Raw genomic sequence first — 72089 nt, forward strand, 5'->3', positions numbered from 1 at the left:
CTCTTCCCTTTCACACTTGGTCGGCCCCTTGCTTGGGCACCAAGCAAGGCTTGGTCGGCCCTAGCCTTATCTCCAAGCTTGGCTTGGTCGGCCCCTTGCTTGGACTCCAAGCATTAAGCAATGATAGGGGCCGACCCCTAGCATGGGCTAAGAGGTTAGGCTTTGGATGGATATAAGGCTTTATATAAGAGGATACAATAGGGACCGGGAGGAGGAATTAGTTATGGTCTCCCGATGAACTTGAGCTTCCCGTGTTCGCCCTGAACACCCAACTCAAGTTCATCAATAATAACTCATACCACTAAAGAGCTATCATTGAACTACTGCACCAATCCCAAATTACATTTTGGGCTCCTTATCATGAGTGTGTTAATCTCCCTGTGTTTAAGATATCGAATGCCCACTAATTAAATGAGTTACTGACAACTCACTTAATTAATATCTAGCTCCAAGAGTAGTACCACTCAACATTATTGTCATGTCGGACTAAGTTCACATACAGGGTTTACATGACAATCTTTATGAGCTCCTCAAGGGGACATCATCAACCTAGATTACTATGACACAGTTTCATTCTATAATCAACAACACACCATATAAATAATATCATTTCCCAACTTATCGGGCCTATTGATTTATCGAACTAAATCGCACCCTTTGATAAATTAAAGAAATAAATATTAAGTATACATGCTTGTTATTATATCATGATTAAGAGTACACACTTCCATAATAGCAGAGATCTTGTTCTTTTAAAGAGTCAGTATAAAAAGAAACTACCTCAAATGGTTCTGCTCAATACACTCATAGTGTACTAGTGTAATTTATTAGTCAAGATAAACTAATACCTAATTACACTACAACAACTCCAATGGTTTGTCCCATTCATCTTGGTTGTGAGCAACTGTTTATAATTTATAAGGAACTGATAACATGAACTTCTGTGTGTCGCCTCACACTATGTTATCTACAATATAAATTAAATGGACAACTACACTTAGCATAAATGTAGAAATTTGACCAATGTGATTCTTTATTTCAAAATAAATGTTTACAAAAAGCTAGCCTTTTAGTATACACTCTAACAACCTCCCACTTATACTAAAAGACTATGCTGTCATAAACACTGCCATACATCTGATCCTCATCCCCTCAACATGTCGATCAAAAGTTTTCGCCAGAAGGGCCTTAGTGAAAGGATTTTCCAGGTCATCTGCTGATGAAATCTTGGTGACAACAACTTCTCCTCGCTTTAGGATGTCTCATATCAGGTGGTACTTGCGCTCAATGTGTTTACTCGCCTTAGGGGCTCGTGGTTCCTTCAGGTTTGCTACTGCACCACTATTATCACAATAAATTGTGATAATTTTGGGCAAACCAAGAATCATATCTAAGTCCATCAAAAAGTTCCTGAGCCATACAGCTTCTTTGGCTACCTCAGAGGCTGCCACATATTCAGCTTCCATGGTTGAGTTTGAAATGCATTTCTGCTTAACACTCCTCTATGCTATGGCTCCACCTCCTAAAGTAAACACATAGCCTGATGTAGACTTACTATTATCCCTATCTGATTGGAAGTCAGAATCAGTGTAACTCACAGGGAGCAAATCATCTGCTTGGTAAACCAACATATAATTTTTAGTCATTCTCAGGTACTTTAATATATACTTTATGGCAGTCCAATGTCCCTGTCCTAGATTACTTTGATATCTGCTAACTATGCCCACGGCAAAACAGATATCCGGTCTCGTGTATAACATAGCATACATTAGGCTTCCTACAGCTGAAGCATAAGGAACTGCCTTCATTTCTTCTATCTCTTTTGATGTCTTTGGAGACATCTCTTTAGATAAAGATACTCCATGCCTAAAAGTTAGAAACCCTTTCTTGGATTGCATGCTAAACAAGTTAGGATCGTATCGATATATGAAGCTTGGGATAAGGACAATATTCTTTTCTTGCGATCCCTTATTACTTTGATCCCGAGAATATATGCACATTCTCCCAAGTCCTTCATATCAAATTACTTGGACAACTATACCCTTACTTCCGACAACACTTTGATATTGTTTCCAACTAACAAAATGTCATCTATGTATAGTGCAAGAAATACCACCACGTTTCCATCACACTTCTTGTATACACAAGACACATCCGGACACTGAATAAATCTATACGATTAGATTACTTCATTAAACCGGATGTTCCAAGACCTTGAAGCTTGCTTCAGTCCATAAATAGATCCGATTAAGTTTACATACTAGATGCTCTTTGCCCTTTGCAATAAACCCCTCTGGTTGCTTCATATGGATGTTTTCTTCAAGACTTCTGTTAAGGAAAGCTGTCTTGACATCCATTTGCCAAATCTCATAATCCATATGAGCAGCAATAGATAAGAGTATCTGGAAAGACTTAAGCATAGCTACTGGTGAAAAAGTTTCCTCATAATCGATTCCGTCTTTCTAAGTATACTCGTTCGCAACAAGCCTTGCTTTGAAGGTTTCCACCTTCCCGTCTACCCCTCTTTTCCTTTCGTAGATCCATTTACATCCAATAGCTTTTATACTATTTGATGGTTCTACTAGCTCCTAGACTTTGTTAGAATACATAGATTCTATTTCTGAATTCATTGCTCTTTGCCAAGATGCTGAATCTTTATCTTGGAGTGCTTCGTCATATGTTCGGGGATCAGGTTCATGTTTACCTGGGATCAAGTCCGAAGACTCTCCCAAAAATATGTATTTTTCAGGTTGCCTCACAACCCTCCCACTACGACGAGGCACTGTCTGTGGTTGTGTATCATTTGTGATATGTGTTGTAATTTCTTATGATATTTCATCTTGCACTGTTGGTACTAAAGTAGGCGTGCCCTCTCTCATTTCTTATACAACAATTTCACTCATGGGCTTATGGTTCATTATATAGTCATCTTCTAAAAATCGGGCATTCGTGCTAACAATGACCTTCTGATCTTTAGGAGTATAAAATAAACCACCTTTCATTCCTTTGGGATAACCTATAAACAGGCGAACTTCTGTACGAGATTCCAACTTATCGGTATCTCCCTTCAGCACATGTATTGGACTACCCCATATCCGAATATGACTCAGACTAGGCTTATGCCTGTTAGGACCAAAATGTAGCTAGAGGGGGGGGGGGGGGGGGGGGGAATAGCTCGGTGCGATCTTCGTGCTTGACGTTGCTTGTTTCTTCAAAGATGTGCAGCGAAAAGACAAGAAACACTACAACAATGCTAACAAATGGATTTTACTTGGTATCCACCTCACAAGAGTTGACTAATCCAAGGATCCACACACTCACGCACCCTCCACTATGAAAACACTCATTCTCGGTAACTACCGAAGGCGAAGAAGCCTTACAACCTCACAATACAACAATGAGAAAGAAAGAAGCAAAATACAAATGAATCTTACAAGATTACAATGAAAAACCCTAGCTTCTTCTTCTTCTTGTTGCAAATCGCCTCTTGACTTGGATGAGCCTCCAAGAACCTTCAAGAACAGGTGGTGAGGAAGTAAAGATCGCCGTGCATAAGTTCTGTTTTCGTCTCTGGATAAGAGAGGAAGCCGTGTCGAAGAAAACGCTCGCCAACGTCTATATTTGCGTCAACGGTCGAATCGCAATCGATTGGATTACTCCCAATCGATTGGGGAGGCTTTGGATCGATCGACCGATCGATCCAGAGCGCCTCTGTGTTCTCTAGAATCGCCTTGAATCGATTGTCCGATCAATTCAAGGCTTCTCGAGCGATTACAAGCGCTCCAATCGATCGCCCGATCGATTGGAGGCTTTAATCGATCAATTGATCGATTCAGAAGCTTACTGTTCACTCAGAAACTCTCCCAATCGATCGACCGATCGATTGGGGAAGTTTCAATCAATTACCCAATCGATTCAGCCCATTTCTACATGAATTCGTGTCAACCATTCGATCCACTGATCGATTGAACCCCCCAATCGATCAGCCAATCGATTGGGAAGCCGAAATCTGTGCAGAGCTTAAAATTAGCTTCGTTTCTAATCTGAGATCACCTCATTTTGATATCCGAGTCAAAAGTTATGGTCTTCGAAAGTTTACTACGTCTGAACTTCCTAGTTCCATGTCAACTCCCTATTGGACTTACGACCGTTAAGATTTCGGTCAACTTTTGACTCATCTGGACTTTCTCTTTGTGCCAAGTGTCCGGTCCTCCATTACTAACTTGGACTTCCCAACACCAGATGTCCGATCAACCTTGATCCATATGGATTTCCTCGTGCCTGGGTTCACTCACCAGGACTTCCCTTCTGCCTAGCTTCACTCACTAGGTCTTTCACCTGGCTTCACTCACCAGGATTTTCCTTCTGCCTAGCTTCACTCACTAGGTCTTTCACCTGGCTTCACTCACCAGGACTTCCTTCTGCCTGGCTTCACTCACTAGGACTTTCCCACTGCCTAGCTTCACTCACTAGGTCTTTTAGCTGGCTTCACTCACCAGGATTTCCTTCTGCCTAGCTTCACTCACTAGGTCTTTCACCTAGCTTCACTCACCAGGATTTCCTTCTGCCTGGCTTCACTCACCAGGACTTCAAGTCAAGTATCTAGTCAACCTTGACCTACTTGACTCTCCTTTACATCTCAACTGGTCAACCTTGACCAAACGGGAATTGTATCAACAATCTCCCCAAATGAACAACTGCACCTGCATTGTCCATATCATCTAAACCCAATATATTGTCAAACATCAAAACCCAAACCAAGACTCAAGCTTGGTCAACCAGGTCAACCTTGACCTAAAGGATATTGCACCAATAATCTCCCCCTTTTTGATGTTTGACAATACCACATGTTAAGTTAGGAAATTAGGTTAATCCCATAGCCTCAACTCCCTTCATGCCAATATCTGAATGATGGTTCCCTTCATTCTTCTCCTTTTCTAGAGGGCAAACTCCCCCTTTAGGTACTGAAGGCCTAACTTAACCATGCATTCTCCCCCTATTGGCACACATCACAAACATGCCCCCATATTTGGGCACACATCAAAAACAACACCTCCCCCTGAAGAGTTGCTTATCGTTGTTCACAACTTCACTCGTTGTGATCACCATGATAATGAAGATCCCATACCCTTTATTATCATCAACGCTCGCCCTTGAGCATTAACCACTTGAATAACTCAAATGAAGGTCCCATACCCTTCATTTTTATCAAATGCTCATCAATGAGCAAACTCCACTTAAACAATGAGGATACCCACTCCTCATTAATTTCAATGCCCAACCTTGAGCATTTTCTGAAAAGAAGGTTAACCACCTTCCAAGGTTCATGAAAAATAGTTTTCATGTCTTTAAAGAGTCCCTCCCCCTAAAGACATGGTGGTAACTTCTGTCATTGCACCAACAATGACATGGAATCCCTAAACCTTTGGGAAACCCAAATTTAGAAGTTTTGAGGTTCAAATATTCAATATTTGAAGCAAACCTCAACCTAAACTTCTACTTAGTCTCCCAATCCATCCTTGTTTTCAACATGAAAACACCCTTTTTATGTATACAAATGTACTTTTAAGGGTTTGGAATGGTTACATAGACTAACCATGGTTCAAAAATGCTGAAATCAGGCTTTACCAGCCAAAATCAGCAACTTTGATCGATTGGAGTTGGATCCCAATCGATCGGACCATGCTGAATCGATCCACTGATCGATTCAGGAGGGCTGGATCGATCGGTGGATCGATCCAGACAGCTTCTGTTCATGAGAAGCCTGTTCTCAATCGATCGTCCGATCGATTGAGACCCTTCAATCGATCGGGTGATCGATTGAGGTCTGATAGTTGCTGAAAGTTCATTTTAGTCAACTTCAGAAATCCCTAGAAAATTCTACAAAATTCTAAAAATTGTGAAAATTTATGTAGACATTATTTAGGGTATATATTTTCAAGGAAAAATAGTTTTCTAAGAAAATACATCATATTTTCAAAGATTGACACAAACTTGAAAACTTGCAAAAACTTTAGTGTTTTCTTCAAATTTGTGTCTTACTATTCAATGATGATTACTATCAAAAGATAGCCTTCACCAAGGTTATCCAAAATCATTTTTAAAACCATTTTCAAAACCAATATCCCACCATGTTCCTTGGGCTTAATGCACATGACTTGTACACTAGCTTTCCCAATGATGGGAACATGCATAACTATGTGTTTTGATGAACTTAAAACTCAAAAGAATGCACTAAATCAACATCTTGAGTTTTGTTCATCATCCTAACATCTCACTTGTATCTACTGTGCACTAAAACACATACAAGTCACCTTATAGGTCTTTGTGAGATGTAGATTTTGGTTTTGCCCTAATCTAGGGATCATGCATCTCTATCTAGGCATTTTGAGTGGCAAACATCCACCAAGGATGTTACTTGTTTATATCACCTGTTGATAAATGTCATTTGTCCTTAATTTTAAGGAAATAAACATAATGAATGATAATGTTATGGCATACATCAAAAAGAAATAATTTTCAAAAGAAAATTTCCTATAACTACATGATGTATGTATGTCATGACATGGTATTTTTGTGTTTTTCATTATAAGGTACGAATGTAAAAATAATCATGATGTCATGGCATATAGTGAGCAAACAATCATGGCAAGGTTTAGCATAGATAAAATACCTAGATTACCTATCTAAGTGTCCTTAAACCTTAGCTAACTTAAAATCTAACCTAGATTGCCCTCTAAACGCTCCAAGAAAATGCCAAAATCTAAATTGACATTTTTAATTCTCTTGACAAAATTTATGCCGATTGAAATTAAGCATATTCCTCAAGTGTTGGCATATTTCATTTTTCCACAAGAGTAGCACATTTAATTAAGGCTTAGATTTGCCTTAAATTACTAAGAAAATACCAACGTCCCAACTTGGTATTTCTTATGCTTTCCCAAATTATGTCAATTACAAATAAAATCAATACTTCTCAAATTTGGCACATTTTACTCTTTCAAAGAGTAAATCATAAATCCATTTCATTTTCAAAGGGTTAATAATAACCTTGAAAATGCTCCTTGAGTGTCAATTTCTTCAAAGTTGGGTTAACTACCCTTCTTCTTAGAGTTGACACTCTCTAACCCATCTATGGGGTAGAGAAGATGCTCCTAGGAACCCAAAATCTATTGGTGCTCCTTGGATGCTCTAGGTACTCACTAGGGATAACTTCCCTAGATACCTTCCTAGTTACCTTGTTTGGCTTCTTAGAAGCCTTGGTCACCTTTTCTAGGTCAACCCTAGGGATTGCTTCCCTTGTGACCTTCTTTATGACTCTCTTAGACTTATTAGAAGTCTTAGACACATTTGTTGCAAAAATACTCTTAGGGATGACCTCCCTAGTATTCTTGACTTGACCACTAGACCTAGGGTTTGTTCCATAACTATATGGAACTCTATGATAAGTAGGTACATCCTTTTTGGTTTTAGGTTTGTATCCCAAACCTCTATGGCCCTTGGATGACCCTTGTTGCCCTAAACCTAGACTTTGCTCATTTTGCCCTTTAAGGATATTTTCCATCCTTTTTAGGGTCTTTTCTAGTTTGTCAAGTCTTGATCTCAAGACTTGATTCTCCATTGCTAAGTTCTTAGTTTTTGGTTTCCCATTAAGTCCATGAGCATTTTGGTTTCTAGGGTTGTAGCTAAAATCCTTAGTGTTATTGCCTAGACTTTTACCTACCGTCCTAGACCTAGGTTTGGTTATCTTAGCATGGAGAGCCACATGATTTTCTTTGATAACATCATGCCTCCTATTTTCATGGTAAATAGCATTAAAATGATATAGATTAGAACTATCATGCTTTTTACCATTGTTTAATGAATGATACCTTCCTTTTTACCTTGGAGGCTCCCCCTTGAGTTGTGCTTCCTCCTTGAGCCTTGACCGCCTTCTTCCCCCTAGGGCATTGACTTCGGTAATGCCCCTTTTGATTGCAAGAGAAGCACACAATGTGCTCCTTGCTCTTCTTTGTGTTGGGGATGGTCTCCTTGGGCTTCTCCTTACCCTTTTGTGCCACTTGTCCCTTCTTCTTGACCAATTTAGGGCATTTACTTTTGTAATGCCCTTTTTCCCTACACTCAAAACATATAATATGATTTTTATTTTTAAATGAACTATTTATACCTTCTTGTGTAGGGGTGACTTCTTCTCCTTTGGATCTGGATGTGGAGGCTTCCTCTTGATCCGATGATGATTCTCCTCCAATAGATATGACTTGATTTATGTGTTAGGATCTTAGATGGCTAGAGGGGGGTGAATAGCCTCTTTAAAAAAAAAACTTAAACACAAATTTCTACAAAGAAACTTGTTAGCACAGCGAAATTAGGAAACTAAAACAAAGAGGAAACAAGCACACTAACACACGGATTTACGAGGTTCGGGTATAACTTGCCCCTACTCCTCGGCGTGTCCGTAAGGTGGACGACCCCTTGATCTTCGGTAGATCGCACCCCGGATAAATTCCGGCTAAAGATCGTCCTTCTCGGTGGAGTAACCTCTCCACAGAGTCTCAAGAAATATATATGTTAAAGCACAAGACTTACAGAGCTCGGTGGCAAAGAAGAATGAACTAACGCTTACAACCACGCGAGGATCAGTGGAAACAGAGAACTCACAGATCGCAGTTTCTCACCCGAGAGCTCAAGAACTTAGCACACCTCAACTATCAACAGAACGTTTTTTCACTTTTTTTTGCTTTCTTGTTCTTCTTTCCTCTCGCTTTTTACTGCTTCTCAAGCCCCTGTTCTCTGCTGTCACGGATCGTGGTCAATCTGCACAGAATCATCGCTGCAGCCAATCCCTCTTCCTCCTTACCTGGTTCTCTGAACTCTCACCAATGAAATCACAGTCTTCACTGGTGTCTTCTGAGCTCGAACCAATCACCAGGAGTCAAGCGGATCGCAGCCAGATCACACCAGTAGCCGTTGTTGCTTCAAATGCACCATGCGCCGCGAATCACAGCAGAAAGGCCATTTGTCGTATTCCTCTTATGGACTTAATTTGAAATTAGGCTTGTAATGATACCTGTGATCCTGCAAACTCAAAAGCTAACAGCACAGAGGGTTATATCACATGAATCAGGCAGATCAAATGCAGTGGAGGAATCACAGAAACAGCGAACAAATCTGATTGTGTGTGGATCGGTCACCAGACCGATCCATGGACCGATCAGGACATATCCTGATCGGTCAGAAGCTTGTCTGATCGGTCGTGGTGACCGATCAGACTCGGAGGATCGGTCGGCGACCGATCCCCTGCCTTCTTCTCTTCTCAATACCATCTCCTGATCGGTCTCCAAGACCGATCAGATTGCACTCAGTGTGCTACTGAGTGTTTCCTGATCGGTCTACAGACCGATCAGATTACACTCAATGTGCTACTGAGTGTTTCCTGATCGGTCACCAGACCGATCCATGGAAACTTAGTTTCACTGGATCGGTCTGCCGACCGATCCACTGTCTTATGTATCACTGGATCGACCGATCCAATGCACCATGGAATGTCCACTTAGGTCCCTCTCTGACCTAATCCGGAGAACAAACTACTGAGCCCTCTCCGACTTCGTCTGGTCCAGAGAACGAGCTACCGAGCCCTCTCCGACTTCGTCCTGTCCAGAGAACAAGCTACCGAGCCATCTCTGACCTGGTCCGGAGAACGAGCTACCGAGCCCTCTCCAACCTAGTCCGGTCCAGAGAACGAGCTACCGAGCCCTCTCTGACCTGGTCCGGAGAACGAGCTACCGAGCCCTCTCTGACCTGGTCCGGAGAACGAGCTACCGAGCCCTCTCCGACCTAGTCCGGTCCAGAGAACGAGCTACCGAGCCCTCTCTGACTTGGTCCGGAGAACGAGCTACCGATCCCTCTCCGACCTAGTCCGGTCCAGAGAACGAGCTACCGAGCCCTCTCTGACCTGGTCTGGAGAACGAGCTACCGAGCCCTCTCCGACCTAGTCCGGAGAACGAGCTACCGAGCCCTCTCCGACTTCGCGTGCCAAGTTTCCAACTTGGACTTTTCCCTTCCACATGATCAACCTTGATCAGTAATCAATCCGAGTTCAATTAACATCTGATACAAACTTAAATCAGTGTCAACATCAAAACAACAGTCAGGTCAGACTGTATCAACAATCTCCCCCTTTTTGTTGTTTGACAACACGATTTAAGTTTAGATCAGAAATGTTCTTATTTTCATAATTTTAGGGGAATCAAGATCCTCCCCCTAAGATGGATACACCACTAAGTCAATAACGGGAATCAAGATCCTTCCCGTTATCCTCTCCCCTAAAATCAAGCCTTCATACATCTCTAAACTTAGGTATCCTCTCCCCCTTTGTCAAACACCGAAAAGGTGCAAATGAGGTGACAAAACTCAAAAGGCTCCCCCTTAACCCATTCTGTCTTTTTCTTAATGCGCCTAGAGTTCCCTCTAAGTGTATTATATGACAGTAAGAAAGAGATACGATACAATCAAGTCATGGCATAGGAACAGCATATTAATATGAACTGAAGCATAAGAAAAAGCAAGAAATAGACAAATGAATAGCAAAAATATATGAGTAGCATAAGTATCCAGGTCAGACAAAGATATCCAACAAATAGCATCCAAAACACAGACAGGCAAAGTGATACACAGAATGTATCAATCAATATCCTCAACACGAGGATCATCATCATCTGCGGGAGGCACGTAACCCTGAGGCGGCATGCTGGAGCTCGAAGGTGGATGACCCGAGAAATGCTGCGGAGGTGGGTAGTTGGCCATCCAGCCCAGAAGCAGCTGCTGCGTCACCAACTGCTGACTGCGTAAGTCATCGTAGCGTTGGTCGATCCGAACACGCAGTCCATGGAGCTCAGCAGACAGCAGCTCATCGTGCTGATCGAAGCGGCTCTCTAGCTCAGTGATCTGCCAGCGCAGATCAGGATCGGCCTCATCAGCAGCAGGAGGAGGAGCAGCAACCTGTCGAGGAAGTGCCCGTGGTAACTCTCCCAGACCTCTCCCATCCTTCCATCGAACAGTCCCATTCTGTCCCAAGATACCGGACTTGGAAAATGCCTGTTTCCCAAGTCTGCAATCCTGTCTGACCATCTTCACTATCCTACCCTTAGACACATCTACCAGAAGGGTCTCGAGCCAATCTGTAATTATATGCCCATAAGGCATATAAATAGTGGAGCTGCTAGGCTGAGTATATGAGATGATCGAAGAATAGATGCTCGACATGATATCAAAATCGAGATGCCGACGCAAACCATAAAGCATCAGGCAGTGGTATGGTCGGATCTCTGCTAGAGGTTTGGATGTGATTGGAAGAAGACAGTTTGTGACTATCTTAAAAAGAATATAGTCAGGGGCAGATAGTCGTAGGGCGGCAAAGGTGGGAAAATCAACATCCAACTCATCCAGTCCACCTGGTCTAGGATGACCGAAGAAGTACTCATAGATGGAATCAGGTGAGACATCAAATGGAGGAGGTAAAGGATCGGGGAAATCAGGATAAATGGAAAAAGGATCTCCTGAACACATTCGGCAACCTAGATACCCAAAGAATTCTACGAGGGAGAAATCGATAGTTCTCTTAGCGACTCTGGTTCTATAAGCACCATCACTGGCCTGATGAAGATTGTTGTAGAATTCAGATACTAGGTCATAGTTTATGTCCCTTTCTAGGTAGACTAACGAGTCAAGTTTATAATAAGCCAGGGTTTCGGATACAGAGGGACAAAACTCATCCATGTACTTTCGATCCACATATCGACATGGGAGTAGCTTGAATGTCCTCTGTTGAAACGCTTGTTCAAACTGTCGGTTCGCGAATCTCGAAGAAGAAGAAGGTTGAGGTCGGGAGGGTGCCTGGGACTTGGATTTCTCAGCAGATGACTTAGACGTACCCTCACCGGCTGATTTCTTCCTAAATAGGTCAAAAATGGGACATGGTCGGGGCAAATGGGAGTCCACGGGAGCCACAGAGTCGAGAACCGAGACAACACACAGAGATACACTGTGAAAAGAAACTAAAATGCCAAAAATGAACAGATTTCGGGAGAAAGGAAGTTACCTGGGCGCCATTTGAGGCTTTCGGAGAAGATGGAGAGAAGAGTCGGGACTGAGGAGTGGTTCGGCTAGGGTTTTCGGCGTGAAATGAGAGGACGAAGGATTGGGGGAAGTTAAAGTGGGTGAACAAATCATAAGATCGGACGGCTGTCCGAACAGGAGAAATCCTGACCGATCAGGGAACGTCCTGATCAGTCAGGGAGTGTCCTGATCGGTCGTGGAGACCAATCAGGGAACCTCCTGATCGGTCCCCGGACCGATCAGAGGTCGATCAGTAACTAGTGATACGTGCCAGAAGCCCTGATCGGTCTACAGACCGATCAGATATCGAACAGAGAGGTGGAACTCTCCTGATCGGTCGTAGAGACCAATCAGATATCATCCTGATCGGTCCCTGGACCGATCAGTGTCTGATAATCAGTGATTTCAGTCTCTGAAATTCGTATCGAAAGCTCTGAAACTTGGTTCAACAACTTCCAAGTTCAGAACCTAGGATCTGAAGAGCCCACAGATTATATTCATTGATACCAATGAATATTTCCTAATGATGAGCTCTAATGATTTGGAATTATTTAGGGCTCGAAAGTTTCAGACACTTCATAACAAATGTGTTGAATCTCAAAGTTTCAAAACCAGAGAAGTTGTTTTGTTTGTTTGCTGAAACTATGATCTATAGTGAACCAAGGTAATAAATCTGACTCAGGCTATCGGTTCAAAATATATCCTTGCTATGAGTAGTTACAAGTTTGTCAAAATATGTCAAAATTTCTTCACCAACTTGTCCTATTTTCAATCAAAATCAGGAAGGTATCAATCAAGGGTATCAATCAACACATGAACAAGGTTAGATGATTTCTAGACATAGGTCCAACCAAGATTCCTTGGTTGGAATATATAAGTAAGATCTAGGAGCCAAATACACATGAATTATGTAATTGTCTTCCCCATACTCAATTTATGTCTCTTCAACCTAATTATTCAAGGGATGCATGATACATTTTGAATAATTTGGTTGATCCTAGCATCTCACCCCATATTTAGCAAACAAAAATAATTTGTTAAACCTTATAGTTTGTGTGAGATGTCCCCAAGTTGCCCAAATTAATTTCTCAATTTCTCTTGTAGTTTTAGTTGTCCTTATTGATCATAATGAAATCCTAATGGCCTATTGAGTCAAACGCATCCCCAATTCTGTCCTTAAATGACTAAATTCATTTTCCGGAAGGGGTTTGGTGAAAATGTCGGCTAAGTTTGACTTTGACTCAACATATGTGAGTGCAATGTCTCCCCTAGCTACGTGATCTCTAATGAAGTGATGACGCACTTCAATGTGTTTGGTCCTTGAATGATGGACTGAATTTTTCGTTAGGTTTATTGTGCTAATGTTGTCACACAACAGTTGCACTCCTTTATATGAAAGTCCATAATCTTATAGAGTGTGAATCATCCACAACAATTATGATACACTCTCTCCCATGGAAATGTATTCAGCCTCGGTCATGGAGAGAGCAACACAATGTTGCTTCCGACTTGACCAACTAATCAACGATGAACCTAAAAATTGGCAACCCCCGCTAGTGCTTTTCCGATCCAATTTGCACCCAGCATAATCGGAGTCGGTATAACCTATCAAGTCAAAAGACTCAGTACGAGGGTACCAAAGACCTGTTGGTGCAACCTTAGGTCAAGGTTGACCTGGTTGACCCGACTCGAGTTGACCTGACTCGAGTTGTATTTTGATGTTTGACAAGAACAAAAGAGTTGTATTTTGATGGGAGATTGTTGGTGCAACCTTAGGTCTAGGTTGACCTGGTTGACCCGAGGTGAGTTGACCTGACACGGGAAAAGTCCAAGTATGGGAACTTGGCAAGTTGAAGTCGGAGAGGGCTCGGTAGCTCGTTCTCCGGACTAGGTCAGAGAGGGCTCTGTAGCTCGTTCTCTGGACCAGAAGTGGAAGTCGGAGAGGGCTCGGTAGCTCGTTCTCCGGACTAGGTCAGAGAGGGCTCGGGAGCTCATTCTCTGGACCGAATGGAAGTCGGAGAGGGCTCGGTAGCTCGTTCTCCGAACTGTGGTCAGAGAGGGCTCGGTAGCTCGTTCTCTGGACCGGATGTGGAAAGTCCTGGTGAGTGAAGTCAGGCAGTGGGAAAGTCCTGGTGAGTGAAGCCAGGCAGTTGGAGAAAGTCCTGGTGAGTGAAGCCAGGCAGATCGGAAACCCTGGTGAGTGAAGCCAGGTAAAAGACCTAGTGAGTGAAGCTAGGCAGTTGGGAAGTCCTGGTGAGTGAAGCCAGGCAGTAGGAAAGTCCTGGTGAGTGAAGCTAGGCAGTTGGGAAGTCCTGGTGAGTGAAGCCAGGCAGTTGGGAAGTCCTGGTGAGTGAAGCCGGGCAGATTGGAAATCCTGGTGAGTGAAGCCAGGTGAAAATCCTAGTGAGTGAAGCTAGGTAAAAGGGAAAGTCCTGGTGAGTGAAGCCGGGCAGATTGGAAATCCTGGTGAGTGAAGCCAGGTGAAAATCCTAGTGAGTGAAGCTAGGTGAAAGTCCTGGTGAGTGAAGCCGGGCAAGGAAAAATCTAGATGGATCAAGGATGATCGGACATCTGGTGTTGAGAAGGTCAAGTGGGTAAAAGGGATTGACCGGACACTTGGTGGGGAGTCTTAGCAGGTCAAGGGAGTGACCGGATGCTAAGCATGATGTACCAATAGGTCAAGGTTGACCGGATATTGATTTGGACTTGGTTTGGGCAAAAACCAAGACCTGGATCGGTCTGGTGACCGATCCAGTGATACTGTGGTTTCTTGATCGGTCTGGAGACCGATCAGAAAGCGATCAGTGCCTCTGTGAGCTTACTGATCGGTCTGGGGACCGATCAGCATGAAGCCTGATCGGTCCCCGGGACCGATCAGGGCACGCACAGAGAGTTGCGCAAACTCTCTGTGAAGTGTGCTGATCGGTCTGGGGACCGATTAGCATAGGTCCTGATCGGTCCCCAAGACCGATCAGAGAAGGTCTGGACCGATCAGGAGTGTGCCTGATCGGTCCAGGTCCTAGCCGTTGTGACACAACGGCTAGTCTTCTGTCTTCTGTTCTTCGCAGGTGGATGCAGGTATAAGAGGGTTAAGGGCTTCTACAGTGCGGGATCTCTCTCACTCTTCTTCCGCTCCGAAGCTTCTGCTTCTTCTTCTTCACTGCTGTGATTTGAGCTTTGCTGAGCTCGCTCCGTATTGAAGCTTTGGGTGAGCTTTCCTCGACTGATCAGCTGCTGCTGTGAGTTTCCTGAAGTTGCTGCTTCGGATTCTAGTCGACAAGAACAGTAGGCAAGCTTTGTTTTGTACATTCATATTGTCTTCTGTTTTGTGCTGTATTTTTGTACACCTTTCTTGCTTTTGCAAGAAGTTTCTGTGGCGAGGTTTCTCCACCCAGAAGGAGTGATTATTAGCCGGGTTTCCGGGGACTCATCCACCGACAGATTGATAGGGCTCGTCCACCTTACAGACATGCCCAGGAGTAGGAGTTTATCTCCGAACCTCGTTACATCGACGCGTTGAGGTTTGATCTTCTTGTTTTCATTTCTTGTTCTTATTTCTGCTGCACTAACCCTACTTTGTAGAAAGAAACGCGATTTTGGGGTCGGCTATTCACACCCCCCCTCTCTAGCCGCGATCATCGATCCTAACAAGTGGTATCAGAGCGAGGTCGCTCTTCTCCGGATTAACAACCAAGGGAGCACAAGCTAGAGATGGATCAACTCGGAGAAGACATCACAATTCCACCCTTCTACAATCGCGACGACTTCGCGTTTTGGAAGGTAAGAATGAGGTATTTTCTTATGACTAACCTTGAAAATTGGAATTGTGTTCAATTAGGTTTCAAGCTCCGATGGATAAGAAAGGAGAAACCCTAGAGAAGAAGGAGTGGACCAAGGAACAAGTCCACCAATCCCTAGTCAACGATAAGGTATTGAAAATTTTTGAATTTTCTTTACCTAATGATATTCTATGTAAGATAGGTGGATACAACAATGCCAAGGAGTTGTGGAACAACTTGGCTAAGTTCCATGAGGGGAACTCCAATTCAAGCCATGAAGAGGAGTTAAGTGAGCCAAGTAGCTCACTTCATGGAGGAATGGATTTAGAAGTTGAGGGCCACTCAACATCTAAAGAAGAAGAGGAGGAGAGTTCTTCCTCAAGTACGGAGCAAGAAGAGGAAGCTTCTACCTCCGGAAGGGATGAAGGAGAGAGCGTTCATCCATCCTCAACTCTAGGTAACTCAAGCCATTTAGTTTCTAGCAAATTACACATAATGTGCTTTGAGTATAGGGAATTTGGACATTACAAGAGTAAATGTCCAAAGAGGGATAGGAAGACTCCACCGGCGCCAAAGATCAAGGAAGCTGGAGTCCCGATACGCAAGAGCAAGGAGCACGTGGTGTGCTTTCAATGCAAGCGAAGGGGGACATTATCAGAGCCAATGTCCAAGGGGGAGGCAATCTCACAAGGACAAGAGATCGAGCACATGTATAGGGGGAGCTAGGGCAAACCCTAAGATAATCTCTAAGGCACATTCTTGCAATTCTAGTAGGATGCATGCTAGTAGCCTTATTGCTATTGTCAAGAATGATAAGCATGTTAATTATAGAAATCGATACACATGCTTAGGTGCCAAACATGTGAGCCTAGATAAGGATAACACTAGCAAAGCCAACCCTAGAATTAACCCATCTAAGGTTAAGGATAACCTAGGTAGAAATCCCAAAACAACTAGACACATGCCTAGGAATACCTCAAAGAAAAATGAAAAATTAAAGATTGAGGTATTAGAGAAGGAGAATCAAGTCTTGAGGTCAAGACTTGATACTTTGGAAAAGGCACTTAAGAACTTGGAGAAGTCATCTCTAGGGTTTAAGGGTCAAAAATCCAAGTCCAAGGACAAGAAAGGTTTGGGTCACAAACCTAAGTCCCAAGTGGTCAAGCCCACTTATCACAATGTTCCATTCGATTATGGAACAAAATCTAGGGCTAGGAAGACCATCACCAAGGTCACAAGGGGAGTCACCCCTAGAGTTGATCTTGATGAGTCCCAAATGACCAAGGCTTCAAAGCCTAGGAGGGTCATTAGAAAGGTTACTAGGGAAGTCATCCCTAGTGAATACTTAGTGAACCCAATGAGCTCAAATAGGTATTGGGTTCCTAGGAGCGTGATTTCATCACGCTAGATGAGTTAGGGTGTGCCAACCTTACTTCAATAGGTAGTTAACCTAATCATGGCAAAAGGTGGCACTTTAGGATTTTTTTTTCAAGGTGTAATCAAGCCTTGAAAATAAAATTAAGAATTATTCCTAAGGTGATTAAGATGTGCCAATCACATTTGAGAAGTTCTCTTAGGTCAATCTAATTGGCACATAGTGATCTAAAAGTATTGAGGATATGATTTTAGGTCTATTACACTTAGGAATATAGAACCTATGGCAAAATGATCGAAATTATCAAAAATGGCAACTAAGGCTAGAATTAGGTATTTTCTATACCTTTATGTGTTATTTGCCATATATTGTTTGTCATATGTCATGTCATGACATCATATTTATTTTATGATCATTTAAAATGTCATGATAATGCTTAGGTTAGTCAAATGTCATGCTCTATTTAAGTTTCATACTTTATGTCATGACATCATGACATTGGCACATGTTTTTACTTATGATACAATTATATGCCATGTCATCATTTCTTGCATTTACAATCAATGAAATTGATTTAAGGTTAAAAACACAATTTGATATGGAGATCAAATTGATGTTTAGAAAATGCATGAGACCTTAGCCTAAGATAACCTAAACCCATATCTCACATCAAAATTGACTTGGATGTGTTTGATACACCTTAGATGTGTGTGAGATATTAGGATTGTGAGTTAGGATCAAGGTGCATAGTTCTTGTACCTAGATGAACCTAATTCTAATTGGGGATCATAGGGAAAGCTTGTGTACAAGTCATGTACATTTAGCCCTAAGATTGTGGTCCTAAATTATGTAAAAACGCCCACCCTTCTTACCCAAGGGCGGCGCTACGATCTTATACTACTTACGTACATGCTTTAGTTATACTATAACAACGGAAAATTTTAAATCATTCCTTTTATTTAAATAAGCATGATATCACATATTCTGATTAGTTCGAATGTGCATATATTGATCATATAACTAAAAATATTAATTTGTCCAAATCGTTCTTGCCGAGCCACCACCACACACATCACTATCTGCTCCTCCTGCTGCTCCGTTGTATATCCACTTTCCCCTATATCTGCGGTACAAGCTATGAGCACTCATGGCTCAGTAAGTTCCTTTCCTTTTCACTAAAACCGAATTCATATCATTGCATATCAATATCATGCGAGGTATCATAAGCATACGACATACAAGGGTATCATATTCATATTCATATCATAATATCACATGACATTATATCTAATCATCAGATAATTCAAGCACATATGTAGGCAATGCATCATGAATTTGAAAACTTATACTTATAAGTACTTGAAATTAATATCATCATTAGAGGGGATCCCGATTTGTACCACATACATAATGCGCGCGCTTCATAGGTAGGTCCAAGGTAGCAAGTCTTGAACCCTACCATGCATACATACTAGGCCCGAGTCTTACTCCATCAACCTAGGGCATTCAGAGGCCCATTACTGACGAGGCCCGAGTCTTACTCCATCGACCCCGGGGCGTTTACGGAGCCCACCCTTGGTACAAACCATACAAAAAAAATAACTTATCATGCATAACTATCATATCATGTCCCTAACAATCTTTCATGCATTTCCTTTTTCATTTCTTTTCATTATGTATAGCATTTCCTATGCTATAACATATCATTACGTAACATAATTTCATTTCTTCTCATTATGTATAACATTTCCTATGCTATAACATATCATGGCATATTACGTAACATAATTTCATTTATTTTCATTATGTATAGCATTTCCTATGCTATAACATATCATGGCATATTACGTAACATAATTTCATTTCTTCTCATTATGTATAGCATTTCCTATGCTATAACATATCATGGCATATTACATAACATAATTTCATTTCTTCTCATTATGTATAGCATTTCCTATGCTATAACATATCATAGCATATTACATAACATAATTTCATTTCTTCTCATTATGTATAGCATTTCCTATGCTATAACATATCATGGCATATTACATAACATAATTTCATTTCTTCATTATGTATAGCATTTCCTAGGTTTCTTTCCCTTTTTCTTTTATTTTCCTTCATGGCCGAAACCTACCAGTCCTTAAGCTAGGTTTCTTAAGTGGCCTAAAGCATGGAAAGCCTAAGTAAATATCATGGCAAAAGTTACTAAGAACATCATACACAAAATTGGATCATAAACAAGCTAGGACTCTTGTGATCTTACATGTCTTATATCATGTAACTAATTTTCTACATTCCAATTAAACATTAGAGCATTAATCAACTTTCATATCATAATATCACAGAGGTCTTGAGCATATTAATATTTTTGTTTAGGCTAATCTAAGCTATCCCTTTTATCATGGCCGAAAAACCCTAAAAAGAGTTCATGAGTTTCTAGCAATGTGAACACCCTTTAAGAAACTTTATATCCTATCATAGGAGAATGTTTATTTAAATTTTTTTGAAGGTCTTTCTAACCCTTAACCTTTCTGGTCTGAAGCATACAAGTGAGTTTTCTTTTGGTTCCAATTAATTTCCAAGCAAGAAAACTATAGAAAGGTCCTTAGCATTTCATAGAAGGAACCTTGCACTAGTTTGGTTAGACAATAATCTTCCTAGCCTCTTTAAAATATTTTTGGTTAAATCCTAGGGTTAGATACTCCTCTGATCATACATCATATCAGTATAAAATCATGGAAAAGAATCCTTCTACATAGCATAGAAAATCTTATCATGAAATGAGGTCTTGTTTAAATCATCTTAGATTTGAAAACCTTTTCTTTAGCCGAATTTTCTTAAATTCTTTCCTAGGTTTTCTAATCCTTATAAATCTGAAAATCACATAAAAGCCTTGTACCACAGGTGAGGGGAAGCTTACCTTCTTTGCTTAAGTTTCCTAGAGTTGAGAACTTGCTTGTGGACCTTTCTTCCTTGCTTGCTTTGCTCGGCACCAATGGAGGAAGAAGTGGCTAGGTCTTTTGGTGGAGAGGAGGAGGAAGAAGAGGAGGCTTCTTCCTCTTGTGTTGCTCGGCAACAAAAAGAAAGAAAGAAAAGAGGGAGTGTCTCGGCACCTCTAGGAGAAGAGGAGGAGAGTGAGTTGAGGATGAAGCCACCCTCCATGCCTATTTATACTAAAATGAGGGAGGAAAACTTGACTTGATTCATCCTCCTTATTTATTTCTCCTCTTTAATGATAAGAATATTCTAGAGAAATGCTTCTTGAGTTCTCTCTTTTCTTTCCTTTAATTTCTCTCTTTCTTTCCTTTAATTAAAATTCCTATCTCTCCTCTTACAATATCCTCTCCTATCACACTTGGTTAACATATGCATGCATCCACAAGAGAACCAAGGATCAAAACTTGGTTATGTATATTTTTACTTCTTTTACTTCCTTTTCCTTTTAAGTAAAAAGAATCCTTTCTTATTCTTAACTACTTAGTCCTTTCTCTCCTTATCAATAATTCTCCTATCCCCTTTGATATCCTATACATGTTCCTTACAAGAGGTCCAAGGTTCAATCCTATTTCTCTTCTAACATATTATTGATATTCTTTTGTACATAATAATTCATATATCACCATATTATGCATTATGCATAAATATTTCATACACATATATATTAACTCATATTCCTTCCTTTTGTTTACATTAATTCCATGTATTATAAATATAGATGATTTATATTCTCAACTTTATTTTCTTTCATAAAGTTTTAATCATCTAAATCCTTCCCATCTTAATATTCAACTTAGAATATTTACACCTTCTTGTCACTACCTTCAAACTCTCATTATCCTTACTTTCTTATCTAGGCTTTCTAGGGGTGTTACAAATTAAATGATTTAAAATCATTTCAAAATTGATTTGAAAAACTTTGATGAAGCTTTTCTAGTGATAGCATTCATCATTGAGAAAGTTGACACAAAGTTGAATTAACTTTGAGCTATTCCAAAGTTTTTGAACTTTGTATCAAGATTTGAAAATGGAAGTTATTTTCATAGAAAACTATTTTTCCATGATAGTATATGTTATGAGGAGTGTATCCTCAAAATTTCACAATTTTTGAAATTTTCTGTAATTTTCTAGGAGTTTCTGAATTTCGGGAGGAAAATCAAAAATTCTGATATCAGACTTGTGGACCGATCAGAGAGGATTCTGATCGGTCCAGGAAGGTGTGGATCGGTCACTAGGATCGATCCAGGAGAGTGTGGATCGATCTGGTGACCGATCCAGTGAAGGTTGATCGGTCTGGTGACCGATCAGCGCGTGCCAACTTGCTGATTTTCGACTGTTTTGTCTGAAATTTCAGCTGGGAGTTGGTGTTTTGGATTTCTAAAGGTTTGAAACTCTCCACGACATTGTTGGTGCAATGGTCAAGGGGGAGTTGACCTTTAGGGGGAGTTTTACCTATTAGTCAAGGAGGAGTTGACGTTTAGGGGGAGTTTTTACTCATCGAAATTTTTGAGGATGAGTGATATGGGATTATCACTAAGTTGATTGTTGACTCTAGTGTCAAGGGGGAAATTAAGGGTTTCAATGAAAGGTATGGGACTTTCATTAGGAAGAAACTCTTGACCTTGATTCACTCCTTTTGATGTGTGTCAAAAAGGGGAAGAATGTCTAGAGAATGTTCAAGGAAGAACATTGGAGTTAGTGGGAGAGTTTGTTGATCACGACGAGTGAAGTTGTGAACAACGATAACTTACTCTTCAGGGGGAGAGTTTGTTGATGTATGCCAATAGGGGGAGAATGAAGGGTTTAAGTTAGGCCTTCATTATCTAAGAAGGAGGTTGCCTTCTTAGAAGGAGAATGTAAGGTTGTAACTTATGTTTCATTACCTAGTGGCATGAGGAAAGTTGAGGCTATTGGATTAGCCTAACTTAAAGGTATTGTCAAACATCAAAAAGGGGGAGATTGTTGGTGCAACCTTAGGTCAAGGTTGACCTGGTTGACCCGACTCGAGTTGACCTGACTCGAGTTGTATTTTGATGTTTGACAAGAACAAAAGAGTTGTATTTTGATGGGAGATTGTTGGTGTAACCTTAGGTCTAGGTTGACCTGGTTGACCCGAGGTGAGTTGACCTGACACGGGAAAAGTCCAAGTATGGGAACTTGGCAAGTGGAAGTCAGAGAGGGCTCGGTAGCTCGTTCTCCGGACTAGGTCAGAGAGAGCTCTGTAGCTCGTTCTCTGGACCAGAAGTGGAAGTCGGAGAGGGCTCGGTAGCTCGTTCTCCGGACTAGGTCAGAGAGGGCTCGGGAGCTCGTTCTCTGGACCGAATGGAAGTCAGAGAGGGCTCGGTAACTCGTTCTCCGAACTGTGGTCAGAGAGGGCTCAATAGCTCATTCTCTGGACCGGATGTGGAAAGTCCTGGTGAGTGAAGCCAGGCAGTGGGAAAGTCCTGGTGAGTGAAGCCAGGCAGTTGGAGAAAGTCCTGGTGAGTGAAGCCAGGCAGATCGGAAACCCTGGTGAGTGAAGTCAGGTAAAAGACCTAGTGAGTGAAGCTAGGCAGTTGGGAAGTCCTGGTGAGTGAAGCCAGGCAGTAGGAAAGTCCTAGTGAGTGAAGCTAGGCAGTTGGGAAGTCCTGGTGAGTGAAGCCAGGTAGTTGGGAAGTCCTGGTGAGTGAAGCCGGGCAGATTGGAAATCCTGGTGAGTGAAGCCAGGTGAAAATCCTAGTGAGTGAAGCTAGGTAAAAGGGAAAGTCCTGGTGAGTGAAGCCGGGCAGATTGGAAATCCTGGTGAGTGAAGCCAGGTGAAAATCCTAGTGAGTGAAGCTAGGTGAAAGTCCTGGTGAGTGAAGCCGGGCAAGGAAAAATCTAGATGGATCAAGGATGATCGGACATCTGGTGTCGAGAAGGTCAAGTGGGTCAAAGGGATTGACCGGACACTTGGTGGGGAGTCTTAGCAGGTCAAGGGAGTGACCGGATGCTAAGCATGATGTACCAATAGGTCAAGGTTGACCGGATATTGATTTGGACTTGGTTTGGGCAAAAACCAAGACCTGGATCGGTCTGGTGACCGATCCAGTGATACTGTGGTTTCTTGATCGGTCTGGAGACCGATCAGAAAGCGATCAGTGCCTCTGTGATCTTACTGATCGGTCTGGGGACCGATCAGCATGAAGCCTGATTGGTGCCCGGGACCGATCAGGGCACGCACAGAGAGTTGCGCAAACTCTCTGTGAAGTGTGCTGATCGGTCTGGGGACCGATCAGCATAGGTCCTGATCGGTCCCCAAGACCGATCAGAGAAGGTCTGGACCGATCAGGAGTGTGCCTGATCGGTCCAGGTCCTAGCCGTTGTGACACAACGGCTAGTCTTCTGTCTTCTGTTCTTCGCAGGTGGATGCAGGTATAAGAGGGCTGAGGGCTTCTATAGTGCGGGATCTCTCTCACTCTTCTTCCGCTCCGAAGCTTCTGCTTCTTCTTCTTCACTACTGTGATTTGAGCTTTGCTGAGCTCGCTCCGTATTGAAGCTTTGGGTGAGCTTTCCTCGACTGATCAGCTGCTGCTGTGAGTTTCCTGAAGTTGCTGCTTCGGATTCCAGTCGACAAGAACAGTAGGCAAGCTTTGTTTTGTACATTCATATTGTCTTCTGTTTTGTGCTGTATTTTTGTACACCTTTCTTGCTTTTGCAAGAAGTTTCTGTGGCGAGGTTTCTCCACCCAGAAGGAGTGATTATTAGCCGGGTTTCCGGGGACTCATCCACCGACGGATTGATAGGGCTCGTCCACCTTACGGACATGCCGAGGAGTAGGAGTTTATCTCCGAACCTCGTTACATCGACACGTTGAGGTTTGATCTTCTTGTTTTCGTTTCTTGTTCTTATTTCCGCTGCGCTAACCCTACTTTGTAGAAAGAAACGCGATTTTGGGGTCGGCTATTCACACCCCCCCCCCCTCTCTAGCCGCGATCATCGATCCTAACAAGACCTACTCTAATTGTGCCTTTAAGGTATCTCAGAATTCTCTTAACTGCAATTAAATGAGATTCCTTGGCACAGACTTGATGTCTAGCGCACATGCCCATAGCAAAGAGTATGTCCGGTCGACTAGCTGTGAGATATAGAAGACTACCAATCATGCTTCTATATTGTGTTAAATCAACTGGTTTCCCACTCTCATCATTGTCCAGACGAGTGTTTGTCGCCATTGGAGTGGACACTTCCTTAGAGTCACTCATGTTGAATTTCTTGAGCATCTCTTGAGTGTATTTCGTCTGATGGACATAAATGCCATCTCGAGTTTGTTTGATTTCAAGTCCAAGGAAGAAAGTCAATTCTCCCACCAGACTCATCTCAAACTCACTCTCCATGTGAGTGATAAATTCATTCAAATAGTCCTTGTTATTTGAGCCACAAATTATGTCATCGACATACACTTGGGCTACAAAAATATTTTCACCATCTCTACGCAGAAATAGTGTTGGATCTATTTGACCTCTCACAAAACCCTTTTCTAGTAGGTAAGTTGACAACCTTTCGTACCAAGCTCGAGGTGCTTGTTTAAGCCCATAAAGTGCTTTCTTGAGCTTGTACACGTGGTTTGGAGCTTCGGTATTTACAAACCCCGGTGGTTGTTCAACATAGACTTCTTCTTTAATAAAGCCATTTAAAAAGGCAGATTTAACATCCATTTGATAGAGCTTGAAACCTCTATGTGCAGCAAAAGCTAGCATCAAACGAATGGACTCTAATCGGGCCACGGGAGCATAAGTCTCATCATAATCGAGACCTTCGACTTGACTATAGCCCTTGGCTACAAGTCTTGCCTTGTTTCTTACAACTTCTCCCTTTTGATTTAACTTATTTTTGAAGACCCATTTAGTTCCAATAATGGTGGTCTTCTTAGGTCTAGGAACTAAGTCCCACACTTGGCTCCTTTCAAATTGACCTAACTCATCTTTCATAGCTATGATCCAATCAGGATCGCGCAATGCTTCATCAACTAATTTTGGTTCAATCTCTGAAATCAATGCGACTTCATTAGACTCATTTCTAAAGAATGACCTAGTCCTAACCCCTTGTTGGATGTCTCCCACAATTTGGTCTTGGGGATGACTAGTGGCTATCCTAGATTGTCTTGATGTTGGTGGTGCCTCATGAATGGTCTCACTAGGCACAGGCAAGGACTCAATATCAGGCAAAGGATCAGATTGAGTTCTTTGTTGCCTTTGCTCATCATTATCAGAGTCAACTTTGACTCTTTCTATGTTTCGATCATTCAAACTTAGCCTTCTAAGTTCAAATTAAATTTCTCCTACATCCCTTGATTGATCATTTAAGTTAGGGATTTCTTCAAAAGCTACATCAGAGGACTCTTCAATCAATTTAGTCCTATTTTTGTAGACTCGATAGGCTTTGCTGGTGAGCGAGTACCTGACCAGTATCCCTTCATCAGCCTTGGCCGAAAATTTTCCAAGATGGTCCTTGGTGTTCAAAATAAACACCTTACAACCAAACACCCTAAGATGTTTAATTGTAGGGGGTTTTCCAAACCAAAGTTCATGGGGAGTCTTTCCTAAAAACCTATGTATCAGGATTCGGTTTTGCACATAGCAAGCTGTATTTACAGCTTCAGCCCATAAGTAACTCGGTAGTGAGTACTCATTGAGCATACTTCATGCAGCCTCTTGTAAGACTCGGTTCTTTCTCTCCACAACTCCATTTTGCTGTGGGGTCCTTGGAGTAGAGAACTCATGCATATATCCCTTTTCTTGACATAATTCTAAAAACCTATGATTTTGAAATTCCCCACCATGATCACTTCTAATGGTTTTAATTGTTGTTGATTTTTCATTTTCAGTTCTTCTACAAAAGGAAATAAAAATATCTATGGTTTGATCCTTAGTTTTCAAAAAAAAGGTCCATGTATACCTAGTAAAGTCATCAATAATCACTAAACAGTATCTACTTCCATTTAATGAAATAACACTACTGCAATCAAACAAATCCATATGTACTAAGTCTAAGGCAGTAGTTGTACTTACAGCGCTTTTACCTTTATGAGGCGCTTTAGTTTGCTTACCCTTCTGACATGCATTACACAATTTGGTCTTTTGGTACTTGATGCTTGGTAAGCCTCGCACTAACCCTTTGTTGACCAGCTTCCGGATATTCTTCATGTTCACATGAGCCAACCTCCTATGCCAAAGCCACGATTCTTCTTCTTTTGACATGAAACACTTAGCAAGAGCATTAGTAGCACTTTTCAAAGAAACTTGATAAATGTTATCTACCCTTGTGCCTACTAGTACCGTGTCAAGTGTATCAATGTTTTTGACTAGACATTGACTCGAATGAAACTCAATTGTGTAACCCGTATCACACAATTGACTGACACTTAGGAGATTAAAAGTCATCCCCTTGACTAGAAGGACATTCTTGATTTGGAGATATTCGGATATATGAATGTCTCCAACCCCTATAACCTTAAGGCTACCATTATTACCAAAGGACACATTACCTCTATTTTTGTTTTGAATGGTAGAAAATAGTGACTTGTCCCCGGTCATGTGCTTGGAGCATCCACTATCAACAAACCAAGTTGATAGACGCTCCCCCTTTACCAATGCCTACAAGACACGAAAGATAGATGTTTTAGGTACCCAAATCTTGGGACCTAATGCATCTACAATGAAAGACTTAGGCACCCATGCCTTTGTTACCTTCTTCCTAGTCTCATGAACTCTAGAAACATGCGATCTATGAAATTGGGTTCTTGACACTAAAGAAATAAAGCTAGACTCCTTAGGTTGGTATCCTAATCCAGCCTTGTTGTAGATCGCCCTTTGGGCATTTAGAATCATGTCTAGGGTCTTAGAGCTAGTTGAGAATTTTTCAAGTATTTTCTTGAGTTTCTCAACCTCACCCTTCAAGGCCTTGTTCTCATCCTCAAGGACCTCTAGATGTAGGTCATCGACCTCATCTTCCCTAAGGGCCCTCAAGTTTTCTATTTCTTCTTTTAATGATTTATTTTCTGTTTTTGATTTTTTAAGCAAGGTAGACAAATGTGTAATAGTATGATAGCATTTTTCTAAGTGAGAAGAGGTTACCTCTTCATCATCCGAAGATGATGAAGCTGCGGCTGAAGTGCTTGAGTTATCACTCTCGGACTCGGACTCCTCCCTTGCCATGAGTGCCAATTGCCGAGTACTCTTCTCCTTCTTCTCTTCCTCCTCCGATGAGCTTGAGGAAGATTCATCCCAAGTGGCCTTGAGAGCTTTCTTCTTCTTGGCTCTTTCCTCCTTCTTTTTGGCCCATTCCTCCTTCTTGAGTTTTGGACACTCACTCCAGTAGTGGCCTTTCTTGCTACACTCAAACATGTAACATTAGTCTTATCGATATTTTGATCATTAGGTTTACCTTTTCCTTTGTATCTTCGGCTTCTTCTCATAATTCTCCTCACGAAGTTGGCCATCTCGCTTGATGATGATCCGCCTTCATCATCAGATTCGGAGGAGGATGTAGATGAAGAAATCTCTTTCTCCTTCTTCTTTTCCCTCTTTCTTCTTCCATCCTTGTTCTTTGGTCCTGCAACTAAGGCAATACCTTTCTCTCTTTGACCTTTGTTAGCAAGTTCATGAAGTTCCATTTCACAAAAGAATTCGTCTAATTTAACAATGGAAAGATCCTTGGAAACCTTGTAGGCATCTACCATAGATGACCACAAGGCATTCCTTGGAAAGGCTTTAAGAGCGTACCTTACTAGATCGCGATTCTCCACGCGTTCATCTACGGAATGTAGACCATTGATGATTTCCTTGAACCTCCCATGTAGTTCACTTACCGTTTCGTTTTCCTTCATGGTGAGATTTTGTAGTTGATTCAAGAATAGGTCCCTCTTGGCTATCCGAGAATCTCGAGTTCCTTCTTGGAGCTCGATAAGCTTGTTCCATAAATCTTTTGCACTCGAGAATGGACCTACCTTGACGAGTTGGTCCTTGGCAATCCCACATTGTAAGGTGACTACCGCCTTGGCATCGGCTTGCCCTTTACGAGTTTGTTCGGTAGACCACCTTGATGAATCGAGTTCCTTACCTTCTTCGTCCTTCGGTGGTGTGAATCCTTCCTTGACCGAGAACCACATGGAGATATCAGTCTTGAGGTAATACTCCATGCGGCTCTTCCAATACTGAAAATCTGCTCCATCGAAGAAGGGTGGTCTGTTGGTGCTGAATCCTTCCTTCATGGCCATCTTCTTGCTCCTTAGGATGTTAGTCCAGATGAAGAGCACCAGACTCTGATACCACTTGTTAGGATCTTAGATGGCTAGAGGAGGGTGAATAGCCTCTTTAAAAAAAAACTTAAACATAAATTTCTACAAAGAAACTTGTTAGCACAGCGGAATTAGGAAACTAAAACAAAGAGGAAACAAGCACACTAACACTAACACACGGATTTACGAGGTTCGAGGATAACTTGCCCCTACTCCTCGGCGTGTCTGTAAGGTGGACGACCCCTTGATCTTCGGTAGATCGCACCCCGGATAAATTCCGGCTAAAGATCGTCCTTCTCGGTGGAGTAACCTCTCCACAGAGTCTCAAGAAATATATATGTTAAAGCACAAGACTTACAGAGCTCGGTGGCAAAGAAGAATGAACTAACGCTTACAACCACGCGAGGATCAGTGGAAACAGAGAACTCACAGATCGCAGTTTCTCACCCGAGAGCTCAAGAACTTAGCACACCTCAACGATCAACAGAACGTTTTTTCACTTTTTTTTGCTTTCTTGTTCTTCTTTCCTCTCGCTTTTTACTACTTCTCAAGCCCCTGTTCTCTGCTGTCACGGATCGTGGTCAATCTGCACAGAATCATCGCTGCAGCCAATCCCTCTTCCTCCTTACCTGGTTCTCTGAACTCTCACCAATGAAATCACAGTCTTCACTGGTGTCTTCTGAGCTCGAACCAATCACCAGGAGTCAAGCGGATCGCAGCCAGATCACACCAGTAGCCGTTGTTGCTTCAAATGCACCATGCGCCGCGAATCACAGCAGAAAGGCCATTTGTCGTATTCCTCTTATGGACTTAATTTGAAATTAGGCTTGGAATGATACCTGTGATCCTGCAAACTCAAAAGCTAACAGCACAGAGGGTTATATCACATGAATCAGGCAGATCAAATGCAGTGGAGGAATCGCAGAAACAGCGAACAAATCTGATTGTGTGTGGATCGGTCACCAGACCGATCCATGGACCGATCAGGACATATCCTGATCGGTCCGCAGCTTGTCTGATCGGTCGTGGTGACCGATCAGACTGCAGGTGGATCGGTCGGCAGACCGATCCCCTGCCTTCTTCTCTTCGTAATACCATCTCCTGATCGGTCTCCAAGACCGATCAGATTGCACTCAGTGTGCTACTAAGTATTTTCTGATCGGTCTACAGACCGATCAGATTACACTCAGTGTGCTACTGAGTGTTTCCTGATCGGTCACCAGACCGATCCATGGAAACTTAGTTTCACTGGATCGGTCTACCGACCGATCCACTGTCTTATGTATCACTGGATCGGTCTGCCGACCGATCCAATGCACCATAGAATGTCCACTTAGGTCCCTCTCTGACCTAATCCAGAGAACAAACTACCGATCCCTCTCCGACTTCGTCTGGTCCAGAGAACGAGCTACCGAGCCCTCTCCGAATTCGTCCTGTCCAGAGAACGAGCTACCGAGCCCTCTCTGACCTGGTCCGGAGAACGAGCTACCGAGCCCTCTCCAACCTAGTCCGGTCCAGAGAACGAGCTACCGAGCCCTCTCTGACCTGGTCCGGAGAACGAGCTACCGAGCCCTCTCTGACCTGGTCCAGAGAACGAGCTACCGAGCCCTCTCCGACCTAGTCCGGTCCAGAGAACGAGCTACCGAGCCCTCTCTGACTTGGTCCGGAGAACGAGCTACCGAGCCCTCTCTGACCTGGTCTGGAGAACGAGCTACCGAGCCCTCTCCGACCTAGTCCGGAGAACGAGCTACCGAGCCCTCTCCGACTTCGCGTGCCAAGTTTCCAACTTGGACTTTTCCCTTCCACATGATCAACCTTGATCAGTAATCAATCCGAATTCAATTAACATCTGATACAAACTTAAATCAGTGTCAACATCAAAACAACAGCCAGGTCAGACTGTATCAACATTGTGGAGGTGGAAGCTTCTTCATCCTCTTCTCTTCTTGACCCGGATGTGGAGACTTCTCCTTCTTCTTGATCCGGTGTCACCAAAAGTTGCTCCCCCTCAATCCTAGAGGTGGAGACTTCTTCATCTTGTACATGGAACAAGGAGTATGCTCCCTCCTTGTTCCCTTCATTGCATTCCCTCGAAGATGAAGCTTCGTCTTGGACTTCTTCTTCGGAAGTTGAGCATCTCTCAACTTTGGAGTCCTCCTCTTGGTATTGCTCCAATGAGTCGCCCTCTTTGGATTCCTCTTGATTCGGTACAGTGGAGGGGATCTCATGGATTGATGCCAATTTGCTCCAAAGCTCCTTCGCATCTTCAAATTCTCCAATTTTGCAAAGAATGGTGCTTGGCAATAAATTAACCAATAATTTGGTTACCTTGTTATTCGCCTCACACCTTTGAATTTGTTCTTGGCTCCATTTACTCTTCTTGAGGATTTTGCCCTTTGAGTTTCTTGGAGCCTCGAAGCCTTCCAATAGAGCAAACCATTGCTCTATCTCCATCATCAAGAAATTTTCGATTCTTGATCTCCAAGAATCGAAGCTTGTAGATACATATGGTGGAGGCACCCTTGTGTCGAATCCAAGTCCGTCTTGGAATTCCATGTTGAAGCTGAACAATTGAAGAAATCTTTGACTTTGAGAATTTTGCTACAACTTCTTCACCCTCTAGCTCTTTACCCCTTACGGCGATGATTCCAGTGAAGAGCGGCCTCGCTCTGATACCACTTGTTAGGACCAAAATGTAGCTAGAGGGGGGGTGAATAGCTCGGTGCGATCTTCATGCTTGACGTTGTTTGTTTCTTCAAAGATGTGCAGCGGAAAGACAAGAAACACTACAACAATGCTAACAAATGGATTTTACTTGGTATCCACCTCACAAGAGGTGACTAATCCAAGGATCCACACACTCACGCACCCTCCACTATGAAAACACTCATTCTCGGTAACTACCGAAGGTGGAGAAGCCTTACAACCTCACAATACAACAATGAGAAAGAAAGAAGCAAAATATAAATGAATCTCACAAGATTACAATGAAAAACCCTAGCTTCTTCTTCTTCTTGTTGCAAATCGCCTCTTGACTTGGATGAGCCTCCAAGAACCTTCAAGAACTGGCGGTGAGGAAGTAAAGATCACTGTGGAGAAGTTCTGTGTTCGTCTCTGGAGAAGAGAGGAAGCCGTGTCGAAGAAAACGCTCGCCAACGTCTATATTTGCGTCAACGGTCGAATCGCAATCAATTGGATTGCTCCCAATCGATTGAGGCTTTGGATCGATCGACCGATCGATCCAGAGTGCCTCTGTGCTCTCTGGAATCGCCTTGAATCGATTGTCCGATCAATTCAAGGCTTCTCGAGCGATTTCCAGCGCTCCAATCGATCACCCGATCGATTGGAGGCTTTAATCGATCAATTGATCGATTCAAAAGCTTACTGTTCGCTCAGAAACTCTCCCAATCGATCGACCAAACGATTGGGGAAGTTTCAATCGATTCAGCCCATTTCTGCATGAATTCGCGTCAACCAATCGATCCACTGATCGATTGAACCCCCCCCCCAATCGATCATCCAATCAATTGGGAAGCAGAAATCTGTGCAGAGCTTGAAATTAGCTTCGTTTCGCATCCAAGATCACCTCATTCCGATATCCAAGTCAAAAGTTATGGTCTTCGGAAGTTTACTACGTCCAAACTTCCTAGTTCCATGCCAACTCCCTATTGGACTTACGACCGTTAAGATTTCGGTCAACTTTTGACTCATCTGGACTTTCTCTTTGTGCCAAGTGTCCGGTCCTCCATTACCCACTTAGACTTCCCAACACCAGATGTCCGATCAACCTTGATCCATATGGATTTCCTCGTGCCTGGTTTCACTCACCAGGACTTCCCTTCTGCCTAGCTTCACTCACTAGGTCTTTCACCTGGCTTCACTCACCAGGATTTTCCTTCTGCCTAGCTTCACTCACTAGGTCTTTCACCTAACTTCACTCACCAGGACTTCCTTCTGCCTGGCTTCACTCACTAGGACTTTCCCACTGCCTAGCTTCACTCACTAGGTCTTTCAGCTAGCTTCACTCACCAGGATTTCCTTCTGCTTAGCTTCACTCACTAGGTCTTTCACCTGGCTTCACTCACCAGGACTTCCAGTCAAGTATCTAGTCAACCTTGACCTACTTGACTCTCCTTTACATCTCAACTGGTCAACCTTGACGAAACGGAAATTGTATCAACAATCTCCCCAAATGAACAACTGCACCTGCATTGTCTATATCATCTAAACCCAATATACTGTCAAACATCAAAACTCAAACCAAGACTCAAGCTTGGTCAACCAGGTCAACCTTGACCTAAAGGATATTACACCAACAATGCCCATTCCACAATTCCATGGGAGTAGAGGGTACTAATTTAGAAGGTACCAAGTTCAAAATGTACACTGTCATTTCTAAAGCATATCGCCAGAATGAATTTGGTAATTCTAAATAACTCATCATCGATCTAACCATTTCTAAAAGAGTCCTATTCCTTTGTTCTGTCACACCATTCTGTTGGGGTGTACTAGGTGCAGACATTTGGGATTGAATCCCAACCTCTGATAAGTAATTCCTAAACTCTTTTGAGAGGTACTCGTCACCACGATCTTACAGTAGTGTCTTGATACTTTTACCGTGATGTTTCTCCACATCAGCCTTGTACCCTTTGAACTTATCCAAACACTCAGACTTGTGGTGCAACAAGTAAATGTATCCATATCTCGAATAGTCGTCTATGAAAGAGACGAAATATTTGAAACCACCTATGGCCTGGATAGTCATAGGTCCACATAAATTAGAATGAACCAATTCCAACACATCTTTTGCTCTATACCCCTTGTCCTTAAAAGGTCTCTTGGTCATTTTTCCTGTTGGTACGGGAAGCATCCGACGATCAAACTTATGTTTTGATTATGTCAAAGGATTCAAAGTTAAGGTGTTTTGTTTACTAATATGTTGAATGAGTGTTGCAGGAAAAGTCCTAAGAGTACTTAGGCAAAAGTCTTAGCTGTGGTTAGGCAAGTGGAAAACCCTAGGGGGTGGTAACCCTAAGTCATAGGGGGTGGTAACCTTATGCGGAAAGCCTTGGCGGGTCGAGGTCTTCGGGCAAAAATCCTAGGTGGCAGTAGCCCTAGGTTGAAATCCTGGTATCGTGAACTGAGTGGAAGACTGGACGGGTCGTTGACCAGACGTCCAGCGTGAAGACTAGAAGACTCGAGCACCGAGCAAAAGTCCAGTCGGTCTGGAGGACCGAACTGGCAAAAGCTAAACTCTCCTGAGTGGAGTAGGTAAGGGTGCATTTCCCGGAAGAGGGAACAGTAGGCGTCGGTTCGACCTAGGATTTCCGGTAGGAAATTCGAAGTCAGAATCGGACAGTCCGAAGGCTATCAAACATTTTATTTATTATATTTATTATGTGCTAACTTTGTCTTGCAGGGTATATGGTTGTTTTGTGGACTAACACATCTTGCAGGGACAAAGGAGACACTTTTTCCTTGGATGAACAGTACCTGAGGCACCCTCCATCGAGCTTGGAGGCGCCTCGGGTGCAAGGCAAAAGCTGGCTATGCAGTGGGCTCGGAGGCACCCTCAAGGGAACCTGAGGCGCCCTGGACACTGGCTTGAAGGCGCCTCAGTGGTTGATGGAGGTGCCTCCAGGCGGATAAGAGGCAGCGACCCGAAGACTTATCACAGAGCAGGAAGCGGGATGAAATTTGAGGTTTGAGGCGTCTCCATGGGGCATTGGAGGTGTCCTCAATGCCCAATAAAAGGACATCTCGAGGCAGCAGCAAAGTAATCAATTAACAAGCAATCTTTCCTCGATTAGCTTCTAACGAGACAATCCATCAAAGCTACAACTCAACACCGACGACTCAGAGCTTTCGAATTTCTGTTTTCCACTGTCATTGGTATAATTCTTCTTGTACTTAGCTTGTAACACTTTTACGATATTATAGGTGTTGCTCGCAGTAAACATTCAACGAAGGTGGGTCTTGGAGTAGGAGTCGCCACAGGCTTCGAACCAAATAAATACCTTGGTCTTCTATGTGTGTTTATTTATTTCTTTCCGTTGTGCATTTACTCGAACGTTTGACGAATACGAAACGCGTGAAAGCCACGAGCGATATTCACCCCCCCTCTAGCGCGGTCTCGATCCAACAATTGGTATCAGAGCAGGGTTGCTCTGAATTGGTACAACTACCGTTTGAGAATATTTTCGTCGCTTTCTCGTTCGTTTAGGGTAAAAATAAAACCTTATGTCTTTCATTTTTTTCCCCTCCAAAACTGTTTTCGAAAATTTTCATTTTCATCTCTTCACCACTTATTAGTATTGATAAAATATTGCATTTAGTAAAATTTGAAATAATATTTTTTTTAATAATATTTTATTATTTTATTATAATTTCTCAAAATTCATGAATTCTCATTTCTATCTTTTTCCCGCACTACTAATCCAGGATTAAGTCATGGGACAGTCTTTCCATTTTTTTCTTTTTGTGCGAGATTCTGCTTTCATGGCTCTCCAAGTCTACAGTACAGCCCGACCCCCGCTCTTCACCGAAGACGATTTTGGCTATTGGAAGAACCTAATGGAATACCACCTCAAGACGCAAGTCGTGATGTGGATCATTATCCAGACCAGCCTCAAGCTTCCATGTGACGGCACCGGAGAACTAGATTCATGCATCAACTGGGATGCCAGCATAAGGAAGAAGGTTGAAGCCAATGCCAAAGCAACCTGCATGCTACAATGTGGGATGACAAAGGAGGAACTCAACAAAGTAGGACCCTTCTCAAGCGCCAAAGAGCTATGGGAAAAGCTGATCGAGCTGCACGAGGGCACACCCGATGCTAAGGTAAGTAAACGCGACTTAATTTTAAATAAATTATATAACATCAAAATGCAGGAAAGTGAGACGGCGAGCTAGCTCCATGCACGCATCCAGGACCTTCTTAACGGCCTCCACACAATTGGCCAGAGAATAGAAAATCGCGACGTCATAAGGTATGCTCTTAACACTTTTCCGAGGAACACTTTGTGAGCATCCATCGTTGATGCTTACAAAGTATCCAAGGACTTATCTTCAATTAAATTAGATGAATTGTTCTCTGAATTCGAATTACATGAGTAGACTAATGCACGCCCAGCCGAGAAGGGTATTACCTTAATTGCAGGTACAAGCAGAACCCGAGAAACTAAACCAAAGCGTAAAACCAGACTCGAGTCCAAAGACGAGTCAAATGCAGAAGATGACGATAAGGCTATTTCTAAACTGGTAGAGCTCGTACGGAAGATATGCAAATTGAAAAAGGTGACTCAAACAAACATGGAGGACAAGACTGGAGTCACCTGCTACGGCTGTAACCAGAAGGGGCACTACAAGCCGGACTGTCCAAATAAGAAGCAACAAAGAAAGAAAGCATTAAAGGCAACTTGGTCCGAGTCATCAGATGAATCCGAGTCAGACGAAGAAGAACCGGCAAGCTTCCTCGCGTTACCAATGCAAGCAAACATCATCGAAACCGAGTCCGATTTCGAGTCTGAAAGCGAGAGCGAGTCAGAAACTAAGTCCAAGCGAAGTCACGGATCCGCATTCGTTTCCGAAGGACCGAACCCCATTGTAAGTTCTCTACTCGCCGAAACTCAATTAGATGATTTAAAGAATTTAGTTCCTTATTTATTAAAAAAGTTGGCTAAATCCAACGTCCGGGTCAAGTCACTCCAAAAGGAGGTAACAACCCTTAAGGAAGCGACTGACTCGAGTTCTTTAACTGAGCCAGTTCAAATTGGAAGTTCAACTCAAGTCCAACAACTTGAGGAAGAAAATTCTAATTTGAAAACTCAAATTAAAGAACTCAAGGAAATGTTGGAATGGTTCACCTTGGGTTCCAAGAATCTTGATCTGATTCTTGGAAAATAGCGAGCTGTTTTCAACAAATCCCAACTTGGATTTAAAACCAAAAGAAAATACAAAGCATATCTATCCTTAGTTAACAGAAAAAATAGAAACATAGTCCAAGCATGGGTCCCCAAGTTGAACTTGGTTAATCAAGTTGGACTTGGACTATATTGAGTCCCCAAGGATTAGATCTACTACCTTGATAGACCATATCGAGGCTATGATCCAAGGGGAGCAAATAGATAAAGACCATCTTTATAAATAGATAGAATTGTCTGATTTTTTTATTATAGATGTTTAGTTTTAGGATAGTTTAAGGACTTAGGCGTAATTTACACTTATTCAGTTAAACCTAGGGGTTTCAAAAATAAAATTAAATATATAATTTTCTTGAACGGTTCTGTCTAGGAAGTGGTGAATGATCTCATACCCAAGAAGGTCAAGTGCTTTACCACGACCTGGGAACCAATCTTTGAAATACATATTTAATTGACTAATTGAAAAACTAAGTTTAACTCAAATGTAAATTAATCCTTAGAAATAACCTAAATTAAAGATAATCATCTCATAAAATTATTTAAGACTACATGATTGATAACTTAAAATCGGATGAGATGGATCAATAATATTAATCAAGTAAATTGAATTTAAATTAAATTAATTCAAATTTAATCAAATTGATATCAACTTGATTAACTCAATAATCATTTAAAAATCTTTTAAAAATCTTTTAAAATTATTTTAAAAATTCTTTAGAAAATTATTTAAAAATCTTTTAAAATTATTTTAAAATCTTTTAAAAATTCATTTAAAAATTCATTTTAAAAATTATTTAAAAATTCGTTTAAAAATTATTTTAAAATTATTTAAAAATTATTAAAAACCATTTAAAAATATTTAAAAATTATTTAAAAACCTTTTAAAAATCTTTTAAAATTATTTTTAAAATTCTTTTAAAAGTTATTTCAAAATCTTTTAAAATTCTTTTAAAATATTTTTAAAAATTCTTTTAAAATTTATTTAAAAATACTTTTAAAATTCTTTAAAAATTATTTAAAAAATTATTTGAAAATTTATTTAGCAATTCTTTAAAAAAATATTTGCAAAATTCTTTTAAAATTATTTGAAAAATTATTTAAAAATTCTTTTAAACAATTATTTGAAAAATTATTTAAAAAATTATTTGAAAAATTATTTAAAAAATTATTTGAAAAATTATTTGAAAAATTATTTTAAAATTATTTGAAAAATTATTTAAAAAATTATTTGAAAAATTATTTGAAAATTCTTTAAAAACTATTTGAAAATTTATTTAAAATTTTTATAAAAATTATTTGAAAAATTATTTAAAAATTCATTAAAAATTATTTGAAAAAATTCTTTAAAAATTATTTGAAAAATTATTTTAAAATGCTTTCAAAATTACTTGAAAAATTATTTAAAAATCCTTTCAAAAATTATTTAAAAATCATTGAAAAATTATTTAAAAGTACTTTGAAATATTATTTCGCTTAGTCTTTTCCAAATTTTGCTAAAGAGGTTTCAAATTTTGCTAAATATTTTTCAAAGCAATTATTTAAAGAAGCTAAGTTTTTTTTTTTTGAAAGAACTAAGTCTTTTCAAAGCACTTTCAAAAGAACTAAGTGTTTTTTCAAAACATTGGTTGTTAATATTTTAAACATTTTTTGTTCAAATTTTAGCTACCTTTTGTTCAAATCTGCATACAAGCTTAACAAAAATCTGTATACAAGCTTAACAAAATCTGCATTCAAGCTTAATAAAAAATCTGCATTCAAGCTCAATAAAAATCTGCACTTCTACTACGAATTGTTCATGCCTAGTTACTAATAACAAAACAAAGGAAATTCTGGTTGCATACTAAAGAACCTGTTCGAACCCCTTTCAGGGCACAACCTGTACTGCACATCAGCTCTAAAGAGCTGTTCATACTCCTATAAAGAGTTTAATAGGACACCTATATTCCACATACAAGCAAACTCCAAGTTTCTTTATTATAGAGCAATAGAATTCCTTAAACTAGCTACTACAGAAATGAAAAGAGGAGACAAATCTCAGAATTACTCTTAGCCCAAAACAAATCTCAATTCTGTACAACATGTTCTGAAGCCAAGAGGAAAACTAAACCGAAATCTGAAAATACCAAACCATAACAACATATTCCTAAATATGAAGAAATCCAAATTCTGAATTTCCAACTACAAAATCCGAAGCAACCAACCACATGCTTAACAAACAAATCCATTTCCTTTCTTTGAGATACACGGCAGCAACATCAATACATTGCTCCCTACATCATGCTTCGGAAAAATGAGAAGAAACAACTCCAAAGCTACTCCTACCGCAGGTGAGGAGCACTTACCTTGGTTTCTTGGACTCACAACCGAGAAGAAGCTTCTAGGGCTTCGGCAAAACTCAAGCTCTTGGCAACTTCTTCACATCCACTTGTTCTCCTCGCCAAGGTGATCACGATGGTAGAGAAACCTTTCAGATTTGATCCTTGGCCGGTCGTCGGAGCCAAACCCTAGCTTCCTCTTGGTTTCCACCCAAGCTGGTCGTCGTCGCACGCGAGAGGGAGAAAAGAAAAGGTTTAGGGCATGGGAGATATTACCTAAGTTCCTCTCTTATCTCCCTTTAATACCCAAATATTTCCGTTATCTACTACTACTTAAATTATTTTTGCCCTTTCTTTGATCAGCACGACCCTGCTGGGTTCTTGGTCATCACGCTTCGCTTAAGTCTCAGATCGGGTCGGAGGTCGCGGGTTCGAACCTCGGCCGAACCTCTTTATTTTTTGAAACTTCTTTCTTTTGGTAAAAATACCAAACGAACTCCAAAAATTATGTAAAAATACTCTAAAAATTCCTAAAAATCTCTAGAATATTTCTAAAGCATTTCTAAATATTTATAAGTACCATTAGGACTCGAAATGAGGAAATTTGGGTTGTTACAATTCCCCATACCTTATAAAAAGTTCGTCCTCGAACTTAAAATAATTCTGGATATTTCTGTCTCATACTGTTCTCACGCTCCTAAGTAGCTTCCTCGTGCTTCTGGTTCTACCAGATGACCTTCACTAGTGGTACTTCTTTGTTCCTTAGTCTTTTAACTTCTCTGTCCACTACTGTGTAGGTATACTCTCATAGCTAAGATCCTCCTGGATCTGCACTGACTGAGGTTGAATCACTTGGCTAGGGCCGTGGAGACACTTCTTTAGCATGGAGACATGAAATACATTATGTATTGCTGACATGTCTTGTGGTAAGTCTAGCTTGTAAGCTACTTTCCCAATCCTCTCTGTGATCAGATAGGGTCCTACGTAGCGGGGGCTTAACTTGTCCTTTTTGCCAAATCTCATCACTCCCTTCATAGGAGCAACTTTGAGAAAGACTGAATCCCCTACTTGGAATTCCAGTGGCCTACGGCATATGTCAGCATAACTTTTCTGCCTACTCTGGGCACTCTCAATTCTCTGTCTGATCTTCTAGATAACCTGTGTGGTTTCATCTATCATTTCAGTTTGCCTGCCCAATTATGATTCCATCTCTTTTCTTTCTCCAGTCTCTAACCAGCATATAGGTGATCTACACTTTCGGCCATACAGTGCTTCGTACGGTGCCATCTTGATAGTGGCCTGGAAGCTATTGTTGTAGGTGAATTCAGCTAAGTACAGATACTTGCACCAACTGCCCTTAAAATCTAATGCACAAGCCCTGAGCATGTCTTCTAAAATCTAATTTACTCGTTCTGTCTGTCCATCAGTTTGGGGATGGAAGGCTGTGCTGAACTTGAGTTTGGTGCCTAGTGCATTCTGAACACACTCCCAAAAATGAGAGGTGAAATGCCCATCCCTATCAGAAACAATCGACTTCAGAACTCCATGAAGTCTGATCACTTCCTTAACATATAGTTGTGACAACTACTCTATAGAGTGGGACACCTTGATGGCTAGAAAGTGGGCAGACTTGGTCAATCTGTCCACTATCACCCATATCGCATCATATCCATTAGTAGTTCTTGGAAGACATGTTATAAAGTCCATGGATATTTCTTCCCACTTCCACTCTGATATTGGAAGAGGTTGTAGAACTCCTCCTGGTCTCTGGTGTTCTGCTTTGACTCTTTGGCATGTCAGGCAGGTACTGACATATTTTGCAACATCTCTCTTGAGTCCATACCACCAGAATCTCTGCTTCAAATCTTGATACATCTTGGTAGAACCAGGATGCATGGAGTACGGTGTACTATGAGCTTCTTCTAGAATATTCTTTCTCAATTCCTCATCATTGGGGACACAAAGGCGGCTCCCCTGATAAAGGATTCCATTGTCTAATACTCGAAACTCTGAATTTTCTTCTTTTTGTATCCCTTGCTTGATTCTTTGGATATCTAGATCTTCACTTTTCTTTCTCTGTATATCCTCGAGCAGGGTTGACTCTAAGGTCAACGCCGAGAGTTGCCCATAAATAATTTCAACTCCAAAGTCTGACAATTCCTTCTGTAGTGGCAGTGCTAATGATGACAAGGGCATCAGGGTTGCACTGGATTTTCGGCTTAGTGCATCCGCCACTTTGTTAGCTTTACCTGGGTGGTAGAGGATTTCACAGTCATAATCTTTAACCAACTCTAACCACCTGCACTATCTCATGTTTAAGTCTTTCTGGGTAAAGAAATACTTTGAGCTCTGATGGTCTGTGAAGATTCTGCACTGGACTCCATACAAATAATGTCGCCAGAGTTTTAGTGCAAAGATCACAGCTGCCAGCTCAAGATCATGAGTGGGGTAGTTCTTTTCATAATCTTTGAGTTGTCTGAAAGCATAAGCTATAACCTTCCCTTCTTGCATGAGAACAGCTCCAAGGCCCATTTTGGAAGCATCACTGTAGATGTCAAAACTCTTGTCACTCTCTAGAACAGTCAGAATAGGAGCACTGGTCAGTCTTTTCTTCAATGCTTGGAAACTTTGCTCACATTTATCTGACCATTCAAACTTCTTGTTCTTCCTAGTTAGGGCTGTTAGTGGAGAGGCTATCCTGGAAAAGTCCTCCACGAACTTTCTGTAATACCCAGCTAAACCAAGGAAGCTTCTTATCTCCCTGGCGTTCTTGGGTCTACTCCAGTTGTTGACCGCTTCTATTTTGGCAGAATCCACTTAAATACCTTCATAAGAAATGATGTGACTTAGAAACGCCACTTGCTCTAACCAGAACTCGCACTTTGAGAATTTAGCATAAAGCTGCTTTTGTTGAAGGGTCTGCAGTACTATCCTCAAGTGCGTGTCATGCTCCTCTGGAGTTCTTGAATAGATCAGAATGTCGTCGATGAACACGATAACAAATTTGTCAAGGTATTCTCTGAACACTCTGTTCATTAAGTCCATGAAGACTGCAGGTGCATTAGTCACTCCAAAAGGCATGACTACAAACTAGTAGTGTCCATATCTGGTCTTGAAAGCTGTTCTGGGTATATCACTTTCTTTCACCTTCAACTGATGATATCCAGACCGTAGGTCTATTTTAGAAAACACTGTGGCCCCCTTTAACTGATCAAATAGATCATCTATTCTAGGAAGAGGGTACTTGTTCTTAATTGTCACTTTGTTTAGCGCTCTATAATCTATGCACATTCACATAGATCCGTCTTTCTTCTTAACGAACAACACCGGAGCTCCCCATGGTGAATGACTAGGGCGGATGAAACTCTTGTCAAGCAGCTCCTGGAGTTGTTCTTGTAGCTCTTTCAGTTATGCTGGAGACATTCAGTACGGAGCTTTTGAAATTAGACCAGTACCAGGAACCAATTCAATTTCAAACTCCACTTCTCTGTTAGGAGGTAGTCCAGGTAGCTCTTCTGGGAATACCTTTGGATACTCACAGACTACCCGAACATCTTCCTGCTTGGGTCTTTCTTGTTCTTCTGCATTCACAATGTACGCAAGAAAACCAGTACACCCTTTAGCTAACATCTGGTGAGCTGTGAGGGAAGAGAGGAATTTCTGGGTCTTCCTCTTCGGCACTCCCGTGAACTCAAAGGATGGTTCACCTTCTAGGCTGAAAATCACTTTCCTTCTGCGGCAGTCCACCGAAACACTGTACTTGCTAAGGAAGTCCATACCCAGAATGATATCGAAACCTTGCATCGCAAGGACTACTAGATTCACATATAGCTCTCGGTTTGAAATTCTGACTAGTACAGCCTGAAGCCACTGGTTGGACTCCATGACTTCCCCAGAAGGTAGGGTCGTTAAAAACTTAGAGTTCATGCTTTCTGTAGGCATCTGAAATTCTTTGGCAAAGAGTACTAATATAAAAGAATGGGTCGTCCCAGTATCAAATAGTGCAGTAGCAAAATGCTGAAAAATAACTACTTGACCTGTTACGACCGTAAAGGCACTAGCAGCTTCCTCTTTAGTGAGGGAGAATACTCTAGTACTGGCTGGAACTAGTGGGGCTCCCAACCTTCCTTGACTGAGCTAAGGTCCATCCAGAATTGCAGGCATGTAATGTAACTGAGGCTTGTTCCCGTATTGCGCTGCCTGTTGCTGAGGCACTTTGAGCTTGTTAGGACACGCCTTAGCCAGGTGTCCTTCTTGACCACACGAATAACATCCAGTCATACCCACAAGACATGCTCCTGGATGTAGTCTCCCACATTTAGGATAGGGAGGGAACTTGGCCTGCTTGTCTACTGGACCTCCCTTTTGGCTGCCTCCTGTATTCCATCGTTTCCTTTTGTTATCTTTGCCCTTCCAGTTCTGCTTACTTGCCTGGGGCTTCTGACTCCCTGCTGTCTTGTCCTCTATCTTGATTGGCTTAAGTTGTGTTTGTTGTGCCTTGATGTTGTTCAGATAATGCTCAGCGACTAATGCCCTGCTAACCAGCTCTTCACCAGTCTGTGGCCAGTGAGTTCCACTAGTCACATTAAGTGCTATTTCTGGCCTTTCAAAGTAAAATATCTTAATTACTTATTCTTTAAATGCCTTGGCATTTTAACAAACACCTTGTGTGCCAAAATCCCTAAACTCTTGACTTTGGGATCTACTTAAGGCCTTGGCCTTTTTCTTTCTTTTCTTTATCTTTCTTATACTTTTCTTAAACTCAAAATACTGATAGGGTATTTTTCTATATGCATATATAAGTGAAACTAACTAGGTAACACACAATCATGCATAGAACACAAAAGAAATCTACACATACAATATTTCTTTGATGAGAAATCAACGGAAAACACCTCTTACTACAGGTGAGCAGTACTTCTAAACATTTCTCTATACTGCACATAAATAATAAAGGAAAACATTTATAGAAAGTATAAATACATTCTTACTTGAAGACGGCAAGGCTGATGCTGATGTGTGTATGATGCTGGAGAATGGGAACTTGGCTCTGATACCAACTTGTAATGACCCCACCCTCCTCACTACTAGTCTATGGGAGTGGGATGCTACTGAACTATTAACTTTACTTAACTAGGGTTACTCACATGTAAACATCAATACATAAAACTCTTAAAAAATGAAAAACATGCAATTAGTAACAACTGAAATATAATTAACTCATCTTGTCATTCTACTCAAGCATATGTTCACAACTAAAACTATATATCAATCTGAACATGCTAAAAATATATATATTAATCTGAACATGCATGCAACAGTGATACAACTCAATTAGCGGAACTAATGTGCATAGCAAATAGAAGGAAGAATTCTAAAACATAAAATATTCAATAAGAAAATCCAGCAATATGAAAGAATAGCTCCAACATTCTGAATACAAAATCTTAATGAATTTTTAAACTAAATCCCAAAGCTTCCATAGTCCAGACATCACACATCCATCCACACCTCCTTGTCGTCTTCCTTCACTATAGCTTTCCTTTTCCTTTATCTGCAGTAAGAGGAAAATGCAACTATAAGCAAAATTGCTTAGTAAGCGCTATCTAACCCACAAAACTCGAATATGCATGTGAACAGGAATAAATCTATAAACTAAATGCTTAAAAGAAATACTACACATGCTCATCTAATAATAAATGAATCAAACATACTGAAATGCTAAACATATATAGCTGCTCATCTAATAGCAAATAACAGCAAGAAAATTCTAAATAACATGCTAGCATAAAAGAAACTAAACTTGCTGAATTTTAAACTTATGTGAAGCTTATTTCACTTGTTTAAAATTTATACTTTTATACTTCAAAATAATAATCTCTTGGGCCCAAGCTTAGTACCATTGTGCGCTCCCTAATAGAAACTGAGGTAGCGAACCACCAGTCTTACGAGGGTAAAGACCTTGGTCTTACCAGGGCCGAGACCTCGGAAACTGTCACTTGGATTTGTTTAACGACAACCTCGGAAGTTGGGTACTAGCCTTTCTCAAATAAAATACTTGTTACTTATTAATACTTATAATAAAAGACTGCCTCATACAAAATTGTAATGCTTTAACAGATTCTAAAACTGCATGCAAAGCTTAACAAAAATTTGCATACAAAGCTTAACAAAAATCTGCATACAAGCTTAACAAAAATCTGCATACAAGCTTAACAAAATCTGCATACAAGCTTAACAAAAATCTGTATACAAGCTTAACAAAATCTGCATTCAAGCTTAATAAAAAATCTGCATACAAGCTTAACGAAAATCTGCATTCAAGCTCAATAAAAATCTGCACTTCTACTATGAATTGTTCATGCCTAGTTACTGATAACAAAACAAAGGAAATTCTAGTTGCATACTAAAGAACCTGTTCGAACCCCTTTTAGGGCACAACCTGTATTGCACATCAGCTCTAAAGAGATGTTCATACTCCTCTAAAGAGTTTAATAGGACACCTATATTCCACATACAAGCAAACTCCAAGTTTCTTTATTATAGAGCAACAGAATTCCTTAAACTAGCTACTGCAGAAATGAAAAGAGGAGACAAGTCTCAGAATTACTCTTAGCCCACAACAAATCTCAATTCTGTACAACATGTTCCGAAGCCAAGAGGAAAACTAAACCAAAATTTGAAAATACGAAACCATAAATAGCATATTCCTAAATCTGAAGAAATCCAACTTCCGAATTTCCAACTACAAAATCTGAAGCAACCAACCACATGCTAAAAAAACAAATCTATTTCCTTTCTTTAAGATACACGGCAGCAACATCAATACATTACTCCCTACATCATGCTTCGGAAAAATGAGAAGAAACTGTTGGGACCAAATATGTAGCTAGAGGGGGGTGAATAGCTCAGCGCTATCTCGTGCTCGTCGTTGCTTGTTTCTTCAAAGATATGCAGCGAAAAATATGAAGAAACACACACACAACGCTAACACAAGGATTTACTTGGTATCCACCTCAAGAAGAGGTGACTAATCCAAGGATCCACACACTCACACACCCTCCACTATGTAAACACTCCTTTTCGGTAACTACCAAAGGCGGAGAAGCCCTATAATACTCTCAATACAACAAGAAACAAAGAGAAGCAAATACAAGGGAAAGCTTACAAGATTTGTACAATGAAACCCTAACCCTAGCTTCTTCTTCTTGTTGTAGACACGCCTCTTGAATTGGATGTCTCTCCAAGATCCTTCAAGAACTGGCGGTGAGAGTGGAAAAATGCTGTGGAGAAGCTGTCATGATCGCCTGTGGAGAAGAGAGGAAGAAATTCGCAAAAAAGTCCTCGCCAACGGCTTTATCCGCGCCAACGGTCGAATCCCAATTGATCGGATTGCTCCCAATTGATTGGGGAGGCTTTGGATCGATCGGTCGATCGATCCATAGCACCTCTGTGCTCTTGGAAAATGCCTGGATCGATCGGCTGATCGATCCAGGGCTTATCGCGCAGAATCGCGACTCCCAATCGATCGACCGATCGATTGGAGGCTCTGAATCGATCGGTCGATTGATCCAGAGCTGTTCTGTGCGATCGCCACTCTCCCAATCGATCAACCGATCGATTGGGCATGAGCCAATCGATTGGTTGATCGATCCAGCCCATGTGGACTTGCCCAATCAAGTCCAAGAGTCCCTAAAACCAACATCCGGTCAACTATGACCTGTTGGTACATCACGCCTATCATCCAGTCATCCTTGACCTGCTAGGTCTCCCTCACCAAGTGTTCGGTCAATCCCTTTGACCTACTTGGACTTTTCTCCTCGTGCCAAGTGTCCGGTAATCCTTGACCCACATGGACTTATCAACACCAGATGTCTGATCAAACTTGATCCATCTGGATTTCCTGTGCCTGGCTTCACTCACCAGGACTTCTCATTTGCCTAGCTTCACTCACCAGGACTTTCCATACTGCCTAGCTTCACTCACTAGGTCTTTCACCTGGCTTCACTCATCAGGATTTTCCAGCTGCTCGGCTTCACTCATCGAGACTTTCACCTAGCTTCACTCACTAGGGTTTTTCCTTCTGCCTGGCTTCACTCACCAGGACTTTCACCTAGCTTCATTCACTAGGATTTTCCTTCTGCCTGGCTTCACTTACCAAGACTTTCCAGTTACCCGGCTTCACTCACCGGGACTTTAACCTAGCTTCACTCATTAGGATTTTCCAGTCTGCCTAACCTCCTAGTTAGGACTTTCACCTGGCTTCACTCACCAGGATTTTCCAGTCAAGTATCCAGTCAACCTTGACCTACTTGACTCTCCTTCACAATCTCACCACATGAACAATTGCACCTGCAATCTCCATGTCTTGTCTTCATGTATTGTCAAACATCGAAACCCAAACATCAAGACGTGAGCTTGACCCAATTCAAGCTCAGTCAACCAGATCAACCTTGACCTAGGGAATATTGCACCAACAATCTCTCCCTTTTTGATGTTTGACAATACTACTTGTAAGTTAGGCTAATGTCATAGCCTCCACTCCTTTCATGCCAATGTAAGAATGATGGTTTCCTTCATTCTCCTCCTTTTCTAGAAGGCAAACTCCCTCTTAGGTAATGAAGGCCTAACATAACCACACATTCTCCCCCTATTGGCACACATCAAAAACTCTCCCCCTGAAGAGTTACCCAACGTTGTTGACAACTTCACTCGTTGTTCACAACACAATAACGAAGGTCTCATACCCTTCATTATTCTAAACGCTCATCCTTGAGCATATACCACTTGGTATATTCACACACGATTCAAATGAAGGTCTCATACCCTTCATTGTCATCAATTGTTCATCCGTGAGCAAACATCACTTGAATAATGAAGATATCCACTCTTCATTACATTCAAATGCCCAACCTTGAGCATTTTTGCTAAAGAAGGTTAACCACCTTCCAAGGTGTACGAAAAATAAATTTTCATGTCCTTAAAGAGTTACTCCCCCTAAAGACATGCACGTAACTTCTGTCATTACACCAACAATGACTTGGAATCTCTAAACCTTTAGGAAACCCAAATTTAGAAGTTTTGAAGTTCAAAAATTCAATATTGAAACCAAACCTCAACCTAAACTTCTACTTAGTCTTCCTTAACCAATCCATCCTTGTTTTCATCATGAAAACTCTCCCTAAATATATATAAATGTGTTTTGAGGGGTTAGGAATGGTTACCTAGACTAAAGATGGTTCAAAATGCTGAAATCAGGTTTCCCAGTGAAAATCAGCATCCACAATCAATTGGAGTTGGGTCCCAATCGATTGAACCCTACCGAATCGATCCACTAATTGATTCAGACTGCGTGGATCGATCGGCTGATCAATCCAATGAGCTTCTGCTCATGAGAAAACTCCTCTTAATCGATCGCCCGATTGATTAAGGCACTTCAATCGATCGGGTGATCGATTGAAGCACTGAAAAACTGAAATTCAATTTTAGTGAATTTCAGAAACCCCTAGAAAATTCTATAAAATTTGAAAAACCATGAAAATTGTTGTGAACATTATTTAGGGCATATATTATCATGGAAAAATAGTTTTCTAAGAAGATACTTCATATTTTCCAAGATTGACACAAACTAGAAAACTTGTAAAAACTTTAGTGTTTTCTTCTAGTTTGTGTCCAACTTTTCAATGATGATCACTATCAAAAGATAGTCTCCATCAAGGTTTTCCAAAACATATTTGAAATCATTTTCAAAACTAATTTCCAACCATGTTCTTTGGGCTCAATGCACATGACTTGTACATTAGCTTTCCCAATGATTAGAAAACACATAACTATGTGTTCGATGAATTTAAAACTCAAAAGAATGCACTAAATCAACATCTTGAGTTTTTTTCATCATCCTAACATCTCACTTATATTTAATGTGTACGAAACCACATACAAGTCACCTTATAGTTCTTAGTGAGATGTAAACTTTGGTGTTTCCCTAATCTAGGAATCATGCATATCTACCTAGGTATTTTGAGGTTATGAACATCCACCAAGGATGTTATTTGTTAATAAATGTCATTTGTCCTTAAATTGCAAGGAATTAAAATAATTCATGATGTGATATGACATACATCAAAGATAAATAATTTTCAACAGAAATTTCCTTTAACTATATGATGTATGTATGATATGGCATGATATTTTTATGTTTTTCATAATAACACATGAATGCAAAAATAAATATGATATCATGACATATGTGTTAGGATCCTTCGTACGGAGGCTAGAGAGGGGGGTGTGAATAGCCGACCCCAAATCGTCGTTTCTTTCTACAAAACGTATTAGCACAGCAGAAAATAAACACAGAAACGAAAGGGAAAGAAGACAAACCTCAAACAAACCGATGTAACGAGGTTCGGAGATAAACTCCTACTCCTCGGCGTGTCCGTAAGGTGGACGAAGCCTATCAATCCGTCGGTGGATGAGTCCCCGGAGAACCGGCTAATAGATGCTCCTTGTGGGTGGAGAAACCTCGCCACAATACTCGTAACAACAAGAAAGGAGTACAAGGAAAGCAAGAAGCAAATACAAACAACAATATGAATGCAACACTCGCTTGCCTTCTTTATCGACCGGAGGCGATGAAGCAGCAACTTCACAACCCAACTGCAGCAGCTCACGCGAAGCTTCGGAAGCGAGCTCAACAAAGCTCAGAACCTCGAGCACGTGAAGCTTCAATCCAAGGAAGAAGAAGGAAGAAGAAGACTCGAGGCTCGCAGCAGCCCTCCTTTATACCTGCGAAGAAAGCGAAGAAACATGAAGAAATCTAGGCTTGCGTCGCATCGGTTAGTGCTGATCGGCGTGGACCGATCAGTTTATGTGGATCGTCCACGACCGATCCATTCCTAGCCTCGCTTGTTTCGTCTCGATCGGTCCATGGACCGATCAGAACTCCGGATCAGTGATCGATCAATCTCTGATCGGTCCGTAGACCGATCAGCTTTCCTCCGGATCTTCTCTGCACAGAGGCTCACCGATCGGTCTCCCGATCGATCCTTGCTATCGATCGATCGATCGGTGTAATTATCCATCTGTATGATTCCCTGCATCGATCCAAACTCCCGACCCTAAACCTCGTGCTTCTACACCAACATCCGGTCAACCTTGACTGTTGGTTCATCATTCCTAGCATCCGGTCACTCCCTTGACCTGCTAGAATTCTCCACCAAGTGTTCGGTCAATCCCTTTGACCCACTTGGGCTTTCCTCTTCGTGCCAAGTATCCGATCACTCCCTTGATCTACTTGGACTTCCCAACACCAGATGTCCGATCACCCTTGATCCATCTGGATTTTCCCTTGCCCGGCTTCACTCACCAGGACTTTCACCTAGCTTCACTCACTAGGGTTTTCACCTGGCTTCACTCACCAGGATTTCCAATCTGCCCAGGACTTCCCGACTGCCTGGCTTCACTCACCAGGACTTTTCCCCGTGCCAAACTCCCTGTTTGGACTTTCCCCGTGCCAAGTCTCCATACTTGGACTTTCCGCGTGCCAAGCTACCTGCTTGGACTTTTCCCGTGCCAAGTCTCCGTACTTGGACTTTTCCAGTGCCAAGTCTCCATACTTGGACTTTTCGCGTGCCAAGCTCCCTGCTTGGACTTTTCCCGAATCAGGTCAACCAGGTCAACCTTGACCTAAGGTTGCACCTACAATCTCCCAAACACCTATTCTTGTCAAACATCAAGAATACAACTCTCTTCTCGTCAAACATCGTCAAACATCATAACACAACTCGAGTCAGGTCAACTCGAGTCAGGTCAACCAGGTCAACCTTGACCTAAGGTTGCACCAACAATCTCCCCCTTTTTTATGTTTGACAAAATCCAAAATCAAGTTAGGTTAACCCGATAACCTAACTTAGGTTTTCCAATGTTCTTCCTTGAACATTCTTCCAAAACCTACACTCTCCCCCTTGGGACATCTCTCCCCCTTTTTGACACACATCAAAAAGAGGGATTCAAGGTCAAGAGTTTCTTCCTAATGAAAGTCCCATACCTTTCATTGAAACCCTTAATTTCCCCCTTGATACTAAACTCAACACTCAACTTAGTGACAATCCCATATCACTAATCCTCAAAAGTCTTTAAGGAGTAAAAACTCCCCCTTGATAATTAGTTAAGACTCCCCCTAAAGGTCAACTCCCCCTTGACCATTGCACCAACAATGTCTTGGAGAGTTTCAAACCTTTAGAAACCCGAAACTCAACTCCCACAGCTGAAATTTCAGACCACAGTCGAAATTCAGCAAATTCAGCACGCCTGATCGGTCACCAGACCGATCAGGACCCCTCTGGATCGGTCCTTAGACCGATCCAGCCTTCCCTGGATTGGTCCAGTGACCGATCCAAGTTCAGATCAGGCGGTTTCTGATTTCTTCTCTCCCGAAATTCAGAAACTCACAACAAATTCTAGAAAATTCAAAAAATTGTGAAATTTTGAGGATACATTCCTCATACCATATACTGTCAAGGAAAAATAGTTTTCTATGAAAATAACTTCCATTTTCAAATCTTGATACAAAGTTCAAAAACTTTTGAAATAGTTCAAGTTTACCTCAACTTTGTATCAATTTGCTCAATGATGAATGCTATCACTAGAAAAGCTTCATCAAGGTTTTTCAAATCAATTTTGAAATGATTTTAAACCCTTTAATTTGGGACCACAATCTTTGGGCTATATGTACATGACTTGTACATAAGCTTTCCCTATGATCCCCAATTAGAATTAGGCTCATCTAGGTACAAGAACTATGCACCTTGATCCCAACTCATCATCCTAATATCTCACACACATCTAAGGTGTATCAAACACATTTAAATCAATTTTGATGTGAGATATGGGTTTAGGTCAACTTAGGCTAAGTTCTCATGCATTTTCTAAACACCAATTTGATCTCAATATCAAAATGTGCTTTTATCCTTAAATCAATTTCATTGATTATTAATGCAAGAGATGATGACATGGCATGAAATAATATCATAAATGAAAACATGTGCCAATGTCATGATGTCATGGCATAAAGTATGAAACTTAACTAAAGCATGACATATAAAGAACCTAAGCTTTATCATGACATATCAAATGATAAAATTAAACATGATGTCATGACATGTGAGGGCAAATAATCATGGCAAGATTTAGCATGAATAAGACATACCTAGATTACCTATCTAAGTATCCTTAGCCTTAGCTAATACTTAAGCTTTAACCCTTGATTGCCCTAATATGCCAAAATCCTAATTTTGACACTTCTTGAACTCTAGATTCATCCATGCCACTTAAAGATCAAATTTATCCTCAAATCTTGGCATGTTTCATTTTTCCTCAAGAGTTCTCTAGATTTTCCCAAATTGTGCCAATTGAAATTAACATCATCATTTTCCATGATGGCACATTTTACTCTTCCAAGGAGTAAATATTCCATTTCATTTTCAAAGGTTCCCAAAAACCTTGAAAATGCTCCTTGAGCGTCAATTTCCTCAAAGTTGGGTTAACTACCCTTCTAATCGGAGTTGACACTCTCTAACCCATCTATGGGGTAGAGAAGATGCTCCTAGGAACCCAATACCTATTTGAGCTCATTGGATTCACTAAATATTCACTAGGGATAACTTCCCTAGCAACCCTCCTAATGACCCTCTTAGGCTTTAAAGCCTTGGTCATTTGGGACTCATCAAGATCAACTCTAGGGGTGACTCCCCTTGTGACCTTGGTGATGGTCTTCCTAGCCCTAGATTTTGTTCCATAATCGAATGGATCATTATGATAAGTGGGCTTGACCACTTGGGACTTAGGTTTGTGACCCAAACCTTTCTTGTCCTTGGACATTGGTTTTTAACCCTTAAACCCTAGAGATGACTTCTCCAAGTTCTTAAGAGCCTTTTCCAAAGTATCAAGTCTTGACCTCAAGACTTGATTCTCCTTCTCTAATACCTCAAGTTTTAATTTGTCATTGTTCTTTGAGGCATTCCTAGGCATGTGTCTAGTTGATTTGGGATTCCTACCTAGGTTTTCCTTAGCCTTAGATGAGTTAATTCTAGGGTTGGCTTTCCTAGTGTTATCCTTATCTAGGCTCACATGTTTGGCACCTAAGCACATATATTGATTCCTAAGATTATCATGCTTATCATTCTTGACAATTGCAATAAAACTACTAGCATGAGTCTTATTATTATTGCAAGAATGTGCCTTAAATGTTACCTTAGGGTTTGCCTTAGCTCCCCCTATCGACGTGCTCGGTCTCTTGTCCTTGTGAGATTGCCTCCCCCTCGGACATTGACTCCGATAATGTCCCCTTCGCTTGCATTGAAAGCACACCACGTGCTCTTTGCCTTTGCATATCGGGACTCCGGTTTTCTTGACCTTTGGCGCCGGTGGAGACTTCCTAACCCTCTTTGGACACTTACTCTTGTAGTGCCCAAATTCCCTACACTCAAAGCACATTATGTGTAATTTGCTAGAAATTAAAATGCTTGAGTTACCTAGGTTTGAGGATGGATGAACGCTCTCTCCTTCATCCCTTCCGGAGGTAGAAGCTTCTTCTTCTTGCTCCGAACTTGAAGAAGAACTCTCCTCTTCTTCTTTAGATGTTGAGTGGCCCTCAACTTCTAAATCCATTCCTCCATGAAGTGAACTCCTTGGCTCACTTGACTCCTCTTCATGACTTGAAGTGGAGTTCTCCTCATGGAACTTTGCCAAGTTATTCCACAACTCCTTGGCATCGTTATATCCACCTATCCTACACAAAACATCATTAGGTAAAGAGAACTCAATGATTTTCATTACCTCATCATTGATGGTTGATTGGTGGATTTGCTCCTTGGTCCACTCCTTCTCTAGGGTTTCTCCTTTCTTGTCCATCGGAGGCTTGAAACCTAATTGAACACAACTCCAATTTTCAAGGTTAGACATAAGAAAATACCTCATTCTTACCTTCCAATACGCGAAGTCGCAGCACTCGTAGAAGGGAGGAAATGTAATGTCTTCTCCGAGTCGATCCATTCTCTAGCTTGTGCTCCCCCGGGTGTTAATCCGACGAAGAGCAACCTTGCTCTGATGCCACTTGTTAGGATCCTTCGTACGGAGGCTAGAGAGGGGGGTGTGAATAGCCGACCCCAAATCGTCGTTTCTTTCTACAAAACGTATTAGCACAGCAGAAAATAAACACAGAAACGAAAGGGAAAGAAGACAAACCTCAAACAAACCGATGTAACGAGGTTCGGAGATAAACTCCTACTCCTCGGCGTGTCCGTAAGGTGGACGAAGCCTATCAATCCGTCGGTGGATGAGTCCCCGGAGAACCGGCTAATAGATGCTCCTTGTGGGTGGAGAAACCTCGCCACAATACTCGTAACAACAAGAAAGGAGTACAAGGAAAGCAAGAAGCAAATACAAACAACAATATGAATGCAACACTCGCTTGCCATCTCTGTCGACCGGAGGCGATGAAGCAGCAACTTCACAACCCAACTGCAGCAGCTGATCGACGACTGGAAGCTCACGCGAAGCTTCGGAAGCGAGCTCAACAAAGCTCAGAACCTCAGAGCACAGAAGCAGAAGCTTCAATCCAAGGAAGAAGAAGGAAGAAGAAGACTCGAGGCTCGCAGCAGCAGCCCTCCTTTTATAACCTGCGAAGAAAGCGAAGAAACACAGAAGAAATCTAGTCGTTGCGTCGCAACGGCTAGTGCCTAGATCGGTCTGTGGACCGATCAGGCTCCATGTGGATCGGTCCACAGACCGATCCATTCCCTAGCCTTCGCTTCTACCCCGATCGGTCCATGGACCGATCAGAACCCCCGATCGGTCCGTAGACCGATCAGGCTTCTCTCTCCGAACTTCTGCGCCTCGATCGTTGTCCGATCGGTCTCCGCACGATCGATAACCTGAGGCTATCGATCATTATCGATCGGTCGGTGACCGATCGCTATCCATGTATCACCGGATCGATCCCCGCATCGATCCAAACTCCCACCCTAAACCTCGTGCTTCTACACCAACATCCGGTCAACCTTGACTGTTGGTTCATCATTCCTAGCATCCGGTCACTCCTTGACCGCTAGAATTCTCCACCAAGTGTTCGGTCAATCCCTTTGACCCACTTGGCTTTTCTCGTGCCAAGTATCCGATCACTCCCTTGATCTACTTGGACTTCCCAACACCGGATGTCCGATCACCCTTGATCCATCCGGATTTTCCCTGCCGGCTTCACTCACGGGACTTTCACCTAGCTTCACTCACTAGGGTTTTCACCGGCTTCACTCACCAGATTTCCATTGCCCGGCTTCACTCACCAGGACTTCTCCGTGCCCAGCTCACTGAGACTTTTCCCGTGCCAAACTCCCTGTTTGACTTTCCCTGCCAAGTCTCCATACTTGGACTTTTCCGCGCCAAGCTACTGCTTGGACTTTTTCCCGTGCCAAGTCTCCGTACTTGGACTTTTCCAGTGCCAAGTCTCCATACTTGGACTTTTCGCGTGCCAAGCTCCCTGCTTGGACTTTTCCCGAATCAGGTCAACCAGGTCAACCTTGACCTAAGGTTGCACCTACAATCTCCCAAACACCTATTCTTGTCAAACATCAAGAATACAACTCTCTTCTCGTCAAACATCGTCAAACATCGTCAAACATCAAAACACAACTCGAGTCAGGTCAACTCGAGTCAGGTCAACCAGGTCAACCTTGACCTAAGGTTGCACCAACAATATGATGGGAAAATAAAGAATGACAAATTAGCATAAATGAAATACCTAGATTATCTATCTAAGTATCCTTAACCCTTAGCTAAATTAAAATCTAACCATAGATTGCCCACTATTTCCCAAGAAAATGCCAAAATTCAATTTTGACATTTCTTTTGATTTTCCAAATTTTTTGTGCCAATTTAAATTAAGCATATTCCTCAAATTTTGACACAAATTGCTCTTTTAAAGAGTAACAAATTAAAATAAGGCTTAGACTTGCCTTTAACTTCCCAATAAAATGCCAACATCCGAACTTGGCATTTATTTAGACTTGATTTCTTGTGCCAACTAAAATTAAATCCAAATACTCAAATTTTTTGCACATCTTACTCTTTCCAAGAGTGAGCCATTAATCCTTATCATTTTCAAAGGTTAACAATAACCTTGAAAATGCTCTTAGAGTGCCAACTTTATCATGATTGGGTTAACTACCCTTTCAATTAGAGTTGACACTCTCTAACCCATCTAAGGGGTAGAGAAAATGCTCCTAGGAACCTGAAACCTATTGGTGCTCCTTGGATGCTCTAGGTATTCACTAGGGATAACTTCCCTAGATACCTTCCTAGTGACCTTGTTAGGCTTCTTAGAAACCTTGGTCACATTTTCTAGGTCAACTCTAGGGATTTCTTCCCTTGTAACCTTCTTTGTGACTTTCTTGGACTTCTTAGAAGTCTTAGTCACTTTTGTTGCAAAAATACTCTTAGGAATAACCTTCCTAGTATTTTTGACTTGACCATTTGACCTAGACTCGGTTCCATAGCTATATGGAACCCTATGGTAAGAAATTACATCCTTCTTAGCCTTTGGTTTATATCCCAAACCTCTATGACCATTGGATGACTTTTGTTGTCCTAAACCTAGGCTATGCTCATTTTGCCCTTTAAGGATATTTTCCATCCTTTTTAGGGTCTTTTCCATTTTATCAAGTTTTGACCTCAAGACTTGATTTTCTTCCCATAAATCCCTAGATTTTGATTTTTCACTAAATCCATGAGCATTTTTGTTTCTAGACACATACAAAAAATTCTTTGTTTTCTTACCTAGATTTTCATTTACCTTCCTAACCCTAGGTGTGGTAGTTTTATCATGAAAAGCTACATGTTTTTCCTTAATACTATTATGCTTCGTATTTCTATGGTAAATAGCATTAAAATGATAAAAATTAGACTTATCATGCTTTTTACCATTATTTAAAGGGGTAGGCTCAATAAATGATACCTTTCGTTTTACCTTGGAGGCTCTCCCTTGACTCATGCTTCCTCCTTGAGCCTTGACCGCTTTCTTCCCCTTAGGACATTGGCTCCGGTAATGTCCTTTTTGATTGCAAGAGAAACACACGATGTGCTCCTTACTCTTCTTTGTTCCGGGGACGGTCTCCTTGGGCTTCACCTTGCCCTTTAGTGTCACTTGGCCCTTCTTCTTGGCCAATTTAGGGCACTTGCTCTTGTAGTGCCCATGTTTCCTACACTCAAAACATATAATATGATTTTTATTTTTAATTGAAACATTTATACCTTCATGTGTAGGGATGACACTTGATCCTCCCTTTAATGTCTCTTGATTTTTGGAGGATACAATGTCTTCTTCTCCATTTGACTCGGATGTAGAAGCTTCTTCTTCTTCTTGATCCGATGTCAACAATCTACACTCCCCCTCAATCCTAGAGGTGGAGGCTTCTTCATCTTCATCTTGTACATGGAACAAGGAGTATGCCCTCTCCTTGCCCTCTTCATTGCATTCCTTTGAAGATGAAGCTTCTTGGACTTCTTCTTCGGAAGATGAGCATCTCTCACCTTCAGAATTCTCCTCCTCTTGGTCTTGCTCCAATGAGTCACCCTCTTTGAATGTTTCTTGGATTGGTATAGTGGAGGGGATCTCATGAATCTTGGCCAATTTGATCCATAGCTCTTTGGCATCTTCAAAATCTCCAATTTGCTCCAAGATGTTGCTCGGCAATAAATTGACCAAAAGCTTGGTCACTTTGTCATTGGCCTCACATCTTTGGATTTGGTCTTGGCTCCACTTGCTCCTCTTGAGAATTTTTCCCTTGGAGTTTGTTGGAGCTTCGAAACCTTCCATTAGAGCAAACCATTGCTCTATCTCCATCATAAGAAAATTCTCGATCCTTGATTTCCAAGAATCAAAACTTGTAGAAACATATGGTGGAGGCACCCTTATGTCGAATCCAAGACCATATTGGAATTCCATTTGAAGTTGAGCTTGATGATGAAGTCTTTGACTCGATAGAATTTGCTCCAACTTCAACACCCTCTAGCTTTGTTGCCCCTTCCGGCGATGATTCCAGTGAAGAGCGTCCTCGCTCTGATACCACTTGTTGGGACCAAATATGTAGCTAGAGAGTGGGTGAATAGCTCGGCGCGATCTCGTGCTCGTCGTTTCTTGTTTCTTCAAAGATATGCAGCGGAAAATATGAAGAAACACACACACAATGCTAACACAAGGATTTACTTGGTATCCACCTCAAGAAAAGGTGACTAATCCAAGGATCCACACACTCACACACCCTCCACTATGTAAACACTCCTTTTCGGTAACTACCGAAGGCGGAGAAGCCCTACAATACTCTCAATACAACAAGAAACAAAGAGAAGCAAATACAAGGGAAAGCTTACAAGATTTGTACAAAGAAACCCTACCCTAGCTTCTTCTTCTTGTTGTAGACACGCCTCTTGACTTGGATGTCTCTCTAAGATCCTTCAAGAACTAGCGGTGAGAGTGGAAAAATGTTGTGGAGAAGCTGTCGTGATCGCCTGTGGAGAAGAGAGGAAGGAGTTCGCAGAAAAGTGCTCGCCAATGGCTTTATCCACGCCAACTGTCGAATCCCAATCGATCGGATTGCTCCCAATCGATTGGAGAGGCTTTGGATCGATCGGTCGATCGATCCAGAGCACCTCTGTGCTCTTGGAAAATGCCTGGATCGATCGGCTGATCGATCCAGGGCTTATCGCGCAGAATCGCGACTCCCAATCGATCGACCGATCGATTGGAGGCTCTGAATCGATCGGTCGATTGATCCAGAGCTGTTCTGTGCGATCGCCACTCTCCCAATCGATCAACCGATCGATTGGGCATGAGCCAATCGATTGGTTGATCGATCCAGCCCATGTGGACTTGCCCAATCAAGTCCAAGAGTCCCTAAAACCAACATCCGGTCAACTATGACCTGTTGGTACATCACGCCTAGCATCCGGTCATCCTTGATCTGCTAGGTCTCCCTCACCAAGTGTTCGGTCAATCCCTTTGACCTACTTGGACTTTTCTCCTCGTGCCAAGTGTCCGGTAATCCTTGACCCACATGGACTTATCAACACCAGATGTCTGATCAAACTTGATCCATCTGGATTTCCTGTGCCTGGCTTCACTCACTAGGACTTCTCATTTGCCTAGCTTCACTCACCAGGACTTTCCATACTACCTAGCTTCACTCACTAGGTCTTTCACCTGGCTTCACTCACCAGGATTTTTCAGCTGCTCGGCTTCACTCACCTGGACTTTCACCTAGCTTCACTCACTAGGGTTTTTCCTTCTGCCTGGCTTCACTCACCAAGACTTTCTGTTGGATCGAGAAGCGTTAGAGGGGGGTGAATAGCACTCATGGCTTTCACTCAGTTCGGAATCATAAATCGTTCGATTAAACACTTGAGTAACGTAGCGGAATAAAAGAGAAAAATAACACAAAAACGAGGGTATTTACTTCATTCGGAGCCGAGCTCGACTCCTACTCGAAGGCCCACGATCCTATATCGCTTACCGTGGGCAACAACTAATAGCTCGAATAGAATTACAAGTGAAGTACAATAATCAATAAGAAATGATTAAATTATACCGACGACAATATGAATAACTGAAGATTCGGAGCTCTGGGTCGTCGGGGGGTCGTCGCAGCACTTCGAGATCGTGTCGTTAGCAGCTAGTCGCAAAAGGATTGCTTGGAATGAGTTGTCTTGGCAGCTGCTTGAGACACCCTTATAAAGGGTGTTCAAGGCACCTTCATTAAGCTCCAAGGCGCCTCCAACCCAAGGTTTTATCCCGATTAATCTGCTATCGATCAAGCTTTGACCGCTGCTCATTATCCACCTCAAGGTGCCTCCAACGCCACTCCAAGGCGCCTCCAAGCCACGGTCCAAGGCGCCTTCAGTGTAACGACCCGGCCCTTTAGCCTCTTGGGCGGCCCTTGTGGCGACCCTTATGTCGTCGGCCCATTTGGCGACCTCTCATGTCGTCGACCGACGACCCTTTGGCCGTGTCATTACTCACTAGGACTTTCCACCCCTGGCAGTGGATTTTTGCCTCCCCCAGGATTCGAACTCTAAACCTCCAGGGTTAAGTATTAGAGTTTATTAATCCTGGTAACCAAGTGAGTTTATTAATAGGGCTCTAAAGATACTTTGATAAACACTTAGCTTTTTAAATGAATTTGTAATAAATATTTAAAACTGAAGTGTAATTTTTTTTTTCAGCAGATTTTTCAAATGACTATAAAAGAATTTTCAAAGCATTTTGAAATTGATTTTGAAATTGATTTTCAAAATATAATTTTTAAATGATTTTGTAATAAATTTTCAAAAAAAAATTTAAGGTATTTTTAAAAAAGTTTTTCAAAGATTTTTCAAAGGATTTATAAATAGGTTTTTCAAAGATTTTTCAAATATTTTTCAAAGGATTTTCAAATAAGCAAATATTTTTCAAAGGATTTTCAAATAAGTTTTTCAAATATTTTTCAAAGGATTTTCAAATATTTTTCAAAGGATTTTTCAAACAAGTTTTTCAAATATTTTTTGAAGGATTTTTAAATAAGTTTTTCAAATAAGTTTTTCAAATATTTTTCAAAGGATTTTCAAATAAGTTTTTAAAAGGATTTTTAAAATAATTTTTCAAAGGATTTTGAATTAGTCTTTAAAATCATTTTTAAAAGGATTTTGAAATAATTTTTAAAATAATATTTAAAAGAATTATTAAAAGAATTTTTAAAAGGATTTTGAAATAGTTTTTAAAATAATTTTTAAAAGGATTTTGAATTAGTGTTTAAAATAATTTTAAAAGGATTTTTAAAAGAATTTTTAAAAGGATTTTGAAATATTTTTTAAAATAATTTTTAAAAGGATTTTGAATTAGTTTTTAAAATAATTTTTAAAAGAATTTCCAAAAGGATTTTGAATTAATTTTTAAAATAATTTTTAAAAGGATTTTTAAAAGAATTTTTATTAGGATTTTGAAATAGTTTTATAATAATTTTTAAAAGGATTATTAAAAGGGTTTTTTTAAAAAGGATTTTGAAATAATTTTTTAAAGGATTTTTAAAAGAATTTTTTAAAAGGATTTTAAAAAGGATTTTGAATTATTTTTTAAAATAATTTTTAAAAGGATTTTGAATTAGTTTTTAAAATAATTTTTAAAAGGATTTTTAATAGAATTTTTAAAAGGATTTTGAATTAGTTTTTAAAATAATTTTTAAAAGGAATTTTAAAAGAATTTTTAAAAGGATTTTGAATTAGTTTATAAAAGGATTTTTAAAAGGATTTTGAAATAATTTTTAAAATAAATTTTAAAAGGATTTTTAAAAGAATTTTTAAAAGGATTTTGAATTAGTCTTTAAAATAATTTTTAAAAGAATTTTTAAAAGGATTTTGAAATAATTTTTAAAATAATTTTTAAAATGATTTTTAAAAGAATTTTTAAAAGGATTTTGAAATAATTTTTAAAAGGATTTTGAAATAGTTTTTAAAATTATTTTTAAAAGGATTTTTAAAATAATTTTTAAAAGGATTTTGAAATAGTTTTTAAAATAGTTTTTTAAAGGATTTTTAAAATAATTTTTAAAATAATTTTTAAAAGGATTTTTAAATAGTTTTTAAAATAATTTTTAAAAGAATTTTTATAAGGATTTTGAATTAGTTTTTAAAATAATTTTTAAAAGGAGGATTTTTAAAAGAATTTTTAAAATACTTTTTAAAATAATTTTTTTAAAAGTGTTTGTTGCATTAGATTAATTTATTTAAGTTCATTAATTTGATTAATTAGATTAAATTGGATTAATATGATAATATGAATTAATTTGTATTAATTTGAATTAATTTGGTTAATTTATTTTAATTTCTTAGATCCATCTCACCCGATTCTATATTGTCAATAAGGTAATCTAAAGTAATTTTGTGAGATGGTTATCTTGATGTAGGTTATATCTAAGGATTAATTTACTTTTGAGTTAAATTTAGGTTTTCCAATTAGTCAATTAAATATGTATTTCAAATATTGGTTCTCAGGTCAAGGCGAGGCTCTAGGCCTTCTTGGGTATGGGATCATCCTGTTGGTTACTACTCGAAAAACCTAATGATTCCACTGTACAAAAATTTTTGTACAAAGGTCTGAACCTTTTCCTAGCTACCATGTGTTCTTTTAAATTAAACTTGGATCGCCTGCGGAACTTAACACGTTTGATCCAAAGTTTAATCTATTTGTTCTTTTAGGTTTAGACTTGGATCTCCTGCAGAACTTAACACGTTCGATCCAAATCACCTAGATTATTAATTTCATTAAATATTAGTTTCCAAAATTGGCTCCCAGTACTGACGTGGCGAGGCACATGGCCTTCTTGGATATGAGAACAACCACCACCGACTAGACAAAGCCTTTTAAGGAAAGTTAATATTTAATTTCCTTAAATAACTTTAGGTCAACCGAAAAGAACAATAAAATCACAAGGAAAAGAAAAAACAAAAGAACACAACATCGAAAACAAATTCGAAATACTAGAATCGTATGCCTCTTGTATTTGGTATTATTTCTAAAAATAACTAGTATGATGCGGAAAGGAAAAATACTAGTTATACCTTTTAGAAAGACCTCTTGATCTTCTACCGTATTCCTCTTCTAACCTCGGACATTGTGTGGGCAACGATCTTCCAAGATGAGGACCACCTAACACCTTCTTCTTCTTCCTTCAAGTTTCGGCCAAGCACCAAAATCCAAGGATGAAGAACTTTTTCCACCAACTAAGCTCCAAGGGATGCAAGCTTTCTCTCCTTCTTCTTCTTCTTCTCCAAGTAGTATCCGGCCACCACAAAAGCTCCAAGCAAGGAAGAGTTTCGGCCACCACAAAGAGGAAGAGAGGGAGAGAGGATGGCCGGCCACAACACCAAGGAAGACGAGGGAGAGAATAATAGAGGTTGTGTCTCATGAAGGCACCCCAACCCTCTCTTTTATATTCCTTAGCTTTGGTAAATAAGGAAATTTAATTACAATAAAATTTCCTTAACTTTCCTTGATAACAATTAATTAAGAAAAATTAAATAAAATTTCCTAATCAATTGTATATGGCCGGTCACCTCATGGAGAGCAAATAAGATAATTTTCAATCAACAATTAAAAATTCCTTATTTGTCTTCGAAAATTTTTAAAAAATAAAATTTCTCTTTACAATCCCTTCATGGTAGATAAAAAGAAATTTCTATAATTTTAATTTTTCTACATGTGAATAATTTATAAAGAAGAAAAAATAAAATATCTTTCTAATCTACAAATAAGGAAAGAGATCTAATTTCTTTCTTTAATCTTTTGTAGATCCTTTTAAAAGAGATATTTTAATTTTAAATCTCTCCAATAAATTATATCTTTCACATAAGAAAATTTTAAAATTAAAATTCTTTTTAATTTAATGGGGGCCGACCACCTAAACTTGGGTTCAAGCTAGGGTCGGCCACCCATGAACCAAGGCTTGGCCGGCCCTAGCTTAAAACCACAAGCTAGCTTGGTCGGCCCCTACATCATGGGTACGAAAGTGGGTATAGTACTCTATAAATAAGAGGCTACGATAGGGACCGAGAGGAGGAATTGGTTTTGGTCTCTCGATAAAATTAAGCATCCCATGTTCGCCCCGAACACACAACTTAATTTTATCAATAATAATTCATTCCACTAGAGAACTATTATTGAACTACCGCACCAATCCCAAATTACATTTTTGGACTCTTTCTTATTATGAGTGTGTTAGTCTCCCTGTGTTTAAGATGTCGAACGTCCACTAATTAAGTGAGTTACTGACAACTCATTTAATTAATATCTTAATCCAAGAATAGTACCACTCAACCTTATTGTCATGTCGGACTAAGTCCACCTGCAAGATTTAACATGACAATCTTTATGAGCTCATCTTGGGGACATTATCAACCTAGATTATTAGGACACAGTTTCCTTCTATAATCAACAACACACACTATAAGTGATATCATTTCCCAACTTATCGGGCTTATTGATTCATCGAACTAAATCTCACCCATTGATAAATTAAAGAAATAAATATCAAATATATGTACTTGTTATTATATTAGGATTAAGAGCACACACTTCCATAATAACTGAGGTATTTGTTCCTTTATAAAGTCAGTATAAAAGAAACGACCTCAAATGGTCCTACTCAATACACTCTAAGTGTACTAGTGTAATTATATAGTCAAGATAAACTAATTCCTAATTACACTACGACCTTCTAATGGTTTGTTCCTTTCCATTTTGGTCGTGAGCTACTGTTTATAATTTATAAGGTATTGATAACATCATCTTCTGTATGTGGCACCACATACTATGTTATCTACAATATAAATTAATTGAACAACTACAACTAAATGTAAACAATTTGACCAAATGTGATTCTTTATTCAAAATAAATGTTTACAAAAGCTTAGGCTTTCAGTATACACTCTAACAATCTCCCACTTATACTAACGACTAAGCTGCCATATCTTCTGCCATACATCTGATTCTCATTCCCTCCACATGCCGATCGAAAGCTTTTGCTGGAAGGGCCTTATTGAAAGGATCTGCCAGGTTATCTACTGATGCAATCTTGGCGATGACAACTTCTTCTCGCTTCACGATATCTCGTATCAGGTGGTACTTGCGCTCTATAAGTTTACTTGCCTTATGGGCTCGTGGTTCCTTCGAGTTTGCAACTGCACCGCTATTATCACAATAAATTGTGATGATTTTGGGCAAACCAGGAATCACATCTAAGTCCATTAGAAAGTTCCTGAGTCATACTGCTTCTTTAGCCGCCTCAGAAGCTTCCATGGTTGAGTCCGAAACGCATTTCTGCTTAACACTCCTCCATGCAATGGCTCCACCTCCCAAAGTAAACACATAGCCTGATGTAGACTTACTGTTGTCCCTATCTGATTGGAAATCTGAATCCGTGTAACCCACAGGGAGCAAATCGTCTGCTTGGTAAACTAGCATATAATCTCTAGTCCTTCTCAGGTACTTTAATATATGCTTTACCATAGTCCAATGTCCTTGTCCAGGGTTACTTTGATATCTTCTAACCATGCCCACGGCAAAACAGATATCAGGTCTCGTACATAGCATTGCAGACATTAGGCTTCCTACAGCCGAAGCATAAGGAACTGCTTTCATGTCCTCTATCTCCTTTGATGTCTTCGGAGACATCTCTTTAGATAGAGCTACTCCATGCCTAAAAGGTAAGAAACCTTTCTTGGAATCCTGCATGCTAAAACGAGCAAGGATTGTATCTATATATGAAGCTTGGGACAGACACAACATTCTTTTCTTACGATCCCTTATAACTTTGATCCCAAGAATGTGTGCATAATCTCCTAAGTCCTTCATATCAAATTATTTGGACAACCATACCCTTACATCCGATAATACCTTGACATTGTTGCCAATTAACAAAATATCATCTACGTATAGTACAAGAAATACCACCACGTTTCCGTTACACTTCTTGTATACACAAGACTCATCCGGACACTGAATAAATCCATATGACTGGATTACTTCATTAAACCGGATGTTCCAAGACCTTGAAGCTTGCTTTAGTCCATAAATGGACCGATTGAGCTTGCACACTAGATGCTCTTTGCCTTTTTCAATAAACCCTTCTGATTGCTTCATATGGATGTTCTCTTCAAGACTTCCATTAAGGAAAGCTGTCTTGACATCCATTTGCCAAATCTCATAATTCATATGAGCAGCAATGGATAAGAGTATCCGGATAGACTTAAGCAAGGCTACCGGTGAAAAGGTCTCCTCATAATCGATTCCCTCTTTCTGAGTGTACCCTTTTGCAACAAGCCTAGCTTTGAAGGTTTCTACCTTCCCGTCTATCCCTCTTTTCCTTTTGTTGATCCACTTGCATCCAACGGCTTTTACACCATCAGGTGGTTCTACAGCTCCCAGACCTTATTAGACTACATAGACTCTATTTCAGAATTCATTGCCTTTTGCCAAGATGCTGCATCTATATCTTGGAGTGCTTCGTCATATGTTCGGGGATCAGGTTCATGTTTACCCGGGATCAAATCCGAAGATTCTCCCAAAAACATGAATCTTTCAGGCTACCTTACAACCCTCCCACTACGACGAGGTACTGTCTGAGGTTGTGTATCATGTGTGACACGTGTTGCGGTCTCTTGTGGTACTTCATCTTGTACTGTTGGTACTGAAGTAGACGTGTCCTCTCTAAGTTCTTCTAAAACAATTTTTCTACTGGCCATTAGTGCTAACAATGACCTTCTGGTCTTTAGGACTATAAAATAAACCACCTTTCGTTCCTCTGGGATACCCCACAAACATGCGAACTTCTGTACGAGATTCTAACTTATCAGCATCTGGTTTCAGCACATGTGTTGGACTACCCCAAATCCGAATATATCTTAGACTGGGCTTTCGCCCATTCCACAATTCTGTGGGAGTAGAAGAAACTGATTTAGAAGGTACTAAGTTCAGAATGTACACTGTTGTTTCCAGAGCGTATCCCCAAAATGAATTTGGTAATTCTGAATAACTCATTATCGATCTAACCATTTCCATAAGAGTCATATTCTTTCGTTCTGCCACACCATTATGTTGGGGTGTACCAGGTGCAGACAGTTGGGATTGAATCCCGGCCTCTGATAAGTAATTCCTATACTCTCCTAAGAGGTATTCGCCACCACGATCAGACCGTAGTGTCTTGATACTTTTACCTAGTCGTTTCTCCACATCAGCCTTGTACTCTTTGAACTTATCAAAGCACTTGGACTTGCGGCGCATTAGGTAAATGTATCCATATCTTGAATAATCATCTATAAAAGAGACAAAATATTCAAAACCTCCTCTTGCCTGGATAGACATAGGACCACACAAATCAGAATGAACCAATTCTAACACTTCTTTGGCTCTATACCCCTTGGCCTTAAAAGGCCTCTTGGTCATTTTTCCTTCCAAGCAAGATTCACAAGTTGGAAATTTTTCCAACTCTAATGAACCCAAAAGTCCATCGGCTATAAGCCTCTGAATCCTACTTAAGTTAATATGACCAAGCCTTAGATGCCAAAGATATGCTTGGTTCATTTCCGAAGGTTCTTTTCTCTTATTTGAGTTAGAAGATGAGTTATAAATTTTCATGTTTTGCATTGTGGGAAAATTGGATTTAAAGTATACAAATTGCCAACTAATACACCAGAACAGATAATCACTTTATTTCTCTTAATAACTACATCGTTACTAAAGGAAGCTGAATATCCATCTAAAAATAGTTTAGAAACTGAAATTAAATTCTTTCTAAAACTGGGTACATAAAGACAATTTCTTAAAACCAAATTTCTATTTCTATTAAAAGATAAGTAGACGTCTCCCACTACAACAGCCGCCACCTTAGTAGCATTGCCCATGTAGATGGTAATCTCTCCTTCAGTTAGTCGTCGGGTTTCCTGGAACCCCTGCAAGGAATTGCAGACATGATCAGTGGCTCCCGTATCTACACACCAAGTGCTGGTAGATAACACCGCTAAACATGTTTCAACAACTAGAGCATGAGATATACCTTTGTTGTTCTGATTCCTACGAGGACAGTCCGCCTTCCAATGCCCTGACTGCTTGTAGATGAAGCACTTGCCCTTCGGCTTCTTCATTCCAGCTTTAGGTCCTGTACTCTGAGATTTATTCACTTTCTTTGCTGAACCAACTTGTTTCTTCTTCTTCTTTCCTTTCGATTTAGAAGTAGAACCATTTTCAGCATAGTGAATATGAGAATTGTGACGAAATCCTACCTGAAGTTCTGTCAGTAGTTCCGCCAATGAATATACCCTTTTGTTCATATTGTAATTCAGGCGAAATTGCTCAAAACTTCTAGGTAGTGTTTGGAGGATCATATCGATCTAGGTTTCCCCATCAATTTCTCCTCCAAGGATCTGTATTTCGTTCAGATAAGCCATCATCTTTAGGATATGATCCCTCACAGGAGTACCGTCTTGCATGGTAGCTGTCATTATCTTTCTCATGGCTTCTTGTCTAGAAGCCCGATCCTGATGACCAAAGAGTTCCTTGAGATTGTTCATAATATCATAAGCTGTTGGTAAATCTTGATGCTGATGTTGTAATACATTTGACATTGAAGCCAAAATGTAACACCGCGCCATCTCATCTGCCTTTACCCATTTTCTATGATATTCAATCTCCTCTTGGGTAGATTCACCAGTGGGTGCATCAGGACAAGGCTCAGTCAGTACAAACTTATAGCTTTCAGCAGTAAGAACAATGTCCAGGTTCCTTTTCCAATCTATGTAGTTAGGACCAGTAAGTTTATTCTATTGTAGTATGATGGACAGTGGGTTAAAAGTCATCCTAAGAATCACAAATAACTTTTGGTCAGAACTCTAAATTTAGAATAATATTGATTCCTCAAACAATACTATTTTAAATTAACCAACACCTCAAAACACCGTGAATTTTGTATGCCACGATAGTGTGGACGTATATAAATTCAACATTTGTAAAAGGAGGGTTTTAACCCATTAATTTTATTATCTTGTCAACCTAACTTTTTGACAAATAAAATTAATAGTTGGTATCATTTGGTCACACAAATAATAGCAGTGACTCCGATGGGGAGGATACTATTAGTTGTGCCTAAGTGTATACCATTACTTGACACTAAGTCCATTAATAAGATTGTGCCCCTTCCGATGGGAAAGATCACACGCTCTTAATTAACTTCCTATAGTCATCCCAAATGGAAGTTTGTTCTAGTGATCCACAAACAAGCTCATCCGATATGGAGGAAGGTACTCAGAGCCAACGCGCAAGCTTGTTTGCATCACTTACAAACTAGTAATGGAGACCGTGGAATTTATTTAAAATCCCTCTCCCACTTAGTTATTTATAAATGAGGAATTTTAACTATGCTAGCCTACTAAAACTGTATACTAACATACACACACAGCACAATATAAAAGCAATAAATAGAAAATCTAATTTTCAACTATTATGACTTTTATCTATGGTTGTCCTCCGTGTGTTGTCATCCCAAGCTGCTGCCATATTTGGTCACCGCCACCGGGTCTAGCTGTCGCATCCATCTTGCTCCTTGTTCCGCTGCGCCTCTGGTCCTCAAAAGGTTCCACGCCTTGCAAGATTCAATCCACGACATAAATAGAATTTTATATTTTTCGATCCTATATTCCTCGAAGGAATGTACATGTAAACTAGATCGAACATAAAATAAAAATTTACATCCATCGATCCTATATTCCATAAAAGGAATGTACATGTAACTAGATCAAAAATAAAATCCTAATAAAAACCAAATACAACTCCTGCTGTATTTTATAATACAATCATGCACACATATATAAATGCCCTTAACATGTCCAAGGGTCCAATCACACACATAAAAAACTATAAGTCATAATAGTTGGATCCTGCATCCATAAAGTTAGCACATCCTACTATTAACCTGCCTAAATTATGTATGTCATGTGCATAATTAAACTAATACCAAATACACAGAGGCAAAACCCTAGCTCTGATACCAATTGTTGGTTGCTACTCGGAAAACCTAATGGTTCCACTGTACAAAAATTTTTGTACAAAGGTCTGAACCTTTTCCTAGCTACCATGTGTTCTTTTAAATTAAACTTGGATCGCCTGCGGAACTTAACACGTTTGATCCAAAGTTTAATCTATTTGTTCTTTTAGGTTTAGACTTGGATCTCCTGCAGAACTTAACACGTTCGATCCAAATCACCTAGGTTATTAATTTCATTAAATATTAATTTCCAAAATTGGCTACCAGTACTGACGTGGTGAGGCACATGGCCTTCTTGGATATGGGAACAACCACCACCGACTAGACAAAGCCTTTTAAGGAAAGTTAATATTTAATTTCCTTAAATAACTTTAGGTCAACCGAAAAGAACAATCAAATCACAAGGAAAAGAAAAAACAAAAGAACACAACATCGAAAACAAATTCGAAATACTATAATTGTATGCCTCTTGTATTTGGTATTATTTCCAAAAATAACTAGTATGATGCGGAAAGGAAAAAATACTAGTTATACCTTTTAGAAAGACCTCTTGATCTTCTATCGTATTCCTCTTCTAACCTCGGACGTTGTTGTTGGGGTTGCAAGGTTACAAACATAGTCCCATATTGGAAACACATGGGAAAGATCATGGGTTTATAAGAGAAAAGATATCTTCATTGGCATGAGGCCTTTTGGTAGAGCCCAAGAGCAAAACCATGAGGGCTTAGGCCCAAAGTGGACAATATCATGTCATTGTGGAGATATCTAAATTCTTTTCGATCCAACAATTGGTATCAGAGCCTGGACTGCCAGAAGGACTAACCGCCGACTGTGCACAAGAGCTATGATCTGATTGAGCCATGTGGGTACAATATTGACCTCGAACAAAGAAAGGGGGGCTCCTATATTCGGATCAAGAGGACCAGACACCAGGCAGGAAGTCCTAGTTGCGGCTAGGCAAGGAAGTCCTAGTAGGTCGGGTGGACCGAGGGGCAGGAAGACCTGGTGGGTCGAGGATTGGACGTAGGAAGCCTATGGTCCTTTGTTTGAGGGGGGGATTGTTGGGGTTGCAAGGTTACAAACATAGTCCCATATTGGAAACACATGGGAAAGATCATGGGTTTATAAGAGAAAAGATATCTTCATTGGCATGAGGCCTTTTGGTAGAGCCCAAGAGTAAAACCATGAGGGCTTAGGCCCAAAGTGGACAATATCATGTCATTGTGGAGATATCTAAATTCTTTTTGATCCAACAGTTGTGTGGGCAACGATTTTCCAAGATGAGGACCACCTAACACCTTCTTCTTCTTCCTTCAAGTTTTGGCCAAGCACCAAAATCCAAGGATGAAGAACTTTTTCCACCAACTAAGCTCCAAGGGATGCAAGCTTTCTCTCCTTCTTCTTCTTCTTCTCCAAGTAGTATCCGGCCGCCACAAAAGCTCCAAGCAAGGAAGAGTTTCGGCCACCACAAAGAGGAAGAGAGGGAGAGAGGATGGCCAGCCACAACACCAAGGAAAAAGAGGGAGAGAATAATAGAGGTTGTGTCTCATGAAGGCACCTCAACCCTCTCTTTTATATTCCTTAGCTTTGGTAAATAAGGAAATTTAATTACAATAAAATTTCCTTAACTTTCCTTGATAACAATTAATTAAGAAAAATTAAATAAAATTTCCTAATCAATTGTATATGGTCGGCCACCTCATGGAGAGCAAATAAGATAATTTTCAATCAACAATTAAAAATTCCTTATTTGTCTTCGAAAAATTTTAAAAAATAAAATTTCTCTTTACAATCCCTTCATGGTAGATAAAAAGAAATTTCTATAATTTTAATTTTTCTACATGTGAATAATTTATAAAGAAGAAAAAATAAAATATCTTTCCAATCTACAAATAAGGAAAGAGATCTAATCTCTTTCTTTAATCTTTTGTAGATCCTTTTAAAAGAGATATTTTAATTTTAAATCTCTCCAATAAATTATATCTTTCACATAAGAAAATTTTAAAATTAAAATTCTTTTTAATTTAATGGGGGCCGGCCACCTAAACTTGGGTTCAAGCTAGGGCCGGCGACCCATGAACCAAGGCTTGGTCGACCCTAGCTTGAACCACAAGCTAGCTTGGCCGGCCCCTACATCATGGGTACGAAGGTGGGTATAGTACTCTATAAATAAGAGGCTACGATAGGGACCGAGAGGAGGAATTAGTTTTGGTCTCCCGATAAAATTAAACATCCCGTGTTCGCCCCGAACACACAACTTAATTTTATCAATAATAATTCATTCCACTAGAGAACTATTATTGAACTACCGCACCAATCCCAAATTACATTTTTAGGCTCCTTCTTATTATGAGTGTGTTAGTCTCCCTGTGTTTAAGATGTCGAACGTCCACTAATTAAGTGAGTTACTGACAACTCATTTAATTAATATCTTAATCCAAGAATAGTACCACTCAACCTTATTGTCATGTCGGACTAAGTCCACCTGCAGGGTTTAACATGACAATCTTTATGAGCTCATTTTGGGGACATTATCAACCTAGATTATTAGGACACAGTTTCCTTCTATAATCAACAACACACACTATAAGTGATATCATTTCCCAACTTATCGGGCTTATTGATTCATCGAACTAAATCTCACCCATTGATAAATTAAAGAAATAAATATCAAATATATGTTCTTGTTATTATATTAGGATTAAGA

Source organism: Zingiber officinale, chromosome 8A (genome assembly GCF_018446385.1).
Source record: "Zingiber officinale cultivar Zhangliang chromosome 8A, Zo_v1.1, whole genome shotgun sequence".
NCBI lineage: Eukaryota > Viridiplantae > Streptophyta > Magnoliopsida > Zingiberales > Zingiberaceae > Zingiber > Zingiber officinale.